General features: G+C 45.4%; 1 protein-coding gene and 1 long non-coding RNA gene across 2 annotated transcripts; one reads left to right on the forward strand and one right to left on the reverse strand.

Annotated features, from left to right (window-relative positions):
* Positions 1 to 6691: 6691 nt before the first annotated feature.
* Positions 6692 to 52077, reverse strand: LOC147661121 (uncharacterized). The gene is made up of 3 exons (XM_086951316.1): positions 51743 to 52077; positions 50240 to 50991; positions 6692 to 6778 (listed from the first exon to the last, which is right to left on the reverse strand). Exons 1-3 carry the CDS (start codon positions 52050 to 52052, stop codon positions 6692 to 6694), a joined length of 1149 nt encoding a protein of 382 aa, XP_086807442.1. The 5' UTR covers positions 52053 to 52077.
* A 2836-nt stretch (positions 52078 to 54913) lies between these two features.
* LOC147661122 (uncharacterized) lies at positions 54914 to 55818 on the forward strand. The gene is made up of 3 exons (XR_015306026.1): positions 54914 to 54948; positions 55037 to 55421; positions 55697 to 55818. It is a non-coding gene; the product is annotated as an uncharacterized LOC147661122 (long non-coding RNA).
* Positions 55819 to 72089: the final 16271 nt, after the last annotated feature.

Raw genomic sequence — 72089 nt, forward strand, 5'->3', positions numbered from 1 at the left:
AATCACGGACCTTCTCACACTCCCACAGAATATGAAGGAACGTTCCAGGCATTCCACACCCTCTTCGACAATCTGCAGACACGGCCAACCCCATCCTCAACAATCCAGGGCCTGTGGTGTAGGAACGGTGCAGAATCCTGAGTTGGACCAAACAAAGTCTCATTGGGACCGCCACTACTCAGAGGCAATCATTTCTTCTTCTTCAATTTCTCCTTTCAAGATTTGATGGAAACAAGCAGCACTCAATGCTGTCTTTCACAGCATTGAATGAGTCTTCATAACAATAAAATTCTCCAAGTAGCTCACTTTCAGTTTGCCATGGCTTAAACAACTGTAACAAGCTTAATAGCAAAACTCTCATTTGTCTGGATTTATTCAACTTAGCGTTTAATGGTTGATTGCATTTCTTTTGTTATATCTCAGCAAACATAATTAACATCCAGCCACATCAAATTTACCTTAATCTATGTTTTAAATGACATTACTTTTGAAAGTATAATGTTGAAGTATATCATAGAGACACATCCTTTCCAGATGAGGACTTCTTCTTGGACAGTACATATCCAGCATGTTAATCTTGAGAATATCTATACTGTGTAGCTCAAATTTTGTAAGATATTGAATTTCAAGAAAAGACTACAATACAATGTTAAAAGCATTAGCAAGCCCTAAACTCACCCATTGAACTCCTCTAAATATAGAAAACAAACTAGTTGAGCTTAACCGAGCTACACATTCAAAGGAGCCTATCTGTGAGAAAGCATTTTCAAACTAAAACAGAACAATTTCTTCGTAAGACTCTTTTCTGCTGAAGTCTATCCCATATCTCCTTCATCTTCGTTTTCTCTGACTTTGTTATATAAGATGCAATGTACCAACAACTAATTTGTCAGCAACAAACAGTACATCCTTTTTTTTAAGTATTTTTTTTTATTGGCATTTTGTAAGAATTCCAATCAACAGTCTACAATCACTACTTTTCTGTGAACTGAGTATTGCTATTCTAGACAAACTCTAAATGACTCGCGTTTCTCCCATGAATAATTATTGGAGTTGCCATTAACAATATATTTAACCCTGTTTGGGTAAACGATATTGCTTTGGTAGGCAAATAACCATCCAACAGTCGGTCCTCCAGCGGAGAGGCAACCGGAGGTGTCTCGCCCCTAGGGATTACAGCACGTAAACCATGACTAACCTGAAGGTATCTAAACCGTTCAGTATCATGCAGCTGGTACTTGGCCTGCAACTCCTCAAATGTCAACACCCTATCCTTACCCCACACATCTCACACCTGTGAAATTCCAATCAAATCCCAACAGTCAAACCCTTTTGTTTTCCACAGATTACCCAACATCTCCGAGCTCAAAAAAGGCATAGCCAGCGTTATTCGCCCCGCTCATTTAAGGGCCCTGTTAGCCTCGTGCCATAACCTCGTCGCCGTCGATGGAGGACCCACCAAAGGGAAGTGACCATTCTTCGCATACAACACTCTAGTATACTCTCCCCCGGGTACTTGGGCATGGTCCATCGCACCGGCGAGCCATAATTTGCATGATTAATAGGAGCCAACTGAGACGCCCAATAGTATTTCCTGATATTAGGCAGACCAATGCCCCCGTCATACCAGGGCAACATAAATTTTGACAAATATTTACAATGGAATACGCGGCCTCCCCTCCCACAGAAGGCCGCGCTGCGAAGATTCGATCTCGTTAAAATACGAGGGAGGTACCGGGTCGAAGAAATTCTGCAGAGCATATAAAAAGCGCAGGAGAGCCAACATCCAAAAGAGGACGGCGCGGCCCACCAAGGAAAGTGGTAATGCTTTCCACCTTGCGACATCACCACGCAGACTGGCCAATGGGGGTAATAAATTCAAGCTAAAGCTTACCTTGGGGTCCTTCGATATCTGAATCCCCAAATAACGAAAACTAACCATCTCCAGCTTCCCCAGGCAATTCACTGGCACTATGGGTGGTTCGCCACTTAACACAAAGAGGACCGACTTTGCCCAGTTGATAGCGAAGCCCGAGTGTCTCCCGGAAATAGCAAGGATATCCATAAAAACCAGCAGGAAACTGTGAGGGGAGGTCAAATATAACAGGATGTCATTAGCATATAACAAAATCTTATTCTCCCATTCCGGCGTCCAACGCAGTCCTCTAACCGAATGGTCCCATCGTACCCAGGCCGCAAGTGGGTCCAGGGCAAGGGCGATCAAGAGTGGTGAGAGAGGGCAACCCTGACGAGTTCCCCTCCCAAGTCAAAAGTCGCGGGACCTATGGTTGTTTAATACCTCACGAGACAAGGGGGCTGAGTAGAGAAGGCGAACCCAACCAATAAATTTGGGGCCAAACCCCAACTTCTCCAGGACCGAAAAGAGGTACGGCCACTCCACTCGATCAAAAGCCATAGTGGCATCTAGGGATAACAACACCGCCGGTTTATGAATGCGGGACGCACCCGCCACCACTCCGTGAAGCCGGAGGAGATTAAGGGCAGTGTTCCGATGCGGCATAAAACCGGACTGGTCCGGATGCACCAGCGTCAAGATAACCTTCACTAGACGGGAGGCAAGCAGTTTGGCCAGCACTCTCAGCTCTAGATTCAAAAGGGAAATCGGACGATACGACGAACACTCCAGACGCGGGTTACCATCCTTATAAATGACCACAATGTTCGCTCGACGTTGATCATAAGGCAACTCGCCACGGTCTCTACTTTCAAGATACATATCTTTCAGGTGTGGGGCCAAGCGGTTGGCATGAAGCTTATACAATTAGATGGGGAGACCAGTCAGGCAAGAAGCCCTGACAGAGTTGACCCCCCCTAATGGCCATCGCCACATCATCATTAGTGAGAGCAGAGTCTAGAAATTCCCTGTTCCCAACAGACAGACAGACAAAACCGGCATCGGAATGTCCTGAATCATATCAGCATTTTCTCCGTCCGTTAAGTCCCCTGCCGAGGTATACACCTCCTCAAAATATTGGGCAAATTCATCCACAATCAACTGAGGATCCGACGAAGCCGCCGCACCCACAATACGCAGTTCCGGCACCAACCGAGACCCCCAATCACCCTTTTCCAACCACGCTATCAACTTCCCGGCCTTGTCGCCATGTTCATATATTCTACTCTGCGTGGTGGCATGTTGTGTCTTTGCTCTGTCACGTGTCAGGGTCCTGTTCTCATCACGGAGAAATCCGAGGCGGTGCCCCGCCCAAGGGTCGCTCCCCCGGGGAGACAGCAGCTTCCAAGACCAATAGCTCCGCCTCCACTCTATCTATTTCCGCCCTGCTCTTCTTCTTCTGCCCAGATATTAGGGAGAGAACCAACCCCCTTGCAACAGTTTTATACGCTTCCCACAGGGAGCACTTCGACGTAACCGACCTTTCATTCTCCTGAAAATAACAATCCTGACAGCAGGGTCCCTCAGACGCCACGGGTTAATCGGTGCAACCCTAGCCACATCGCCCTGTTCCATCCGCAGATGAAGCCAAATCGGCGAATGATCAGACACTCCCCGTGCCAAATGACTCACCTCCTGAATAAAGGCCGCCTGAGAACCTGGTAATAAGACACAGTCTATCCTAGAAAGTAAGTGGTGCGCCACAGAGGCGTATGTATAACCCACATCACTAGGGTGCCGAAGTCGCCATTCATCCACCAGACCCTACGCAGAGATAAAATCCGCCAACCATCTACGGGAAGTCAAAAGCACACAGGAGGGGTGCCTGTCTAATTCACCATCCTGTACTGCGTTGAAGTCCCCGCCCAGTACCATTATCCCAATGGGCAGAGTCAGAAACAACCGGCCCAAATCACGGAAAGTATCCACCTGTAACGCTGGAGGGACATAGATAGACAGAAACGTGACAGTCCTGCCCTCCCAAAGCACCGATATTCCAACATATCGGCCTCTATTGTCAGACCACGTCGACTGAATGGTGAGAGGAAAGGAGTTCTTCACCAAGATCTAGAGCCAGAAGTAAAGCCTGCATGGGCCACTAATTTGTAGCCCCCTCTGTGAAGTGCCATACAACGTTTACCCATTATATGAATTACTTGTAGCAACACCCCGTCGGGCGAGTGTTTTCTAATAAGCTGACTCACCCTAGTGCGCTTGATCCTATCACCCAACCATTCACATTCCAGCTGAGGATGGAAAACCCCAACCCCAACCTAGCCGAAGACATTCATATCTCCAAAAAAGCACAGGATATCCATAGGCACCCATAGCGAACTCTGGTCACACAAAACAAACAAATCAACAAACAAACCCCCCCAATTCCCAATCCCCCAATCCCCCTTCCTGCAACCCTGCATGTAGCATACGCACATCCCCAACTCGCAGTTTGCCTGTCACCCCAACTAACTACAAGTATCTAAAAGTAAAAATACGGAGGAGGACCTTACAACAGGCCACCCGCCCCCACTACCCCCTACCAACCGCTGTCCCCCCGCACGGAAAAATAAAAAAAAGGGCCCCAACAAAAATAGTCCAGGGGGGGGGGGGGAAAGAATAACCCCAACCAGTGTCACTAAGCCACCAATAATGTTAATTCAACACAGGCTCGACGACAAGTCACTGTTCTATACTGTCTGTCCGGGCCTGAGCCCCAGGGTCTGGACCCTCGATCTGATCCAGCCAGTCCGCGGCTATCAGGATTATCGAAAAACCAGTCTTCCTATCATGTTCAATCTGAAGACGAGCCGGAAACATCATCGAGTACTTCATATCCCGGTCCCTCAGCAGCCGTTTGATGGACATAAAGTTCTGCCGTTGTTTCTGCACCATTTAGGTGAAGTCCGAGAAGAACAATAGCGAAGCGTTCTCATAGGTCAGCGGGCCCGAGGATCTTGCCGTTTGCCGGATAGCATCTCGGTCCCGAAAATTCAGGACCCGGGCAATTATGGCACGAGGAGGCGCACCCATCTTTGGACGACCACCGGGAGCTCTATGGGCCATCTCCACTGTGAAAAAGTTGCTGAGACCCTTAGGCTTGATATGTTGCAGAACAAGTTCCTCGACAAAGAGATCCGGAGTTAACCCCTCCGACCTCTCCGGCATCCCAGAATGCAGACGTTATTGCGGCGCGCCCATCCTTCATATTCATCGAGCTTTCGGTCAAATTGAGTCCCTGCCACCTTAAGGTCTCGAACCTCCTTCTGTAGCTCCGACGCATCCTGGATGAGACTCGTCGACTTAATTTCCAAGTTCTTAACCTTCTCCGTCGTTTTAGTAAGATCAACCCTTATGAGGCCCACTTCGATCGACACCGAGTCCAGCTTAGTGTCCATCTTACCCAAGGAAGATTGGACCCCGGTGATCGCCGCCATCAAGTCTTTCATAGTAGGATCCTCCAAGGCTGAATCGCCATCCGTACCCCTCATCAGGGTACGTTTCGCATCAGCTGGGGACCCCTTGGAGATGGCGTACTTGTCCATTTTGTTGGACTGGGCCTGACGAGTATTCTTCAACGATTTCGTCTGGGGCTTCTCAGAGTATCCTCTCGATGACATTACCTCCTCCAATCTGGTCCAGGCAGCTTCCTCAGAAATGCGATCTCAGACCAGGCTAGGCGGACTCGGCATGCCCCGGCCGCGGCTCTCCTGCCACAAACCAGGTTCCGACCGGCCACTTCTGGTCCTGGAGGCCGATGTTGTTGCACTCCACCACGGACAGCGCCTCACTCTGGGTCCCTGTGTCCACGCCCGTAGGCCCTCAAAGTTTCGGACGATGATAATCCGTCGCCGGAGCACCCAAACGGACCAGAATTTCACCTAGTGACTCAGGTGCTGGTCCCCCACCCGATGGTAGGGACAGGGTTCAGGATAATGTGCCGGATGGCTGGTCAGGATGTGGTGGCTGGCGGAGCCAAGGCTCAAGCGGCCATCTTGGTCCCTAGCGAGGCTACTCCCCCCAAGCAAAATCGTTTTGAATACAAATAGGCCACACGTGGTGCAGTGCTGCAAGAGGCATTCTTAAATGGTATCTGGCTACCTTTCTGGTGATAACTGCTAAATGAAACCAGTTCGAGTAAACCAGCAGTGCGATTAAACATGTGCTAACATCTGATGCACTACACCAGGGAAGCGATATTGTTTCCACCATCACCTAGCTTATTTAAATCTATTGTAATCAGAGTGGCAACTGTACATATCTTATAAATGGAACTTCGCAATCACCATGGAGATTACATAACATAAGGGACCCAACCTCGCTTGCTCAAAAATGCGCACGTCCCTCACTGCAGGACCAGACAAGCCAATCAATGCCAACGTGTCGCAACACACAATTCTGCGGCGGGAGCGGGAATACTTACACTCTGGTCCCCGCTGTCCCAACGTTGATAGGTATGCCCGCTACCCAGCAAAGCCTCTGGCTGAAATCCTCCTCTGTTTGTGCTGCAAAGACAGCTGCTCTTTCTTTTGAAAACTGTCACTGGACGCGCCCCTGCCTCTCCAGTCCCGAAAGCCACCACTAACGAGAGCCCTCAGCTGATCAGGCACTTGTCCCTGCTCAATGCGCTCCTACCGCTCCACCGACCCTCCTCCTTCCACCACGATCCTCGAGTTGAGAAATCCACAGCTGGAGCCAACATCTACGAAAGCATGAAAAAGAAAACACACACGGTGTTGTGAAGCCTCAATGCATGGCCGCCCCCAGCGCCGATCTATCCTTCTATAGAAAGGAAACTGTGTCTCCTGTCACCTGTCTCCTGGATGCTGCATGCAATGTTGATTCCGGGCTTGTACCGGGCTCCAGGTCCTGGAAAAACAAACACAATAATTAAAGTACAGCCTCCTAACGAGGCTGACGTATAAGGCAGGCTGCGGGAGCAGTGAGCAGAGAGGCAGACTTCGCCGCTCCCCAGCCTTTCATTACCCCCAGAATACCAGGACAGGCCAGTTCTAACTGGCCTGGTGTTAGACCGACATGCGACCCGGAAGTGATTATAATCATTTCCAGGGCATGCATCGACTAGTTGCCAATTATTGGTGAGGCGCGCCTGTCGCGTCATCATTGTGTGCAACAGGCTTGCCCCCCTTTGTGGTCATCGGGGCTGGCACGACCGCCATACCTTTGGCATGGCCGATACCGGCCCACCTCTCTTGATCACTCCATGATGTTACTTTTTATGCTGCAATTTTGTTTGGTGAACAACTTTTTCATGTTTAATTATGTCTGGTATCACCAGGTAGTTTGGACTGCTATGGGAGGATGCTTTGCTCCACGTTACTCCTGCATCTTCATGGGATGTGATAGGAACAGTGCGTATGGGTGGATGCTAATGAAAGATACATCAGACAAAAGTGCTTTCGGGACCCACTTCACAATCTTTTTTTGATATGGGAGGGCCCTAATCATGACCTACACAACTTTCTGACACATATAGATAACAATGACCTGAATGAAGCCCTTTTTTTAAATTGTGAGGTTTTCAAATACGAGCATCTGATCAACAAAGACATCTGTTATTGTATATCATTATTTAGCACTTGGCATGTAATACATCAAATCATAGGGCAAGTCTCCCATAAACTGGATTTATAGGATTACAATATATCCATCTCCTTGTTAGTGATACTTGCATTCATCATTCATCCACCCTGGCAAGCAAATATGTAGTATGTGGGCTCCAGATCTCATTGGGGACGCAACGTTTCGGTTAATTCTTCTGCATTGCACTCGTGTTTCTCTCAACAATATGACATGTCCCAAAACCAGTATTTGTGTTTTGAGGTTATATCCCCCTCGCCAGTGAACAGAGACCTCAGTTTAGCTAATAATAAGGCCATGGCCACTAATTTACTGTGTGACTGCTGGATGTGTTGGATCAGATCTAATAGGCATATCTGTAGAATGCACTCCACTTGCTTCATAACTATTTCAGTGAGTATACCTCCGATTTGCTCCCAATAGATCTGCACCCTCGTGTATGTCCACAATAATGTATCAAATCTGCAGCTTGTGCCCCACAATGAGTGCATTCCGCTGTCTCGCTGTGTTAATCTAAATTTATATAATTGTGCTGTGGTATAATATAATTGGTGGAGGTATTTGAAATGTATAATTCTAAGGTTACAGTTTGCCGTCAACTGTCCTGTGAGCTTAAAGCATAATCTCCAGTCTTCCATACTAATTTGTGTGTGAATGGTATTATTCCATTTAGACAAGGCCCCATATGCCAGTGATTGTTCGTCTATCTGTGATGCATTAAGAAGGACCATAATTAAACTAGTCTGCGTATTTGTTGTAAGTATTCATTGTAGCGCTCCTAAGACCCTCAGCTCTGCTGGGATTTGTGGGTACAGTGTGCGGAGTGCTGGAAGTGGTCTGCTCCAGGTAAAAAGAAGCAAGGGGGAGATAGTGTCCTCTGTATGGAGTGCAGAGGAGGATATACATTTACCCTCTCACTAAATATCTCCCATGGTATGGAGCCCTGCTGCTTTCCGGGTGATCAAAGTACACAATTCTCTTGTGACTGAGATCTCGGAATGGTGTTCAAGTGGTAGGGCTGGGGCATTCAACGGTTCTATCTGTGCTCTTACTAAAACTTTTTTCCATGCTTGCACTGTGCATTGCACCGTGTCTATTTCCCCAGATGCAAAGATTGTGCTGGTATTAGAAATCATGGCCGAAGAGGAGCAGGATGCACTGTGGCACTTTCCACAGCTACATGCAGTATATGGTCGGGAGCATGACACCAGTAGGAGGCATAATGTGCCTCTGCACACAAATAATATTACTGTAAATCAGTTGTAGCAAACCCTCCATGGTGATATGCAGCGCTCACTGTCAGCAGCAGCTTTTGCCACACATCCGTTCTCTCCAGGCAGGGTCCACTGATTGTGTCTCATATGCGCTGGTTCTGAAGCAAAATGCACTCACTGGCATTGTGCAGTCAGGGATCAGCGACATCCCTCTCCTTTCAGAGCAGCCCACCACGGCTCCAGCGACTGTCACGTCCTGCCAATTTGCCACCTATGTCTGCCCATGAGGCATGGCATATACCATTTTGTCTGTATTCCACAATTGGCTGGATTGTAATCAGGGGCAGCCTTAGGCATGTGCAAGCTTTACACCTGTGCAGGGCCGCCAAACCTCAGGGGCCTCCAAGCCAATATATATCCTTAATATAATATTCCTCTGAGGATGGATACATATTTGCATGGAAACCCCTGGCAGGGATTTGGCGGCCTCCGGCTCTGTTCCACTTCCAAACACCCTGACCCCCCCCTCTTCACTGGCCTCCACGCCTGCGTTCCTCTTGGGGCCCCTACCTACGCTCCCTGCTCAGGGCTGCCATGAGCCTAGAAGCGCCCCTGTTGTAATCACTCGGACCAACCTTTTTCCTTTTGCCTTACTGTCGTCTTATCAGTAATATATTTATCTACTGGGAGGGTTTAAGGTATTCCGAATTGGTCAGGCGCGCAACCAAGTAACCGCAAAGTATTGTACTGCTATGGGGTATCAGAATCCAGGCAAAAGGGCGGGCGGTAATCCCTCGTAACTGCTCAAAGTTGGATCGCAAAATCCACACAAATTGCACAAAAAACAACAAAGCCCCTGCACTGGGAAAACAACAATAATGTCTGAGTGACTTTTAGTTACTGTAGCATAAGTAAAATGTAGATTATCACGATAATTTTGCAAAATAAAAACGATTTAGAATTGGTTTTTTCGTGTTGATTCTGTTGATGTCATCAAGAACTCGTTTGTAGAAAGTGTCAATGTTGTTACCACCATTTCCGTTTCTTTCTTTGAAGAGGGTGAGTCTTGTAGTTCTGTTATCATTCACTGTCAGGCATAACAATTCGACTTTGACTTTACCCCATAGTACAACTTATATTCATTGAAATACGGGTGATAATTACCGCTATAGAACGTAATGCTTTTTTGACAAACACGAGATACTCTACATTTGGTGTTCCGATATGACACAAAAGTGTTGTTTCTACAGCACTTTCATACAGATATCCTCCTTTTCCGTGTTGCACACACAGTGACCAGTGGCATACGGAATAATCAGCGTCTATGTAGAAATTGTTGACACTACCCCTTGGCTCTACAACAATTCACTATTTGTAACATGTTTTTGCCCTAAAAATCACGTGATGAGCGTTGGGGTTCTATTTAGTTTTTTATTACTTTTCGTCTAGATAAAACTTAAAAAACCGAATAGGATACTGTGAAACACATCAATGTCTATAAATAGCACAATCAACACCCCCTTTCTTCTTTCTAACCAGTACTATCCACCTCTGCCTTGTTTACTGGAACCAATTCTAAATCGTTTTTATTTTGCAAACTTATCGTGCTAATCTACAGAAATATATGTAAAATGTTGGACGTAATAGTTCATATGGACTCACTAAACAGTCACTACGAGTCACAATGGGGTGTGTACCCGATAATAAACACAGACACTTTTGTTCAACTTTGCCACTTTTTATATCTTCTCGCACTGGTCAGTGTGTCTGCATTGAAAAATTAATAATGCTCTAGATTGTTAAAGTCTAGTCTATATCCACGCTATCTGTATACTCACTAAAGAAACATCACCACAAGTCACCCACACTAAAGTCACCTGTACAACGAAATTCTTGTCACCTTTTTGACACAATGTCACTCCATGACATGCCCAGTTTTTTTTTTCTTCTCACCAAGGGTTCACCAACCACTTTTTCACTTAATCCATGTAGAACAACCATACAAATGCGTTTTTTGTATCTATACCCAGCCCTGAAGATTCGCAGTCTGTTTCCCTGCGATGAAACACGTGTTGGCCAGTACAAGAGGAACAATAAACCGGTGTTTTATACCAAGAACTCTACTTCATTGAAATTCCTTTCTCGGCACTTGTGCAATCTATTGACTTTGAGAAACTTTCGATGTGCACATTTTACTTATGCTACAGTAACTAAAAGTCACTCAGACATTATTGTTGTTTTCCCAGTGCAGGGGCTTTATTGTTTTTTGATCATATCAGTAGTATATAGTCATTTGTTTCCTCTGTTGTTACAGGATCAATGGGGGTCAGCCACTGCCCGTGGAGGCAAAATGCGATGCAGGGGCGCTACGAAATTTGTTTTATTAATTAAATTGTTTACTTACCTTCAATTATCCATACTCCAGTTTTAGCACCCGCCACCCTGCCCTCCCCCGCCCTGCCTCTCCGCCCCACCGAAACTCCCTCCACGGGCCGTGGCTGATGGGGGCCCATTTGCTAAATAATTAACAGATTTTGGCCGCGACTAGCGGAGCAGCACTAAAGTGCAGCCATCTTGCTGCAGACTGTCTAGTGTCCCTGACCTGAATGTAGCCTTCACTCATAAAATCCATGGCACTGAAATTGACTTTCATGATGTATCCATCAAGATAATAGATGAGAGTATGCAAACCACGCTTTAACGCAAGAGCACAGAGGTGGATATCTTCCTCCACGCTAACAGCCAGTATCCACACAAACTGAAGTGGTGTCCTGTAAGGGGAATTGCTTAGGGCCAAGCGTAACTGCAATGTAGGACATGCTTTCCTGGAAGAAGAGGGATGCATGACAATCAGGCTTAGGGCCGGAGGCTATCTCAAGAAAGTTCTCAGAGCAGCAAGGGAAAATGTTTCTCTGGCAAAAAGGGTGAGTTTGTTGACCAAGAAAGAGAAGAAGAAACAGGACACGCATGTGTTCAGACACATGACCACCTTTAGCAGTGAATCTGTGGTACACACAAAGATGCTCAACAGGCATTGGCATCTGGTTAAATCAGAATCCATAATTGGGAGTACAATGCCAACTCAACCCTTGGTCATAAATCAAAATTCTAAATCCTTGCAGTACTTTCTAGTACATAGCTACACTGACACACGAGAAAACAAACAAAGTTGTTTACAAGAACAAAATGATTTCTACAAGTGTGGGATATGCAAAACCTGTAAGGGGAGCAATAATCAGAGAGATTCCAAGCTACCTATGGGCAAGACATGCCACATGCACAAGTTTATAATGTGTTGGAGTGATTACTGTATTTATGTTTTACAATGTTCATGTGGCTACAGGTATGTTAGCAGCGCCATCTGCCCCATGAAGATAAGGATTCTAGACCATTAAATAGCAATTAGGAATATTTATGTGAATTATCCTTCTGCTATGTATTGGGCCACAGTCCACATTCAGAATGCTGATCTGATGTCATATTGACAGGGTCATGAAGAGTGCACTAGGCAGAGACAGAGAGAAGAGGCTCACAAGGAGAAGAGGCTCAGACTTTAGGAATCTGAATACATTATCTTGCTTGGGAGTACACCCCCTGTTGGCCTCAATGAGGATGAAAAGCAGGATGTCTGTATCAGATGATTTGGCATTAGGTGTCTTCAGCTCCAGCACTTATGGTGGACTTTTCTAGGGAGAATGAATAAATGATACCTATTCCTTCTCCCCATTCCTCCTTCCTGCATGTCTAATCCCTAGGGCTGGGCGTAGTTTGCATAGCGGCACTACGCACACTACGCAGAATTTTGGAAAAAAGGTGTGGGAAACGAGGGCACGTCCTGAGGGTCCGTGTGCCCGGGACAATGGTCTCTCGTGCCTGGACAGACTCTCCGATCTCCCCCGCCTGGTTGGGTTGGAAAGCAGGGACCAGTCCGGGGGCCTGGGTTTGGGAGCCCTGTCCTACAGCCTGGCAAGAATCCATCTGCCCAGGACAAGGGTCCCTGGTGCAGAGCCCCGGAGACCTGCAAGGTTCCTGGGAAGTCCTCCCCCTGGGCGGCTGGGCCCCAGGAGCGCTTGCGGGACTCCCCATGCCTGAGGTCCAGCGTGTGGTTTTGGAGCCCCCCTGAGCCCTGCAGCCCCAGAGCCCTGCATCCCCAGAGCCCTGCAGCCCAGGAGCCCTACAAGGCCAGGCCCTCCCATGAAGGCTCGGGGTGGACAGCTGGGAGTCCTTTTGATCCCGGCCATCTGGTCGCACCTTTCTCCTTGGCCATATGGTCACACGCAATGCTTTCCAATAGAGCGACCAGATGGCTGGGCTTCCCTGGAAGTCCAGATGAGGTGCCATTTGCCTCTCGATCCCAGCGAGGGCTCCAGGAGGTAAGATACTTTTGCGCCTTAGGTCCCATCTGTCACCTCGAGTGCACGGGTTACAAGAAAGGGGGGTAGCCTTCCTCCAGATTACTAGGGGCAGGGTACTTGCTCCTAGTAATCTAGTACAGGGGTACTTGTGGAGAAGTGTGGCTCACTGGTTAGAGCAGGCAGACCCTGAAGCAGAGGTCAGACCAGGGACCAGGGTTCAATTCCCGACGCGGCAGGGTCTTGAGCTCAAATGTCCATGGACTCGATAATTCTCGCTTCGGTGCCTGACCTAATCATGGGTTCACACTCTGCAACTCTGGGCATTAAGCTTACTTAATCTCCACAACGGCCCCCGTGGCGGGATGCCTGGCTTTCACCTTGGGGATGCCCTGTAGGGGCTATCTCACAGGGAAAAGCCAGGACGGGTTCCCAAGGCAAGCGCGGAGATACCCCTTCGGGGGCCGATTCTGGCGCTATATAAGAAACATAATAATAATATGCCCGGACACTCCTCCCGGGATGGCGGTTCTCTGCCGGGGACCAGATGGGCTATACCTGGGCAACACCTCCCTAGGCATCCGGGGCTCCCTCTTCTAGGGTAACGGCATGGCAAAGTGCCTGGGACGGGCTCCATGAGTCCCAGGCAGTCCTCCCTCGGGTGTCTGGGCATCCAGGGCTTCCTCCCCCAGGCCAACAGCATGGCCGAGTGCCCAGGACAGGCTCCATGGATCCCGGGCAGTACTCCCCCATGCGTCCGGGCCTGAGAGCGCCGGTGGTCTTCCCCATGTCTGAGGCCATGTCTGTGTCCCCGGGCCCCCGAATCCTGCCCTGCGTTGGAAGGCAGAAGCCCTACCAGGAAGGCTCGGGTGGGCAGCTGGGAGTCATTTAGATCCTGGCCATCTGGCCCGACCTTTCCCCTCGGCCATCTGGTCGCATGCAGTGCATTCCAATGGGGGGATCAGATGGCCATTCACCTCCCCGATACCAGCGAATGTTCCAGGAGGTCAGATACTTTCGTGCCTTGGGTCCCCTCTGTCACCTCGAGTGCATGGCTTACAAGAAAGGGGGGTAGCCTTCCTCTGGATTACTAGGGGCAGGATATGCCCGGACACTCTTGCGCCAGGCCGTTCCCATATCCGCAGCAGGTCTCCAAGGTGAACAGCCTCGGGCATGTTGGAACAATGTAGGTAAGGGAAGTCGGCAAGTCAGATCTGTAACTTTGTGATAAGGATTGTCTCTAAGGGCTGGGTTGGTCAGGCTGGGGTGCGAAGTGGGGCTGGGTGCGCCCCACGGCTGGACGAGGTGCCTCCCTCCGAGGCGGTGGCGACTCTGGACATGAGCCAGGCCCTTCCTGTGGATCGCCCCAGCTGTGATGGTTGACACTCCCCGTGCCCCCTTCCCGGGGCGCAGGGCGGTGTTCTGCCTCGGATGGCACCTAGCAGCTGACTTAGAACTGGTGCGGACCAGGGAAATCTGACTATTTAATTAAAACAAAGCATCGCAAAAGCCCGAGGCAGGTGTTAGCGCAATGTGATGTATGCCCAGTGCTCTGAATGTCAAAGTGAAGAAATTCAATGTATCGCTCTTGCCTTTGCCGATGACATTGCAATACTCAGCAGTACCTGGGAAGGAATGAGTGCAAATCTGAAAATCATTGAAAAGTTCAGTAAAACCACAGGATTAAAACTTAATTTGAAAAAGACACATGGATTTTATATCAGTCACAATAAATATAAAATCCTGGTTAACAATTGTAAACCATGGCAATTTGAAAAAGAAAATATTGGAAATATTCATCCAGGAGGATGTGAGAGATACCTCGGATTGAATTTTGGTCCACAAACTGGTCATACAAGCAACAACAAAATTAATGAGGTTCTTGTCAATTTGGCTCAAAAACTTGATAATCTACCACTTAAGTGCACACAGAAAATAGAAATGTTGTGCCAGTACTTGGTGCCTAAACTATCACTCAAATTGGAAATCACAGGAACAGAAGCAAAAACTTTAAATGTTCTGGATCAAACAATAAAAAAGTATGTCAAACACTTTCTACACCTTCTTGCATACACATGTGATGGTCTCCTATATTCGAAAAGATCATTTGGGGGCCTCCGTATTCCAAAACTATGTACACAAATTGGTCTCAATAAAGTCAATAGTTTATTGTATCTCAGGGCAGCTCCAGACCTGTACATAGCACATTCATGCATGTATGCAGGAGAAGATATGAATGAAAAAATTGATAACATCATCAAAACACACAAACTTAACATTTTAGAAAGTAACTCTCTGAGCTATGATTTGAATTTGTTAGCAAAAATAACAGTTGATGGACAGAATGCAGAACAATGTCATACATTCACCGCAGTTTAGAGATCTGGGCCTAAATCCATCCTTTTTTTGCACTCCACACCACCCCAGATCAGACATGGCCATATGCAAATCAGCCTTGACCCTGTGTTTCACGGGAACAGTCAAGCCCGAACTGCCAAGCCATGTCTTTCTTCGACCGGAATCAAGCATCCTAGGACCCGTTTCTGGCTATCAGCCGTCTTCAGCCAGGATAGCTTGACGCAAGTGGTGTGGAGAGCATGGGACTCATGTCTGAGCATACCCATCCCACTCTGGGTGACAAATGCAAAAATAACAGTTGAATGACAGAATGCAGAACAATGTCATACATTCACCCCAGTACAGAGATCTGGGCCTAAATCCATCGTTGTTTTGCACTCCACACCAGCCCAGTTCAGACATGGCCATATGCAAATCAGCCTTGACCCTGTGCCTCATGGGAACAGTCCAGCCCGAACTGCCAAGCCATGTCTTTCCTGGACCGGAATCAAGCATCCTAGGTTCGGTTTCTGGCTATCAGCCGTCTTCAGCCAGGATAGCTTGACTCCAGTGGTGTGGAGAGCATGGGACTCAAGTCTGAGCATACCCATCCCACTCGGGGTGACAAATGCAAAAATAAAAGTTGATGGACTGGGGTGAATGTATGACATTGTTCTGTATTCGGTCCATCAACTGTGGTTTTTGCATTTGTCACCCCGAGCGGGATGGGTATGCTCAGATGTAAGTCCCATGCACTCCACACCACTGGATTCAAGTCCGCCTTGCTCACTACATCTGATTTCACCAAGTGCAAATGACATTTATATAGTGGTACAGTGTAACCCATTGGTTGAAAGAAAAACGACAAAACTGACATGTGACACAATAATAGACATAAAGGGTAAAAGGCAAAAGAAATCGGCATACATTAGTTACTTATTATGTTTAAAGTATAAAACACAGTTTGTAAATAATTCTTTACAATTTGGAAGTGATTACCCTCGTGGTTTCGTTATGTTTTGTAATTATTGCCACAGTAAAAGAGCCTGAATTCGGGATTTGAGTGTGTTTAGACTTTCCTCACTGCTGTGTGTGTTGCTATAGACATGGAAAAAAAGAGTTTCCGCCCTCCTTAAAGTCTGTCAGCACACGTCTATTCTGTAATTTTCCAGCAACAGCATCAGTCAGACCTCGTGTTTATGGTGGCAGTGAAGAGAGGTGAGTCATGGCTTTTCCCCGTTAGAGAATGATTTATTTATGCATAATGATGACAAGAGGCAAGTTAATGTCAGAGTTCCAATTGTTGGTTAAATATTTGTTATCCCGTGAATTAGTCAAAACTGTAGGGTTTTAGGCCAGCTTTAAGTAAAGAAATGGCTGGTGCATAAACCTCGTAAAAAGAGTCATAATGCCTATTTGGGGAGAAAATAATGTCACTAACTGCGATTGAAATGTATTACAGTAGTGCAAAAAAATGTCGAACAGCTTTTACCATCCCATATATACCAGGTTTATAGTTTATAAAAACTTATCTTTGGTGAAAGACCGGAGCGTTATGTGGCTGACTATTGATGGTATTCGAACTTAAGTACAGTTACAAAATGCGGGAATTTAGCCCAAGTGGGCAGTGTAGCCCAACGCACTGTATGATGTTTGACCAAAACTCCCTCTTGGCTAAAGCAAGAGGTATATACGATGCAAAAAGTTAAACAGACCAAAAATAGTAGTCTAATTTCAAGGGGGGGCCAAAAATGTCAAACCAGGGGTGGTCTAGGTACTGTGGTCAGATATAAAAAGACCTGTGTCAAGGTAAGCCCTAGTGTCGTTTAGTGATAGAAGTGAATAAGTTAAATCAATTTATAGAAAATTGATGTGCGTTATGTGGGTTAAAAACTAAGTTCAAAGATGGTGAAGCTAGATGTTAAGCAGCTTCATGGGAATAATTAATTTAAGTCACGAGGAAATGCTGAGGAAATTCAAGATTCAAAATTCAAAATTCCAAACTACAGTGCACAAATTAAAGGTGGACACTTAGTGCTTCATCCGCGTTGTGGCCATTTGGTATCTTAGAATTTAGCTGGATGATGTATTTGGACTCTAAGCGTCTTAGTGCTTGTAATCTGTTTCCACCTCTTGCTTTTGGTGCAACATTATCAATTACAAAGTATCTGAGGTCTTCTTTGTTCCCACTGTGGTGTGCATTTATGTCTCTGGCAAGCGGGTAGGTCGGATCATCGTTACTAATAGCACGCAAATGCTGCAATATCCTCACATGGACTAGATGGATAGTCCTACCCACATAAAGTTTTTTACATGTACAGCTGAGCACATATACCGCGTGGTCAGTCTTACAGGTATAGTGTTCTCTGATTGTGTATGGCATTTTCCTGAAGGAGAAGTCTACTTTTTTGGTATTGACTCCATGTAGGCAGGCCTTGCATTTTTTGCATTTGAAGACTGTTTTTTGTGCATGTAACCAGTTTTAGTTCGTATTTACACTCTTGTTGACAGTGGGGGCATAGTTAACCAATTCTTGCATCATTGATATTGCTCTACGGAAAGTTAACTGAGGTACTTTAGCGCAGTTGTGACCAATGGTGGGGTCCATTTTGATGAGTGGCCAATGTTTGTAAATGATTCTACGAAGATCCCTATTGTGTTTACTGTACCCTGTGATCATTCTTGGAGTAAACGGTTTACTTTCGCTACTCAGAGTAACTACATTTGGTTTCTCTTTGGGTTTATCTTTTAGTAGTTCCTGTCGGGTAAGGTTTTCACTCTTTTTTCTAGCTTGATCTAGTGTCTTTTCTTTGTATCCTCTCTCTCTTAGTCTAGAGAAAAGGCTTTCTGTGTTGTTATGTAAGTCAATTTCTAGACTACAATTTCTTTTCATGTGGAGGCATTCTGCATATGGTATGCTCTCCTTTAGTTTGACAGGGTGGAAGCTGGTGGCATGTAGGATAGTGTTTCCTGCCGTCTCCTTCCTAAATGTTCTAGATTCAATCTTTCCATCAACTTGAAAAACCTCTAAGTCTAAGAATGCAATTCTGGTGGTGTCTGTGGTACACGTAAACTTCAGGTTAAGGCTATCATCATTGATTACTTCAACAAAATCACGTACACTTTCTTCACTCCCCTTCCAAACCAAAAAGATGTAGTCTATATACCTTTTATATAGAACAATGTGATACAGGTATATGTGGTTGTGTTGGCCCATAAGTACTTGCTCCTCCCACCAGCCCATATGCAAATAAGCATAACTGGGGGCGAAGCAAATACCCATGGCCGTGCCTTGGGTCTGTTGGTAAAGGAGTTTGTTATATGTGAAAGTGTTGTTTACTAAACACCATTCCGCCATCTGTACCAAAATCATGGTGTGTTGATGTAGTGTGATGCTGCGACTGCCCAAGAAATGTTTCATGGCATTTAGACCATCAATATGTCTGATACTAGTAATGAGGCATTGAACATCCAATGTTACAAATACATAGTCAGGTTGCCATGCAGTCATAGATTTTACGTAGAATATATATATATATATATATATATATATATACATATCTTACCTACTGGCAGTCGCCAGTAGGTAGTTAAAGTTAGGACCAAGAAGAGCATTTTTTGTTTTGCTCATAACTTTGGCGTTGTTTGATGAATCTTCATGATATTTTATAAACAAATTATTTGCTCATATCAGCTTGTATGTTGAAAGATTGGGGGTGATTCGTCAAGGGGGGGCCGAGAAAAAAGGGGGTCCCAAAACGTGTTTTCGCCATGTTAATTTCTATGGAAACTTTAGACAAGGATGCAGGTCGAACGGAAGCACAGAATTACCCCAAATTCGGCAGGAAGAAGGGTATTGGTCTAGAAAGCACGCTTTTGTTTATTTGGTGTAAATTGGTTAAGTAGTTTTTGAGAAATATCGAAATTTACAGATATCGATATTTGGGAATTTTACCCTCTGATTGGCTGAGGTGTCACAAGCACGAGCTTGCTGCTTATTGGCTGCGAGCGGTTGCAACTAGGAAGTATTGGCTGCCATTTTGTGATTTCATTGAAGCAAGCAAGGGGAAAAAAGGATGAAAAAAGTGGGAAAGTGGAGTGTAAGAGCACTGTAACCTCTGTGGGGTGTTTGGGGTGTGCTATAGAGGGGGTGCAAAGTGAAGTATTGACCCCTACTGATGTGAAAGTGCTGGGGTACGGAAATTAGGTGAGGTATTTCCTAGAGTCTGATGCTGCTAAGGTGAGCTGCTCTGGGACTCGGGGATTAAAGCGTGAGCCCAAACTGTGTTTTGTCCCGTGCAGTCATGTGCCCTGGCCGCTGCACTACAGCTGTGGAAATAGTGTCACCCATTATGAAAATGGGGTAACCCAAAACGGTTATTGGACCTGGGTAGTCAATATTATTAGAAAAAACAGTGCTCCAAACCGGAATTGATCATTAGCTCAATAAATCATGTACTCACAGTTGTTCATTTTTCATAATTGGATGAGTATTTGAATTAATCTACTCTGTAGACCTAATCAGTGAAATTTGTTCAACAAAAAGCAACCACCTGAAAAAACTTTGTTTATTCCAAAAAGGAGTTTTTAATAAATTACTCCATCACAGCAAAAAATAAATATATACATTTGTACATCTTCAAGAACAAACGGTAAAAAGGGGAGCAACCTGCTTCTAAAAAGGGGGGTGCCGGAAAAAGAAGGAAAAAAGTGATTTGAAGAAAAAAGGGTGTAAGCCTCAACAGAAAAGTGACATAAGATTAGGGTAAATTGAAAAACAAAGCTGCAGAAAATTCAGCTGATTATGCAATAAGACCACTGATTGCTTGTTACACTTTTGTCATTTATACAGTCTCAACTGGCATGTATAATGATTGTAAAAAGTGGTCCTATTTGTTTATGAAAAGAAGCGTCGACGTTTTGACCCGTCTTGGGGTACAGGGGTAACTGTGAACCTCGACCTGCGGGTCTTCCTCAGGACGTATGTGACACAACCTTCATACCGTAGTTTTTAAGCTGTGGACCCAAAATTCCTTTTTAATTGGATGATCACAGTCCTCCTACACCTGGATGGACGTTAAAGGTATTTGACCACAGTCCAACACCAAATTCGTGGTCATAGGCATCCCACACAATTTATCAAGTGGTAACACCAGAGGCAGTAGACACAGCTCACAACAAGGCACCGTCCATTACTTTTATTTTCTCATATGGATATCACTTATTGGGGTATTGATTAAGGAGATATGCTGCTCATCGCATCGCACCGATGCAATCGGACATTGCATCGGACACTGCGATTTCGCCGGTAGCAGACACATAACCCGCGCCTCCAGGTGTCGGTTGGAAAGCGTTAACAGGAGAATACATCCCAGTGAGGTTCGCCCGCGCAAGACACGATAAGCATTTTTTCGACGTCTGGACCGAGCAGCATATCTCCTTAATCAATACCCCAATAAGTGATGTCCATATGAGAAAATAAAAGTAACGGACGGTGCCTTGTTGTGAGCTGTGTCTACTGCCTCTGGTGTTACCACTTGATAAATTGTGTGGGACGCCTATGACCACGAATTTGGTGTTGGACTGTGGTCAAATACCTTTAACGTCCATCCAGGTGTAGGAGGACTGTGATCATCCAATTAAAAAGGAATTTTGGGTCCACAGCTTAAAAACTACGGTATGAAGGTTGTGTCACATACGTCCTGAGGAAGACCCGCAGGTCGAGGTTCACAGTTACCCCTGTACCCCAAGACGGGTCGAAACGTCGACGCTTCTTTTCATAAACAAATAGGACCACTTTTTACAATCATTATACATGCCAGTTGAGACTGTATAAATGATAAAAGTGTAACAAGCAATCAGTGGTCTTATTGCATAATCAGCTGAATTTTCTGCAGCTTTGTTTTTCAATTTACCCTAATCTTATGTCACTTTTCTGTTGAGGCTTACACCCTTTTTTCTTCAAACCACTTTTTTCCTTCTTTTTCTGGCACCCCCCTTTTTAGAAGCAGGTTGCTCCCCTTTTTACCGTTTGTTCTTGAAGATGTAGAAATGTATTTATTTATTTTTTGCTGTGATGGAGTAATTTATTAAAAACTCCTTTTTGGAATAAACAAAGTTTTTTCAGGTGGTTGCTTTTTGTTGAACAAATTTCACTGATTAGGTCTACAGAGTAGATTAATTCAAATACTCATCCAATTATGAAAAATGAACAACTGTGAGTACATGATTTATTGAGCTAATGATCAATTCCGGTTTGGACCACTGTTTTTTCTAATATTAGTGGAAATAGTGTCAGCATGTGTTTATAGCTACTAGAATGACCTACAGACCCCTACTGGTCTGAAAGTCCTGGGGGTACAGAAAATATGTGAGGTCTTGTCTAGAGTCTGATGGTGCTAAGCTGAGCTGCTGGTGGATGAAAGCGTGAGTCCAAACTGTGTATCATATGCTGAGAAGTAATGTGCTCTGGCCGCTGTGCCACATCTGTCTAATTTGTCATACCTAGTCGGAGGAACTTTTGTTTCAAACATTGTAACTTGTGTATGATGATTAGAGGGTGTTATACAGGGAGTGTGAAGGTAAGTTTGTGTGTATCATATCAATTCAGTATTTGAAAAGTGCAAACTACTGACTCCTATGTGCCTGATGGCGCTGGGGGCATAAACTGAGCTGCTGCTGGACTCGGGGATAAAGCAGCTGAAGTAATGACCCCTATTGTGAACTTTTACCCTGCACTTGCCGTTAAATATTTGAGAAAATATCACAACATTTTTTCGTTAGGTTTTAAAAAATTGATGAACTTTTAACCTGCAGGTGTCGTAGAATGTTCCAGAAAGTGCGGTGATAAAATAGGTTGAACTTTTGCCCTGTATGTGGCGTGGAATATTGAGTAGCTTTATGTATGGAAAACTCAAAATTAACCAATGGAAAAAAGTTTTGGAATGTCGTTGAAGGAATTAAGTATTCTGATTTGTTCTTTATATGTGGAGCGACAGAGAAATTGTGCTATTACTGGTTCCATTCTTGATGAAAGCGGTGCATTACCTGTAGTGTGTGATAAAGAAAGATTTCCATGTGTGTGTGATATTTGCAATCTGAATACCAACTACAAAGGTGAGGTAGAAATGAATAAGGTGTGTTATGTCTTGTGTAGTAGTGATTAACTATTTGAGGTGATATTTTTAGGTTTGCATTTGGGTATATCTAATAGTTTCATTAGTTTCTGACTAGTGAATAGTAAAATGATAGGTATACTAACATATATAGTAGTACATGTATTAATGATTGTCTGTTCTTATGAAATAGAAGGGGTTGGGGGAGTGTTTCTTTACAAGAGATGTTTTATTAATGTGTGAGAGATAAAAAAGAAATGAAAATGTGCGGTATATTTTCTGTATGACTTTGTTGACATTAGTAAACTACTTGTGATTATAAGTGAATCTATTTGTCAGGGTGTGTCCCTGTGCTGGATAAACGTAGGTGTTTTCAATGATCCGGGTTTTACTGGTGCTCAGCAATACTGTCCCTTTTGAGACAGTCGTCAATTTTTACATTACATTTACAGTCCTTAATATACGTATAGTAAAGGGACAGTATATCAAAAGTTTGGAAATTACGACTTTAGTAAAGAATCACTGACAAATTATCGATTTCACAAAAATCGACCTACAGAAATATTGTGTCTCAAATATCGAATACAAATACATTGACACCCTATATTTATTTATAAAACTACAAAAACATTGATCAAACAATATCGTTATACAAAAACATTGACAACACAAATATCGAACACACGTATATCGAATTTAAAAATATCGACAATTATTATTAAATATAGCACATTACAAAAATATTGATTACAAAAATATAGACATCAAAATTATCAACAGTACCTAAATATTGACAGCTCTAAACTGATCTAAAAATATTATTAAACACACTACACCTTTAAACTATTAAAAATATACCCATATAACTATGTATTTACATACCAAACACTATTAAATAAATATATCTCTCTAAAATAATTATTAAAAATAACTACATCAATGAAAACAATTTATACAAACACATTTAATATATACAGGTTTTTAAATCAATAATATACGTTTTTACAAGCTATACAAATTTTATAAACTATTCACAAATTACTTACAAATACACAAAATCTCTAGATAACCATTTCACATACAACCAACATAATTAATTAACTTTAAAAAATTCAAACTAACCAATAGAAACACATTTCAAGGTATCTGACCAATCACAAACAAACACTAATTAAAGATACCCTATATAAAGAAGTAAACTCTATACTCTAAAACCAGCAGAAAATATTCAGCTTGAAGAAACACTGCAAAATTTTCGACAACCTTAAAGATTCATCTGGTAACCAACAAACTACAGACAACCAAAAGTAAGTAATCATATGTTTCAAAATAAAATGTTACATCAAATGTAACCTACTATTCATAGTCATAATTTAAAACTGATTTTTCTTTCTATCTCAACATATTTCCACAACAGATTCAACTTTAAGAAACAGATGAACATTTTCTACAAACTGAAACAAACTACTAAAAATGTAAGTATATTAAATGTCCTTTTTAAACACTAAGGAAAAGCTAAATAAAAAGCTCAAATGTTATAAGCATCTACGAAACTCCTACTTAACTTTCTAAATTATTTTAAATCGTAAACACATGTTTAAAAGATAGAAAATGTAAAATGCATGTTTTAAAAAAACAACTTCAATTATAAATACAAAACAAATTATTAAACATACATTTATATATTTCCACAGATATCTTAAAAAGGAAAAGCAGCGATATATCAACAAAGGATCTACATTCAACAACTAATAATTAACACTTGGTAAGTATAGAAGACATGCACATGTACTATTATTTATCTTTAAAAAACCCACAATGTTAGTTCTTGAATTTATAAAAAATATATAGATGTACTTTTTTAAACTGATATCTATTTTATATAAAAGAAACAGAACTTTTTCATAATAGAATATAGTACCCTACAAAATGTGTCACCAAAATACACATGTAAACATTCGCTAACATATACTTAACTTTCTTTCCACAGACCACTAAAATCAAGAAAAGCATCAAGCAAAAAATACAACATCTACATTGAAAGTCTACAACATTACAATTGATAAGTACCTAACCATAGTACATATATAATTATTTACTCTTTTATTTAAAAAAACATGTTCTAATAATATTTAATACACCCTTTCTAGATTTAAGAAACCAACAATAACAGAAGAAGCAAAATTTGTAACATCTCAGAAAGGAAAAGTTGTGTTATGCTATATGGGGGATGTACCATGTTACAACGCATACCATTACAACTACCTACTGTTACAACGTGACCATTACAACGCATACCATTACAACGCATAGCGCTTTGAGGTGCTGGATAGTGGTAAGTATAATTTACTATTCTAACTCCAGTCCCCGTGGACCCTAGGGAAGGTGTTGGATAGTAAATTATACTTATTCCCTATCCTAGAGCGCCCCCCCCCCAGTGCAATGCGTTGTAATGGTATGCGTTGTAAAAGTCGCGTTGTAACAGTATTGCGTTGTAACAAATGCGTTGTAACAGGTGTATACCCTATATGGGGTGTACTTATACTAAGTAAAAACAAAAAGACCTTAAAGTAAACTGGAAATGTACTAAGTATTACTCTAACAAATGCTATGGGCGTGCAACAACAAGAGAAACAAGTGTAATTAATACAACTGAACACAACCATCCCCTAATATCTCAGAAATAGAGGTTAGATCTACTCTAGAAAATATTAAGGAATTAAGTAGCACCTCTGACCTACCAACAAGTGTAATACGCAAGGAATTACTACCTAGAGTACCTAGAGAAGCAAGAGGTCAATTACCAACTATAGCTGCTATAAAAAGAACCATAGCTAGGACCAAGAAAATCCACAAGACCAACAATACCAACACCTAAAACTTTTGAAGAGGTGATAATTCCACGTGACCTTACCATAACTCATAATGATGAACCTTTTATCTTCTACGATAACAACAACAAAGATAAAAGGATAATAATGTTTGCTACAAACAACAACATAAGAAAATTAAAAGAAAGTCAAACATGGATGATGGATGGCACATTTACCATATGCCCTAAATCATTCTATCAATTATATACCATACATGGGCAATACCATAATACTTGCATACCATTTATTTATTGTTTGTTACCAAACAAACAAACTTCTACATACACAGAAATATTAAACAAAATAAAAGAAGAAACAACAGACTCATTTCCCCTAAAAATGATAATAGACTTTGAACAAGCACTGATAAATTCCATCCTTAAAATATATCCTCACACATCCATACAAGGATGTTACTTCCACTTTAACCAATGTCTATGGAGACATTTGCAAAAATCAACACTTAGGGACTCATTAGGATGGCGGACGGAAGTGCGACCGTCGTCCTGGAGTAAGCGGAAAATGCCATTTCCGTATCCGCCTGCAGCGGTCACTCCGTCCGCCATATTAGGATTGTAAACACTGTGAAAAGTCCGTGCGTGACGGAAGAGCACGCACCGCCGCCGAACTACACCCGACCCTGCGGCGGACGTAACCAATCCAGAGACACCGCCGTACGGACTGACGTCACCGACCGGCTCCCAAATCACGATGGCGGAAAACACACATAAAACCGCTGCGGAAAAACAACCTGCCTGAACATGGTGGATTCCCCACAGCGAAGAAACCACACATTGCAGAGATACCCACCACAAGCTGCTCGCCGTCATGGACCCAGCGCTACACGCATTTCCGATACTCTTCGCACTCCACCACCTGCAAGTCATGGACCATCATCAACGACGACCCAGGTACGCAACACACCATTTGCTGTCGGAAGAGGAGTACCTGCCAGGGCCGTGACGTTGGGAGGAAGAGTGTCATGTTTGAGAAACCACATTAGATCGCAAAAAGATATTTAACAATTGAAGTACACAAGCCGGAATGACAACGACAAACCACTACACATGATTGAGTTGCTTTATTAAACATAATCGGGGTACAATCTCTGAGCATGCAAGAGCATGGGCACTGGGTACAACAGAGCAGGTACATCAGAGGCAGCACATAAGAGGGCAGAATGCAGTATCAGAACAGCAACAGGGCATTGTGGCCAACATAGCAGGTACATCAGAGGCAGCACATGAGAGGGGCTAAGTGCATCAACAGTCCATTGCACAGAACAGGTACATCAGAGGCAGCACTTGAGAGGGCAGAATGCAGCATCAGAACAGCAACAGGGCATTGTGGCCAACATAGCAGGTACATCAGAGGCAGCACATGAGAGGGCAGAATGCAGTATCAGAACAGCAACAGGGCATTGTGGCCAACATAGCAGGCACATCAGATGAAGCACATGAGTGGGCATAAGTGCATCAACAGTCCATTGCACAGAACAGGTACAATAGAGGCAGCACGTGAGAGGGGCCAGGTGCATCAACAGACCATTGTACAGAACAGGTACATCAGAGGCAGCACATGAGAGGGGCCAGGTGCATCAACAGTCCATTGCACAGAACAGGTACATCAGAGGCAGCACATGAGAGGGCAGAATGCAGTATCAGAACAGCAACAGGGTATTGTGGCCAACATAGCAGGTACATCAGAGGCAGCACATGAGAGGGGCTAAGTGCATCAACAGTCCATTGCACTGAACAGGTACATCAGAGGCAGCACATGTGAGGGCAGAATGCAGTATCAGAACAGCAACAGGGCATTCTGGCCTACATAGAAGGTACATCAGAGGCAGCACATGAGAGGGTCTAAGTGCTTCAACAGTCCATTGCACAGAACAGGTACATCAGAGGCAGCACATGAGAGGGCAGAATGCAGTATCAGAACAGCAACAGGGCATTGTGGCCAACATAGCAGGTACATCAGAAGCAGCACATGAGAGGGCAGAATGCAGTATCAGAACAGCAACAGGGCATTGTGGCCAACATAGCAGGTACATCAGAGGCAGCACATGAGTGGGCCTAAGTGCATCAACAGTCCATTGCACAGAACAGGTACATCAGAGGCAGCACGTGAGAGGGGCCAGGTGCATCAACAGTCCATTGTACAGAACAGGTACATCAGAGACAGCACATGAGAGGGGCCAGGTGCATCAACAGTCCATTGCACAGAACAGGTACATCAGAGGCAGCACATGAGAGGGCAGAATGCAGTATCAGAACAGCAACAGGGCATTGTGGCCAACATAGCAGGTGCATCAGAGGCAGCACATGAGAGGGGCTAAGTGCATCAACAGTCCATTGCACAGAACAGGTACATCAGAGGCAGCACAAGTACGTGATTCAAGGTACCTGTCCCAAGGACAACAACAATGCAAGCCTGGTTGCAATGGACAATCTACACACCAAGTGAAATGACATGTGAGTGAAGGGAAATACACCTCACATCACTGAAGCTGGTGGACTGCCTGAACTACTTGTCTCTGACACACTGCTAGCACCAGAAACTGGAGTGTGAGACACAGCCACAGCTCTAGTGACTGACACATGAGCCATTGACCCAGACACACTGCAAGCACCAGAAATAGGAGTGTGAGACACAGCCACAGCTCTAGTGACTGACACATGATACATCGACCCAGACACACTGCCAGCACCAGAACCAGGAACATGAAACACAGCCAGAGCTCTAGTGAGTGACACATGAGCCATAGACCCAAACACACTGCCAGCACCAGAAACAGGAGTGTGATACACAGCCACAGATGTAGTGACTGACACATGAGCCCTGGATCCAGACACACTGCCAGCACCCGAAACAGGGTGTGACACACAGCCACAGCTCTAGTGACTGACACACGAGTCATCATTCCAGACACACTGCCAGCACCAGAAATAGGAGTGTGAGACACAGCCACAGCTCTAGTGACTGACACATGAGCCATAGACCCAGACACACTGCCAGCACCAGAAACAGGAGAGGGCACAACTGAGACAGTGCCACTACTTGATGCATGACAGCAAACAACAGACACAGTACCACTATCTGACAACTGAGAGTGAATCTCTGATGCGCCACTGGGAACACCAAAATGATGAGCCACAGGGCTATATGGGCCAGGAGGCAGGGTGGCTCTGGGAGCTAGGGATAACTGTACTGGAGTGACATCGGGGTGGTCAGGTGTCAATGGTGTGTGTCTACATTTCTTAGGGATATGTGAGGGCACCCTGGACATGACAGGACTGGCAAGTGGTGAGGACTTAAATGAAATATCACCTACCAAAGGTAGAGCATCTGCTGCTGGGGGTCTGCTCTCTGGGGACGTGCTGGACCCTGCTTGTTGTTTGCTGTGTGCCTGCCTTCTGGCCTCTGCATCATGTATAATGGGGGATGCAACAACAGGGTACTCCTTCCTCTGCTTCTGACGGGCCTGGATGGGAGTGGAGGTATGGGGGAACTCCACCGCAGAGACAATTGTTTCCGTTTCTTCGACAACATTAGCCTCTTTTTTTTTATAGAGGTCTATAAAATTCTAGGGGAGGAAATTCTGCCTGTACTTGTAGACCTTTTTAACGGAATAATATGCTCTGGGAAGATCCCAGACTCATGGAAACAGACTAATATTGTGGTATTCCATAAAAAAGTTAAACCAGAGGAAAATCCGTGCTCTTATCGGCCAATATCATTGATAAATGCGGATACCAAATTGTATTCTAAGGTGTGGGCAAAGAGGCTAGGGGGGTTTATTGGTCAACTTGACTCTCCGTGGCAGCATGGGTTTGTTCCAGGGAGAGGCACGACAGATCACACCTCGCGTGCGATCTCGTTGTTTGATGCTACGGCTGTCATGGGGGGAGAAATGGCCATGATCCTCCTAGATGCTGAAAAAGCCTTCGACCGTGTGGTCTGGGAATTCTTGTGGGAGGTATTAGTCAGCAGAGGTTTCGTAGAGAAATGTAGGAAAGCAATAAAAGCTATGTACATAGATCCGGTAGCTAGAATTACAACTATGGGACTACAGTCGGAGGAAGTGGTAATTAGGAGAGGCACTCGTCAGGGATGTCCCTGCTCCCCTATACTCTTCTCACTTTACATTGATCCCTTAATAAGGGAAATTTTAGATTCAGATCAAATCTCCCCTGTCATATTAAATGGACATACTACCAAATTATTGGCTTATGCGGACGATTTGGCAATAGTTACTACCAACCCGCAGACGGCTATAGTAGAACTGAGTCAACTGGCTAAAACATTTGGATTTTGCTCTGTGTATAAGCTGAATGAAGAAAAAACTATAATAATCAGTACTAATAATATCTATAAAGCCGATCGGAGGTATGTGGAATCTGCAGTCTATCTTGGGGTGAGGATCAATGCAAATGTGGAGAAAATCATACAGGAAAATGATGTACCCTTGATCACAGCTATAGATAAAGAGCTAAGAAGAATAGACGTTTTCCACTTATCTCTGATTGGTAGAGTGAACGTTTTGAAGACGTCCATGTTTCCGAAAATACTGTACCTCTTTCGAGCCATACCTCTGCTAGTAGAAGAGGGTCTCCTGAAGGAAATGGAAGCTGTTTTCTCACAATTTGTGTGGCAATATGGGAAAATACGTAGATCTTTGGCTCGACTATCAGCACCATTGGAGGGAGGGGGTTTGACTACACCAAATTTGAGATTGTATCACTGGGTATGTCTAATAATGCAAATGAATGTGCTTTTTAAATATGATGATATTGATATATCGAATGATCTAGATAGAAGCCCTACAATCTATGAATTACTAGTAGGAAGAAAAGCAGTGGGCCTACTTACTCGAGAAATAAACTGTAGGTATTTTAAAAGGGGTAAAAGCAGGGTGATGTTGAGTGCTTGGGGCACATGGAAATCAATAATGAGGTATCTGAAGATTCCGAAAATTAATAGTATGATAGATATATGGCGGTCAAATCCTTTTGTGCATCTTGGACAGAACAGTAATAGTAGGTTATGGAAGGAGTCGGGGATTAAGTGTCTGGGTGATGTTATGTATGAGGATGAACTACTGGGATTTGACATGCTTCAGCAAAAATTTGGTATACCTGCTACCCAATGGTTTTTATACAGACAATTGGAACAAACAGTTAAGTCTATCAGACCGAGGATTGCAATTCAGGAGCTTAACCCAATTTTGAAGTATGTTATGAATGGCGGCAAGAGGATTAAAATCGGTTATAGTTATCTTTTGCAGGGTTTGGGGGATGAAATTGGACAAATTGAATCAGATTGGGCGGAAAGAATTGGGGATCCAGATATAGATATTGATTTTGCCCTAGCAATGAATAAAAAGATATTAAGAGCTTCAAATTTAAAGGCACAGCATTATAAGACTATTTTTAACTTATATTACACGCCTGCTAAGTTGTTCAAGTGGGGTCAGAGAGAAAACGATAGGTGCCCTAGGTGCGATCAAGGCCCTGCAGATTTACCCCACATGTTTTATAATTGTCAGAATCTAATTCCTGTACATAAGGAAATTCAAAGATTTTTAACGGGGCTGCTAGAGCAACAGATCACTCTATCCCCTACTACTCTTTTGATCGGCAGGGACGAAAGCCTAAAGTTAGAGTAAGAGGCTGAAGCATTTATTTTTATATCTATGGCTGTCTTGAGGATTTTATTATCGGCTGGTTGGAAAGACCCTGTAGCTCCCACTTTCCAGATGTGGTTACCTACACTGCTGGGAACCCACAATATTGAGGAATGTCTGTATGACTTTAAAGGAAAGAGGTTGAGGGAATTTGGTAAGAAGATATGGGCTCCACTGAAAAACTGGAGAGAAACTAGATGAATAAGAATTTAAAGATCTAGCTGTGACACTGAATGTATTCCCTTATGTATTATTATTTGAAACAATCTTAGCTTTATGATTCCTACGAGTGTATTTATAAGATGTATTTTGTACTTTCAAAGCCTGATTTTATGCTGTTAAATTATGAATTTATGTGATACCCGTAACCATCTCAATAAAAAGATTTAAAAAAAAAAAAAGAAAAGAAAAAAAAAACATCAGCCTCAGTGCAGCCAGGGGTGATGTATGCCTGTACTTGATGGAGCTAGTGTCTATGGGAGAAGCCTTGTCCCTTGGATGTGCCTTGGCCGTAGGAGGAGTCTTGTCCCTGGACTTTGCCTGTTCCCTGGACGGTGCCCTGTCCCTGGCTGCAGACTTGTCCTTTGTAGTGTACCTGTCTCTAGAAGCGACCTTGTCCCTGGGAGTGTCCCTGCTCTTGGGAGATGCCCCTTCCTCTGTAGTGTGCCTGTGCCTGGGAGTGTCCCTGCTCTTGGGAGTCGCCCCTTCCTTAGTAGTGTCCTTGTCCTTGGGCGTGTCCCTGCTCTTTTGAGGTGCCTTTGCCTTTGTAGTGTCCTTGTCCCTGCTCTTGGGAGTCGCCCCTTCCTTAGTAGTGTCCTTGTCCTTGGGAGTGTCCCTGCTCTTTTGAGGTGGCTTTGCCTTTGTAGTGTCCTTGTCCCTGCTCTTGGGAGTCGCCCCTTCCTTAGTAGTGTCCTTGTCCTTGGGAGTGTCCCTGCTCTTTTGAGGTGGCTTTGCCTTTGTAGTGTCCTTGTCCAAGGGAGTGTCCCTGGACTTGTTAGTTTCCCTTGCCTTGGGAGTACCTTTTGTGTGGGATGCCTGTGTAGCATGTGAAGCCATTTCCCCAACACCCCTTGGGGATCCTGGGTGTGAACTCCAGTGTATCTCACGTTGTCTTTGGTAACAGATTTTCCTGTCCTAGGGGATGGTGTCTGTGCCCTCCGTGCCCTGCCGCGCTGCCTGTGGCTGCTTCTAGTGCAATAACTTGTAAAAGAGTCCTGGTCAGAAAATTCACTCCCCCCTGAGACATCAAGTGGTGTAGATGGGGGAACAGAAGTCACACCCTGTCTATGCGACTGTACAATGGCAGAAGACACAGTGTTTGCCAATGACTGAACTGTTCTGTGTAGACCAGCAACATCGCCACGCATCCCCTCCATTAATGCCACCCCCTGCCCCAACTTCCTATTGTGGTCTTGGAATGCATTGATCATGTTGGTCTGCCCCACACACAGCTGTCGCAGCAGATCAACAGCCTCAGCACAAAGTGTACTTTGAGTCACCAGGGCAGGGGCAGCAGTGCCTGCACCAAAGGCCACTCTGCTCCCCCTACCTCTGCGTGCCCGAGCAGTACTTGGTGCAGTTGGCGGTCCTGTCCCCCTCTCCGGGGCTTCCCTCTTCTGTGTCAGTCTGCGTGTGTGTGATGTCTGACCCGGATGCATTGCCACCACTCATCTCCGTCGTCTGTGGGTCAGTGCCCTCTGCCAAAGCTGAAATAGAGAGAAAAGAGGTGTAAGTAAGTGCCACACTCAGGTACTGAAGGACAACAAATCTCTAATTCCATTTCAGACAAAGAACATGTAGCTACCATCCTGTACACGTCCCACCCCTACCAGTCATCCTCACATCAAAGAACCGGTGGTGGCCGTGAAACATGTACATCATACGAACAGGGCAAGTGTCTGTAGATCTGCACACATGTCATCCCATGGGACCACAGACCTCTACGGCATGTCCTTGATCCCTCAACTACTAAGGAAGTGGCCTGTCAACCTGGCGTATATGGATGCCAACGCACACTCCGCTAATCGCACCAACATGGTATTTCTGCAAAACATACGCACCACGGAAGTCACTACTGTGTCTGAGCACCAATACATGAATTGCACTCCCTAGTAACATACACATACAGTCTGCTTACTGCTAGTTTGCTGTTGATCCCCACTCAGCCGGGCGGACAGGTCAGGATGCGTCACAGCAATGATACAGTGCATAAGAGGGGTCATGGTGCGTCGGGCCAGATGTGAAGATCTTGGAATCATCCCCAGTGTCATCTCCGCAACATTCTTGCTAAGCCTGGATATGTCATCCCAGCGCTTGTGGCAGTGTGTGTGTCGTCTATTGCACACCCCCACTGCCCGTACATCACGTGCTATGGTCCTCCACACGGCCTTGCGAAGGTGCAGCTTTACCTACCATGATGAGAGACAAGAGGGTAACGTAAGTATGACATGCACAAACTTCGTAGAAACACGTATCTACATGCAGCCATGCTCTGCACAACACATGTGAAGGTCCCACAGCACACCGCCAGGCTTGCAGAATACAGGAGCCACTGACCACCTCATGGCCAACAACATGTACACCACTGCACTTACCGCCTGTCCGGGTGCACCGTAGAGCTGTTCGTAGTGACTGAGCACAGCGGCCACAAGAACATCTAGTTCCGCAGCGGTGAAGGGACGAGACCGGATCTCTCGCACTATCTGCATGGCAAGGTCCTGTACTGTGGCACTACAGCAGCAGTTGTTGGTCAGCTCAGCAGCAGCAGGTCGAGGTGATGGTCACAGGCAGCAGCGGCTCTAAGCAGTTAATGTGTGCTTGTGAAAATCACACATATATAGGGCCCTGAGCCCATGTCAGTGGCACACTTCGGCAGCAATTGGTTTCCCCTGGATGCCTCTTTCAAAAAGAGCCAATGACTGGCCCTGGTGTGGCGGTGCACGGCTTTCGCTATTTTCGATTGCGCATACGCGCCCCGCGTTTCCTCTTCCCATTGGCTACATGTGCACGGACCGTCATGGTCCCACATCGGCAACTGCATGCGCGCGCTTCCGCGACAGTGCATCTTTTGAAAATATGCAATCAGTGGCGCCGCCATGGCGGTGCACGCATTCCGCGGGGGAGGGGCAGGCAAACACATACTTGTGATTATGAAATTCGAAATGGCAGTTCATGTCCCCCCTTACAGTCACATTGCATCATCCACAGTAGAACAGCCGTGCCAGGCCGGTCACCTACGCCGTGGCAGGCCAGTCAGCCACCGCCGGTCCAGCCCGGTCACCCACCGCCAGTCCAGCCCGGTCACCCATAGGCATGCCAGGCCTTTCACCCACCGCCGTGGCATGCTAGTCACCCACCGGCGTGCCATGCCGGTCAACACCCGGCAGTGGGTGACCGGCCTGGCACACCGGTGGGTGACTGGCCTGCCACGGTGGTGGGTGACCGGCCTGGCACGCCGGTGGGTGACTGGCCTGCCACGGTGGTGGGTGACGGGCCTGGCACACCGGTGGGTGACTGGCCTGCCACGGCGGTGGGTGACTGGCCGGGCATGCCGGTGGGTGACTGGCCTGCCACGGTGGTGGATGACCAGCTTGGCACGCCAGTAGGTGACTGGCCTGCCACGGCGGTGGGTGACCGGCCTGGCACGCCAGTGGATGACTGGCCTGCCACGGCGGTGGGTGACCGGCCTGGCACGCGGGTGGGTGACTGACCTGGCACGCCGGTGGGTGACTGGCCTGCCACGGCGGTGGGTGACCAGCCTGGCACGCCAGTGGGTGACTGGCCTGCCACAGCAGTGGGTGACCGGCTTGGCATGCCGGTGGGTGACTGGCCTGGCACGCCAGTGGGTGACTGGCCTGCCATGGTGGTGGGTGACCGGCCTGGCACGCCAGTGGGTGACTGGCCTGCCACGGCGGTGGGTGACCGGCCTGGCACGCCGGTAGGTGACTGACCTGCCACAGCGGTGGGTGACCGACCAGGCACGCCGGTGGGTGACTGGCCTGCCATGGCGGTGGGTGACTGGCCTGGCACGCCGGTGGGTGACTGGCCTGGCACAGCTGTTCTATGGTGGATGATGCAATGTGACTGTAGGGGGGGACATGAACTGCCATTTCGAATTTCATAATCACAAGTATGTGTTGGCCTGCACCTCCCTCGCGGAATGCGTGCACCGCCATGGTGGCGCCACTGATTGTATATTTTCAAAGGATGCACCGTCGCGGAAGCGCGTGCATGCTGTTGCCGATGTGTGACCTTGACGGTCCGTGCATATGTAGCCAATGGGAAGAGGTATGCGTATGCGCAATCGAAAATAGCGAAAGCCGTGCACCGCCATGGCGACTCCACTGATTGTATATTTACAAATGCTGCACCGTCGCGGAAGTCCACACATGCGTAATGAAGGGTGAGACCATGATGATACTTGGCCAAACAGCATATGTCATGCAGTATATCATGGACAACGTTCATCTACTGTGTAGGTGGAAGCCGTCCACACATGGCATATGTACACACACTACATGTCTCCGCACACATGTAATGCTGATAGTTGTACATGTGTGTTAGGACATGTACCCACTGCTGCAAGAATTAGGATGTGCAGTCAATGGCCCGTGGCCACGTGTGTATTTTGCATCCTCTTTTATTCATGTGTGTACATACTGTTGGACTTGATAATGGTTAACTATGGCCATTGATGTGCACCCAATTTGCTACACATGTGCATGTTGACTTGTTGACGATTATTTTTTTCCTTACACACGTTTCAACTTATACACATCTGCACAGTACATCAAGGCTGTCTGGCCACATTCAGAATCTGTTGTCAGTGTGTGGTTTGTGTGTGCAAGTAACAATGGTGGGTGTACACATGTATTCTGTGTATGCGTATGTGTGTTGCCTCTTGTGTGACCATGCATGTCATGTGAGGATGCTCTCCATTGTAGGTGTGGTCATTGGTGCATGAAGACATGGAGTGTGTGTTGCATTACCGTATTGTGTGTGCACGTGCATGTGTGTCTGTGATGACGCTTGTCCACATTTGGGTCCTTAGGCATGTCTTGTTGGCAGTTCTTTCGACATGTGAGTACGTTACATTGTACATGTTTGCACACATCATGTTGTTAGTGGCTGCACAATGTTTTTATGCTAATCTGTATTGTATGTAATTTCAGACATATCACACATATGATAATTGTCGACAACATTTCTCATTTTAATTGTGTTGGCCTACATGTGATAGAGTTGCACAGCTATGGGTTGTTGGTAAATTGACATCTACTACATCTACTCCCATTCAGGAGGGCTCCAAATGTGCATCGCCCATACACTGTGCTGGAGGATATGGTTGACGAGGAGGTGATCAGAAAATTCTGGCTTCATCGACGTAGATTGCTGGAGCTTGTAGACCAATTGTCTCCTCATCTGCAGCAACGAATAACATATCCTGGCTCCATTACACCCACACCAAAGGTGATGGCGGCACTTCATTTCTTTGCAAGTGGCACCTTCCAGTACACAGTTGGCCATGCCGGGGAGATGTCACAATCCATGCTCAGCATGGTACTGCGGGATGTTCTCAAAGCCATGATGATTTACAAGGATGATTACATCCATTTTCCACGGGCGGCAGAGTTGGCAGCAGTCAAAGCACACTTCTATGCACTAGGCCAGATACCACACGTAGTGGGTTCCATTGATGGCACCCATATCAGTCTCATTCCCCCCCGGGCACGTGAGCCTGTATATCGCAATCGGAAGCACTTTCATACGATCAACGTCCAGGTGGTGTGCCTGGCCGACAACATCATATCCCATGTGTGTGCCAGATTTCCAGGCTCCGCACATGACTCCCACATCATGCGGAGCAGCATTGTCCCCCAACTGATGGCAAATCTGCATCCAGAATGTGCATGACTTGTTGGTGAGTATGCTGTGGGGACAGTTGTGTTTTCTGTGTGGCATGGGGTACCCACCAATCCTGGTTGTGATATTTGTGTCTGTCATCCCCCCACATAGGCGACTCTGCGTACCCGAACCGGCCGTGGCTGCTGAGTCCCATCCGTAATCCAACTACAGCTGGTGAAATGCAATACAATGATGCCCATGGAAGGACACGTAGAGTGGTGGAACGTACTTTTGGACTGCTAAAGTCTAGGTTTTGCTGCCTGGATAAAACCGGAGGGGCCCTGCCTTACTCACCAGGCAAAGTATGCAGGATCGTGATTGCCTGCTGCATGCTCCACAACCTGGCCTTGTGCAATGACATTGAACTGATCTTGGACCCTGAAGACCAACAAGTTCCTTGGCCTCCCATCCCACCCATTTCGACTGATGAGGATAGTGGTGAGGAAGAAGGTGTGGACCAGAGGCGTCAGCTCATTGATCGCTATTTTCCTTGAATGTGAGTAACTACCTCTTGTGCAGGTTGACAATGTGTGATGTATGTTTGCTGGTGGAGTGTGGATGTGATGTTTCTATGCTGGCTGTTCTGGTATGTTATGTTTGCAAGTTTGTGTGGTATTTTTTGTGTACATGCAAAGCTCCATGATGTGTTTCGTCTTATCCACAGAATTGGTGATGAGTGTGGTTTGTGGGGTGTTGCAGTACAGTGTGTTGTGATGGGTGTGAATCAGTTTCCTGACGTGTGTTTGTTGTCTCTCATTTTCCCTAGGTCACTCCCACAGAGGCATGATTCTCACCGACATAGATCCCTGCACCTGATAACGTCTGATTCTAAGACAATCATGTGATTAAAACATGGAGACAACACATCATTGAGTGTTTATGTGAAATTTATTTATAGGTTGTGAATTGATGTTGGTGGATATTTACAAGTAAGTGTTGGGTGGGGGAGTGTGAGTTGAAGTTCATGGTAGATATAAAGACCGTGGGGACACCACATTGGGTGATGTCCAGCTAGTCCAACAGACGTGTGCCAATAGTTGGCGTCATGTGGGACAGGATAGTTGGCGGGTGAATGGCAGGCTCAGGCAAGGTTAAAGTCATTGGCTTCCCCTCTTGGAGCGGGTAGATGGTGCATCCCCACTGCTCTCACCTAGTTCCAGCCTCGGACGGCCCCTCCGTTTTAGAGCCGGAGCGGAGACAGCAGGTTGGTCAGGGGCCACATCCGTGTCCATGGGCTCAGGTGGCGGTGGTGTTGGTGACCGTGGCGGCTGGGCACTTGGGGGGGGTGGTGTGGTGCGGGATAACCAGTCCCTCCACAGTGCTGTTTGCTGGCCCATGAGGTCCACTATTTGCCCTATGCGGCTATCAATGGACTGCAACAGATTGGTGGGCACGATCAGCCTGTGCCTGCCCCCGCTCATAGGAGGCCTGGACTCTGGCTAGGGCTTCCAGTGTTTCTGCACCAGGATGGGGTGGGTGTCCTTTCCCACCTTGCCGGTGAGAAGCACTCCTGGTTGTGAGATGTGCCCTCAGCTCTGTCCTTTCCCATCCACTCTCCCTGCTTGGCTGGGATGTATATGGCCCTGCGTCATGCGATAGGTCAGGCAGGGTGGCACAGGCAGGAGTGGTGGTACTGATGGTAGTGGAGGCAGTGGTGGTGGTGGCTGCACAGCTCACTATGGCAGGTGTTGCTGGAGTGAAACAGGCCAAGGTTGTGGAGGCAGGGATGTCCTGTGAGCCTGTTGGCCCTTGGAGTCTGCTTGGGCCCGCTTTGTCCTCTACACTGGAGCTGGCAATGGGATCATCCCCAGAGAGTCCGTGCTGTGAGTGGGGCGACTGTTGCAGGCGGTTGCTGGTTTCGCCAGTCAAGTTGCGATCACCTGAGGGACAAGATTTTCATGATCAATGCTGTGGACATGACATGTTTTTTGTGCCGACATTACATATCACTGACCTTTCACTCACCCCACCACCCTCCCTGTAGACAAGGGGGCCTGTTGGGAGTCGTAGTGCTGGTCTCTCACACACCCCACCCACCACCACTCTCCCTGTGGACATGGGGGCCTGTTGGGAGTCGTAGTGCTGGTCTCTCACACTCCCCACCCACCACCACCCTCCCTGTGGGCATGGGGGCCTGTTGGGAGTCATAGTGCTGGTCTCTCACACTCCCCACCCACCTCTCACACACACCCCACCACCCTCCCTGTGGACATGGGGGCCTGTTGGGAGTCGTTGTGCTGGTCTCTCACCCACCCCACCCCACCCACCACCACCCTCCCTGTGGACATGGGGGCCTGTTGGGAGTCGTAGTGCTGGTCTCTCACACTCCCCACCCACCACCACCCTCCCTGTGGACATGGGGGCCTGTTGGGAGTCGTAGTGCTGGTCTCACACTCCCACACACCTCTCACTCACAACCCACCACCCTCCCTGCGGACATGGGGGCCTGTTGGGTGTCGTAGTAGTGGTCTCTCACACACCCAGCCACCACCACCCTCCCTGTTGACATGGGGGCCTGTTGGGAGTCGAAGTGCTGGTCTCTCACACTCCCTACCCACCACAACCCTCCCTGTGGACATGGGGGCCTGTTGGGAGTCGTAGTGCTGGTCTCTCACACACCCCACCCACCACCACCCTCCCTGTGGACATTTGACAACGTGCATGGCTGGGAAGGTATGAGGCAACATTTGTGTTTGGTCATGGTGGGTGTATTTGGGCACAGGCCTTAACATTTTGGTAAGTATATGGCCCACATGCATGGATTGGGGCCTGGGAGATGTGTCTTCTCAGTTATGTAAGGCAGACCATGTCGGTGTGATAGTGGTGCTTGGTTTGTACTTACCAGCCTCTTCTCCCTCTTTGATTCCTTCCAGGCTCTCTGGGTGCAGTATGCCCAGCACCTTTTCCTCCCATTCTGCATACGGTATGGGCTGCGGGGGTGTGCCTCCGCCAGTGTGGTGTGCCCGCAGGTGGTTTTTTGCCCGGATGCTTTTGACCCTTGTCTTGAGGTCGTGCCACGGCCTCTGGATGTCGTGCTTTGTTCGTGGCACGGTCCCTGACGCATTCACTCGGTTGACTATCCTGTCCCACATGTGATTTTTGCTTGCCACGGTGGTCTGCTGGACTAGTGTGCCGAAAAGGTGGGGTTCGACACGGATGATTTCATCCATCATGACCTTCAACTCAGTGTCAGTGAATTTGGGATTTTTCTTTGGTGCCATGGTGTGTGATGTTCAAGGTGTGGGTGGAGTGAGTTGGGATGTGCAGGTGTGTGGTGTGTAGGAATGGTGTGGTGGGTGTTTGTGTGGTGGGTGTAGTTGTGTGCAGGTTGTATGTGTACATTTTGTGTCTGCTGTTCGTGGTATTCAGCCTCTTGCTTGCAGCTATGCTGTGATGCAAAGGATTGTGGTAGTGGGTGGGAATCATTTTATACTCTGTGTCGTGGTTGTGTACCAATGGTTTTTGCCAGTCAGGTGCTAGGTGGGTGTGTTGACTTGTGTGGATTTTTAGGTTCTTGGTGGTTGTCATTGTGGCTTGTAATTGGTGTGGGTGTTTCAGGTGGGTAGGTGTCCTTTTTGGTGTGTTTTGTATTTACTTCCGTCAGCCATTTTGGAATTGGTTTGACGGTCGGGATGGTGTTCGTGTTGTCCTTACGCTGGGAGGCTCCGTTTATCGTTGCATTGTTTCCGCTGCGGTCGTGGATGGAGGTGAGTTCCGTAGGACTGGCCGCGTTATCTTAATCGCGGGCACGGAGCCTCCACAGGTATTGCGGTGGCTGTGCCTGTTCCCGTGGTCATGTTCATCCGCGGCGGACGGTGTTTCTTTGGTTCGGTCCGCTTGCGGCAGTTTCTGGTGTACTCCGTCCGCCGCAGATGGAGTTTGATGTGGTCCGTCCGCCACGGTCGGAGTTTCTTGACATTATTATCCTAATCGCACCGGCGGATTATCCGCAGAGCTGTCGGCTGTCGGGAGTATCTTGGCCGCATCCTTGGCGGATGGAACCCGTTTCCGTCCGCGATCCTAATCGGCTCCTTAGTGTTGAATATTCAACCAATATTACATTGGCATACCAAATAAAACACCTAATAGCCCTAGCATACGTGCCAATCACAGATGTGGCTGAACACTATAACCTTTTAATAGAAAGTTCTTTTTATACAAAAAATGAACAAAAACTAGCTCCACTTCTGGATTATTTCGAGGACACCTGGGTGGGGAGACTACACAGGCCACAGACGCCAACCTAAATTCCTAATACCTTGGTGGAATGTACATCCACCAACCCTAAACCAAGAAGCCAAGTCAAACAACGCAGTGGAGGGCTGGCATAATGCCTTCCTATCTTCAACTGGCCGAACAACTCCTACACTACACAAACTCCTAATAGCAATATAAAAAGAACAAAGTTTTCAAGAATTAAGAATGGAGCAAACTGTCTTACAATTAAAACCTAAACTATCAAGACAAACTGCCCAAATGTACCGATATTTACAGCAACAAGTACAACTTTATCCTACAACAAGAGGACTAGAATACTTGAAAATGATTGCCAAAACACTAAACTAAAAACACTAACCATATAAAATGATAACAATCCTAAAAATTCCTGAAATATAACCAAACACATCTTCTTAACAAATTAATACATATTTTTTTGTCTAATAAATTGAAATATGTAGACAAAATAAATATGTAACTAAACAAAAACTGTTTAAAAATAGAACATTTCCCAACCCACAAAAATATTAATATAAAATCACTTACCTTTCACAGCAACGTAATTAGCAAATCCAAATATCCATAACAATCCATGTAGTAATAAATCCACAGCATAATGCCCAATAAAATGAAAAAATACAACTGTGCAAAATCCATCCAACATCCAAATAAATCGTTAATTCAGGAGCCATCAAAAACCTGAAAAAGTTAAAAAATAATAATACACGCTCCAGGAAACCCAAAAAATAAAGGAAGTGTAAAAAACATATCAGTTAAAACAACTGAAACACACTTTCTTTTTTAAAAAAAACATAAATGCTCCGAAACCGAAAACGCTGTATCCAAAAACCTAGAATAGAAAAATAAACATTACCACACACAAAAAACTTAGAATCATACATTAATAATCAGCATTACATAAATTCTTAAGACCAAAACTAAATAAACTGCCACAAACACAATAACTCCAAGGCCATAAAACGAGAAAACGCTAAGAAAACTGGAAAACGTACATAACCAACTACATACAAACTAAATCCTAATATAGTACCCCACAAACCATAAATAACAAACTACTACCTTCCAAACTTACTTAAAATAGTTAAAATATAACGATTAGAACTCTTACCTTCTCAGACGAGAAGTAGCTTCCAACTGCGAGCTTGAATCTTCAAAAATGACCCAAAAAGACTAAGAGCGGTTACAAAATAAAGGACCCAAATAATAGTATTACCAAGGAAATAGTTAAATAAATGTCAAAAAAATGTACTTAACATGTAAAAATTTAGCAAATCTGTCATAAATTATTTTACAAAATGTATGCAATGTATGTATGATTTTTTTTATAAATATAGTATTATATTCATATATTTATAAATATAACATAACATATTATTACAGTTTAATATTTAATGTTATATTTATGAAAACATGTTCTGTTACAAATTGTGAAACAAAATGTATAATTTTTCTGTATTTATTTAAACATTTTCACAAATGTTTTAAAAATATTAATATTAATAATAAAAAAGTAATATTAATAAAATTAAAATATGTACCTGCTATTATAATTAAATATTGTTATTTAAAAATGTATATTGTGTGATATTAACAATATATAATATCAATGTTGTTTTAGAAAAATATATCAACATGTATAACATAATTTGAACAGCACATTTATATGTGAAACATTTAATAAAATGTCATGTAATAACAATTTGAATTATTATTATTTTTTTCTGAATGTATGTACTTTATATATTGTAATATTCAATGTATTTTCATTTACTATAATATTTATATATACCTAAAATGTACTTTACTGATCAACTATCCAAAGAGTAAAACATTCTTTTAAAATGTACTTATATTAATTTCTTTAAATTGTATACATTCATTAATAAAAAATATATTATTTGATTTATGTACTATATGAACAAATAAAGAATCTTATTTTTTAAAAACTGTGTAATTTTTGTCCACTGCCCAATAAAAAATTATGACTACCATTATATAAAAAATGTTTATTAAAAACTTTATAGATATAAATATTAAACATAGTAAAAATGTATACTCATTTTTTTTGGTATTTTACTATCCAAATATAAATCTACATTTCATTGAGGTAGGTGCTGGACACAGAACAGAATACATTTACTATTCCAACTCCAATGTAAATTACATTTGTGTAAATACTATACACTTAACATATTAAATGTACTATTCCAACTAAAACCTACATTTAATGGGGGTACATACTAGACACTAAACCTATTTAATTTACTATTCCAACTCAAATCTACATTTAATTAGGGTTGGTTGCTGGACACTGAACCTATTTAATTACTATTTCAACTCCAATCTACATTTATTTACAGTAGGTGCTGGACAATGAACCTATTTAATTTACTATTCCTAATCCAATTTACATTTAATTAGGATAGGTGCTGGACACTGAACCTATTTAATTTACTATTCCAAGTCCAATCTACATTTAATTAGGGTAGGTGCAGGACACTGAACCTATTTAATTTACTATCCCAACTCCAATCTACATTTAATTAGGGTAGGTGCTGGACACTGAACCTATTTACTTTACTATTCCAACTCCAATCTACATTAAATTAGGGTAGGTGCTGGAAACTGAGCCTATTTAATTTACTATTCCAACTCCAATCTACATTAAATTAAGGTAGGTGCTGGATACTGAGCCTATTTAATTTACTATTCCAACTCCAATCTACATTTAATTAAGGTAGGTGCTGGACACTGAACCTATTTAATTTACTATTCCAACTCCAATCTACATTTAATTAGAGTAGGTGCTGGACACTGAACTTATTTAATTTAGTATTCAAAATCCAATCTACATTTAATTAGGGTAGGTGCTGGACACTGAAACTATTTAATTTACTATTCCAACTCCAATCTACATTTAATTGAGTTAGGTGCTGGACACTTAAGCTATTTAATGTACTATTCCAACTCCAATCTACATTTAATTAGGGTAGATGCTGGACACTGAACCTATTTAATTTATTATTAAAAATCCAATCTACATTTAATTAGGTTAGGTGCTGGACACTGAACCTATTTAATTTACTATTCCAACTCCAATCTACATTTTATTAAGGTAAGTGCTGGACACTTAACCTATTTAATTAACTATTCCAACTCCAATCTACATTTAATTAGGGTAGGTGCTGGAGACTGAACCTATATAATTTACTATTCCATCTCCAATCTACATTTAATTAGGGTAGGTGCTGGACACTGAACCGATTCAATTTACAATACCAACTCCAATTTAAATTTTATTAGGGTAGGTGCTGGTCACTGAACCTATTTAATTTACTAATCCAACTCCAATCTACATTTAATTAGGGTAGGTGCAGGACACTGAACCTATTTAATTTACTATTCCAACTCCAATTTACATATAATTATGGTAGATGCTGGATACTGAACCTATTTAATTTACTATTCCAACTCCAATATACATTTAATTAGGGTAGGCGCATGACAATGAACTTATATAATTTACTATTCCAACTCCAATTTACATTTTATTAGGGTAGGTGCTTGACACTGAACCTATTTAATTTACTATTCCAACAACAATCTACATAGGATTAGGGTAGGTGCCGGACACTAAGCCTATTTAATTTACTATTCCAACTTCAATCTACATTTAATTAAGGTAGGTGCTGGACACCTAACCTTTGTAATTTACTATTCCAACTGATATCTACATTTAATTAGGGTAGGTGCTGGAGACTGAACCTATATAATTTACTATTCCAACTCCAATCTACATTTAGGGGCCCATTAGGATGTAGGGCGGATTTCCTCCGCCAGGGTAGCGGTGGCCACGCCACCCTGGCGGAGGCAATCCGCCTGACATCCTTCCCTGCATTCCCACCACCATATTACGATGGCGGAGGGGACCGCAGGGGTGGGAAACACAGCCCGCCTGTTTTCCGCCCGGTCGCCTTGCGGCCGGGGCGGAAAAGGGATAACATGGTGGCGGTGTCTATCAGACACCGCCAGCCATATTAGAATAGCCGCCACGGAAAGGCATGCTGTGTTTACTCTGGGGGGCCCCTGTGGGCCCCCAGAGTGACGGCCAAAGGGGGAGGCACACGGGGGGGTACCTGTGGTACCCCCCTGCATTTGCATAATCACAGCGGCAGGCACCGCGCGGTGCATGCCGCTTCGATTATGCATATGCGTGCATTTGTTTTTACATTGTGGCGGCCCGTGCAGTGAGCACCGCCCGCCACAATGTTAATTTGAGGAATGTGTCCGCCACTGTGGCGGGCGCATCCTAATGCCAATGTCGGGACGCCCGCCCTTTAGGCGGGCAGTCCCGATGTCCGTTAGGGTGGCGGGCGGACTTTTTCCGCCCGCCCTCCTAATGGACCCCTTAATTAGGGTAGGTGCTGGACACTGAACCTATTTAATTTACTATCCAAAATCCAATCTACATTTAATTAGGGTAGGTGCTGAACACTTAACCTAATTAATTTACTATTCCAACTCCAATCTACATTTTATTAGGGTAGGTGCTTGACACTGAACCTATTTAATTTACTATTCCAACTCTAATCTACATTCAATTAGGGTAGGTGCTGGACACTGAACTTATTTAATTTACTATCCAAAATCCAATCTACATTTAATTAGGGTAGGTGCTGAACACTGAACCTATTTAATTTATTATTAAACATCCAATCTTCATTTAATTAGGTTAGGTGCTGGACACTGAACCTATTTAATTTACTATTCCAACTCCAATCTACATTTAATTAAGGTAGGTGCTGGACACTTAACCTATTTAATTGAGTATTGCAACTCCAATCTACATTTAATTTGGGTAGGTGCTGGAGACTGAACCTATTTAATTTACTATTCCAACTCCAATCTACATTTAATTAGGGTAGGTGCATGACACTGAACCTATTTAATTTACTATTCCAACTCCAATTTACATTTTATTAGGGTAGGTGATTGACACTGAACCTATTTAATTTACTATTCCAACTCCAATCTACATAAAATTAGGGTAGGTGCCGGACACTAAGCCTTATTAATTTACTATTCCAACTTCAATCTACATTTAATTAAGGTAGGTGCTGGACACTTAACCTATATAATTTACTATTCCAACTCCAATCTACATTTAATTAGGGTAGGTGCTGGACACTGAACCTATTTAATTTACTATTCCAACTCCAATCTACATTTAATTAAGGTAGGTGCTGGACACTTAACCTATTTAATGTACTATTCCAACTCCAATCAACATTTAATTAGGGTAGGTGCTGGAGACTGAACCTATATAATTTACTATTCAAACTCCATCCTACATTTAATTAGGGTAGGTGCTGGACACTGAACCTATTTAATTTACTATTCCAACTCCAATATACATTCAATTAGGGTAGGTGCTGCAGACTGAACCTATATAATTTACTATTCCAACTCCAATATACATTTAATTAGGGTAGGTGCTGGACACTAAACATAATGTATTTACTATTACAACTAGAATCTACATTTAATTAGGGTAAGTGCTGGACACTAAACCTATTTAATTTACTATTCCAAACCCAATCTACATTTAATTAGGGCAGGTGCTGGACACTGAACCTATTTAATTTAATATTCCAACTCCAATACATTTAATTAGAGTAGATGCTAGAGACTGAGCCTATTTAATGTACTATTCAAACTCTCATCTACATTTAATTTGGGTAGATGCTGGACACTAAACCTATTTAATTTTATTATACACAATAAAACTATAGAGAATAAATATGCATTATTGTATTAATGTATTTTATAAAACAATTTGATTAACCCCTTCAGCGCGGCGCGAATTTTCGCGCTGTGCTGAGGGTTCTAAGGTTCTAACGGGCTCATGACGGAACGGTTCCGTCATCAGCACAGCTCACCCGTAGCTGATGACGGAACCGTTCTGTCATCAGCATGGAAGGGGTTAATTTAACTATTTTGTTATGATTTGTGTTATATGTAAAAAATATTACACAATCATAACATTGAAATCATTAAAATCTTGTAAAAATCTAAAATAATAATTATAAATTAATTCATTACAATATTTCTCTCAATTAAAACATTATGGGGTCCATTAGGATAGCGGGCGGTGGCACTACCGAAACGATGGCGGGGCGGAAAAACAGCTTTTTCCGCCCGCTAGCAGTGGAAATCACGTCCGCCACATTAGGATATGTAAACACAGGTCATTTTCCGTCCGCCGCGGAGCGCCTCGCTCCGCCATCAAGGTGCGCCCGCCACCGCGGCGGCTGCAGCCAATCGAGACCCTCCGCCGCGGTCGATGACGTCCGCCCCGCTCGACAAATTAGGATGGGCCAAACAAGCTGACGCACCGCACCGGAGACACCGCACAGCTCTAGCAGGCGGAAAGTCTACAGCGGGGCACGCACGCCAAGATCCGACATGAACCCCATGGACCCAGCCCTCCACATGCATCCGGTCATGTACCTGCTGCAACACTATCGCCAGATGGGCCGCCGCGGACGCCGCCGCAGGTACGTCACTACACATATACACCACACAACACACATGCCGACACAGGTCCCAAGCACAACACTGGCATCCTGCTGGGGGGCACAACACATCCACATGGGCACCCACACATCACCCACCTCAGAACAAGGCACCCCACGGCATCCGGAACACACAACGTCGGCCAACCTGCAGCAACGTCACGGTCACGGACACGTCACCGCCGCGGTCAACACATGCGCACAATGCAGAAGGCAGGGCAACACCAAGGCATGGACACATTCCAAACATCACAGCGACACACCACCCCGACCAACACTGCACACCACCCGAAGTAGTCACAGGCCAGGTGCCAATCCCGTGCACCCCCTTGCACATCAACAAGCACTGTAACAACAAGCACAATACACACACACTGCGACACACAACCAGGGACAAAGGCACAGCAGGATTGCCTGACAACGGACACACAACACCAGTGCACTCCCCACAGCCCACACAATTGTATACAAACATCCACACAGGGCAAGACAAAACATACAACAGGCATACAACTCCTGCCTGACACATGTGTGTCTCACACCATACAGGGGCACACATACATACACTACAAACTAACACCCTTCACACTGCACACCTCTGCCACACACATGCCATGTAAGCCATGCCACCAGGACCAAGGGCCAACACAAGACGACCATACACATACACGCCAGGGCACACAGAATGGGAAACACACACCTCATCACATCATAAACATCTACTACACCACAGCACAGCTGCACACCCTGTGCTGCCAGTGTCCCCCAAGGTGACCTGTGAACAGTGTATGCAGCAATAGCAATTCACCCACACGAAAACTGCATGGCCTGCCAAATAACCATCACAGAGTACAACATCAGCAGGGCCACAATGGACTGAAGAACCTGTCCCCCTGTCTAAAAATCATATGGCCACATACAACCTTGCAATGGTGATGTACAAAATAGACCATGGAGCTCAGTCAAACAAGAAAATGACTTTAATCAGTAAGGAGACAGAGAAAACACACCATAATGTACTGTATTTATTCACATATTGCACAGATGTAGCTACACAACATAAGTAGACAACAGCAACTCTCAAAATCATGTGCAAATGCCATAGACTATGCACTGGTGAATCACAATCGGGAAGTGCAAAGTCCTTGGCAGGGCAGGGTACAGCACATCAGAGCAACAGGCCCAGAGTCCTTGGCAGGGGAGAGCACATCAGAGCAACAGGCCCAGTGTCCTTGGCAGAGCAGGGTACAGCACATCAGAGCAACAGGCCCAGAGTCCTTGGCAGGGCAGGGTACAGCACATCAGAGCAACAGGCCCAGAGTCCCTGGCAGGGGAGAGCACATCAGAGCAACAGGCCCAGTGTCCTTGGCAGGGCAGGGTACAGCACATCAGAGCAACAGGCCCAGAGTCCCTGGCAGGGGAGAGCACATCAGAGCAACAGGCCCAGTGTCCTTGGCAGGGGTGGGTACAGCACATCAGATCAACAGGCCCAGAGTCCCTGGCAGGGGAGAGCACATCAGAGCAACAGGCCCAGTGTCCTTGGCAGGGCAGGGTACAGCACATCAGAGCAACAGGCCCAGGAACACACCCACATCGCTAACAATGGTGTACTGTAGCACACCTATGTGTGGCACAGGCGTCTGAGGGTGTTGACAACTCACTCCTGGCTGTCATGTGGAGTGGAACCTGGCTGTGTGTCAGGGACTGCAGGTCGACTTGACTGGTGTGACAGAGGGACATGTGGTGTGGCTATAACAGAGGGCCTGCAAGGTGGAGGGCTGTGCGGACCAGGTGGCACCGTGGCACGTGGAGGTGGAGTCATGCACGCCCTTGACACAGTGTGGGTGGGAGAGGTTGGAGGGGTGCCCTTCCACTTCTTTGGAATATGAATTTGCTTCCCTGTCATGGGGTTGATGGGAAGTGGCGTTGACACCACCTGCACACCCCCCAACTGTTCCACTTCAGGGGCAGACACTGCCACTCCCTCTGGAGACGTGCTTGATCCTGCAGTACGCTTGTGCTGGCTACGCCTCCGGACCACTTTAGCCTCTCTGGAAGGTGTACCCCCCACAGTGACCACCTTCCCACTTACCCCAGGGATGGCCACTACACTGCCCTCCTGTCCCTTCTTGCCAGGGATGGCCACTACACTGCCCTCCTGTCCCTTCTTGCCAGGGATGGCCACTACACTGCCCTTCTTTGCCACAATGACTGGGCTGGTCACAACAGGGCTTCCCTCCACCTGCCTCGATGTACTTTGTTCTGGGGTTGATGTGGTAGGTGGGTGTGTCCCTGTGTTCACCCTAGGTGTAGTCATGACATCCCACACATCCTCTGTGGGCATAGCAGAGTCAATATCTGGTGATGGCTCAGCAGCATGTGAGCCTGATGTCTGACACAATGTTCTTCTGGCCTTGCTCTTCTGTGACTTCACCTTGTCTGTGCATATTGGGGGGTCCCTGCCCTTCTTTGGGGATGGAGTCTGTGGACGGGATTGTTTGCTTTGGGTCTGAGCTGTGCTCCTAGTGTTGTAACGTTTACTTGATGTATGTCCCAAGTGCTCACTGTCATCTGATGTGGCCACTGACTGGGTGGACGTCACAGGCACCTGAGCTGCAAAGGGGGCATGTTGGAGGGCTGACGTCACTGTACCTGACAATGACAGGAGTGTACGATGTAGGCCACCCACGTCAGAGTGTATGCCCTCCATGAATGCCAGAACCTGCCCTATTTTGTAATCGTGGGCACTGAAGGCATTCAGCAGGGCGGTCTGGCCCACGCAAAGTTGCCGCAGGAGCTCTACGCACTCTGCACTGAGGGCAGCAGGGGGGACAGGTGCAGGTGCTGCGGTGCCATGTGTGAATGTCACACGTCCCCTCTTAGTGACACGGATACGGCCAGCCCCAGAGGAAGTGGATGGGAGGGTGGGCAGTGGCCGTTGGTAGTCAGATGCAGCAGCAGAGTCCCCATCCCCTGTGGCTGCTAACAGGGACTCATCCCCCCTGCCATCAGATGAAGTGGTACTCTGTGTCTCAGCCACAGATTCCTCATGCATACTCCTGTCACCCTCAGTAGCGCTGGTGTGGTCAGTGTCACTTTGCTCCGTCTCACCCTGCTCTGCTGCCGCTGTCGTGCTGGTCTCCCCACCACTTTCAGGATCATGTTCCGCCGTGGTGTCTTCCGAATCTGCATTAGTGACAGAAACATGGTTGTATAAGTGTCATAGTCTGGTCACACGATATCAGAGCAATGCAGCACATGAGAGGCCTAGAGCTACATGGTAACCACCACACCCTCAAATCATTGTGCTGCTACACACCAGTTACACCACAACTGAGCCTGTCATGCGGACAAACAGGCAGGAGTGGACCAATGTCGATGACACACAGCACTACACCCTGCGCATGGATGGTGTTCCCCTAGCCCACATGGACCTGCCCCACGGACATGATGTAGCCACAACTAACATCACCACTTCCAGAGCCTAAAGGGATCCAGAGGGGAATACACACACCTGTTTTGTCTACACATGCCACATTGTCAAATAGGCCATTACAATCACCATGTGCCAATGTGGGTTCACATTGTTGTCAGATGTGTGGGCCACTACCATGCAGGTGCATGCAAAGTAGACTGACATGGTGTAACACTCATTAAGTGGACACAGCTGTACAGCATAATAGGGACTACACCCACCATCACAAAGAAGAGTGACCATGTGGACAACAAAATATATGTCAAGGACTGAAAACTGCAGCCAGGAGCTGCAGAGTAAGGCCATGGTGGGCCAATGCCTCATACAGACACACATCACAGTTGCCACTCACATCACATATCACAGCATGGCAGCACACGCACATCACATGTGTCACCGCAGACACAGGCACTCTACACATGCATCCACTCCCAGACAAACTCTCCCTCCCCGGATACTCACCATCGCTGTCTTGCTGCTGAAGCCCCTTCAGACGTGCATCCAGGTCTGGATAGGTCACTGCCAGTATGCGTGCCATCAGCGGAGTCATGGTGCGGCGTGCCACACGCCCTGTGCGTGGTACCATCCCCAACTTCATCTCTGCCACTTGCTTAGCCAGCCGGCTGATGTCGTCCCACCTCTTGTGACAGTGTGTGTGTCGTCTGTTTGATACCCCCAGGGCTCGCACCTTTGCTGCTATGGCCCTCCAGACAGCCTTACGTTGGTGTACTTTGAGCTGCAGGTATGAGAGTAAAGAAGGACTAATGAACATTTACACATTGTCATATGTCAGCATCTATCAGTACAGCAGCCAGACACTGAATCTGGACGCACAGTGACCCCCCTCCCTCCAGAACTGGGGGTACCCTCACAAGGCCACTCTGCATGGCATAAACATTAGTGAATGCATGCACACATTGAGCTTCGTAGTCTCCATGATTATCACACTGAAGAATGATGATTCAACACAAATGCATCGACAGCACTGTGTAAATAATAAATTGTACAGGGCATTGATGTGGCATATCCACTAATCAGTGTGCAGCAACTGTAGCATGTAAGTTGGCTGATGGACAAACTTTGGAAGGGCAGCCACTGAACCTACTCTGTGGGGCACACTGACTATGACTACAGGGGCACCCTGAAATTACATCACAAGCGGACACTGTCCAACCAGCTACAAGGCAAACAACCGTTGGTCATGTCTGCCCCAAAAAGTAGCACATCCCACTCACACATACAAGTATTGGCCTAGGACAGAGTCATAATGCAAAACACACACTCCCACCACCTGCAAACATCTTGTCTGTCAGTGTTTGTCAGCACCACACATCCAAAATAACATACAGCTGCATCATGAATACACGTCTGACACCACCCTGCCCTACTGCTCCCTACATGGTGACTTACCACGACATTGGGGCCACCAAACAGCCGTGGGTACTGTGCCAGCACCTCGTTCACAAGGACATCCAGCTCCTCACTCGTGAATGGACTGGCACGGATCTTATCTGTTCTTGACATCCCTGTGGATATGGCAGACCTGTGGCGGAAGTGAGTTGTGAGGTGTCCCAGGCAGCAGGCTCTGTGAGCAGCAGGAGAGGGTCCCAGGCAGCAGCAGGAGAGGGTCCCAGGCAGCAGCAGGAGAGGGTCCCAGGAAGCAGCAGGAGAGGGTCTCAGGCAGCAGGCTCTGTGAGCAGTGGGAATGTGTGGCTCACTCCCACAGATTTATAGGCCCATGGGGTCGTTAGGAAGCTGATAAGGTGCTACAATTGGTTGTCTGGGTCAGCCTTATTCATAAGCATCCAATGACCGGCTCCGCGGCGGCGGCGCGCCGCTTCCGCATTATTCAAATCTGCATCATGCCACATTGAACACCCATGCCATTGGCTGTATGCAATGCACCATGGCGGTGACGCACCGCGGGTGTCCGGGGTGCGCTACCGCGATGGTGCACCATTCAAAAGCATCCAATGACCGGCTCCGCGGCGGCGGCGCGCCGCTTCCGCATTATTCAAATCTGCATCATGCCACATTGAACACCCATGCCATTGGCTGTATGCAATGCACCATGGCGGTGACGCTCCGCCGGGGACCGGCGGTAGGTACCGCGACTGATGCGGCGGAGCCTAGCCAGCGGCATGGACACCAGTCCATGTGCCAATGGGTACCTTGGCTGGGTAGATGGTGGTGCTGGGGTCACACCGCCGGGGACCGGCGGTAGGTACCGCGACTGATGCGGCGGAGCCTAGCCAGCGGCATGGACACCAGTCCATGTGCCAATGGCTACCTTGGCTGGGTAGATGGTGGTGCTGGGGTCACACCGCCAGGGACTGGCGCTAGGTTCTGGCATTTTCGTACACATTGCTGTGTATGTCAATCATGGACAATGTATAAGTGCCATGCAGCTACATGGTGTAGGGCACATCATTGTACACACGATGCCACAGAGCCATTGCATCCACAGGAGGACGCACGTTCAGTCTGAGCCACTTTAGCATGTGTTTGTGCCATTTTAGTAAGGCTTTTGATGGGTGCTGATAATTGACAGACGTCAGGTGCTCTACATAGATGTAGTGAGGTTTAATGTGTTGTTGGTCAGTGCAGACCTTGACCAGGCTGGTGGCACTGCATTGTATCGTACCTGACTTGTGCATTCAGAACTGATCATGCACACAACCAGAAGTATCCCTGCTATTGTGATCATTGTGTTGATGAATGCTTCCACAATGTACATGATGCATTGAGGTCTGGCAGGTACGGCAAATGGGTATGACAGACATGTTAAGTCACATTAGATTTGTGGCTCTTGTAGCTCCATGTCTGCGCATGTCACTCGTTTAATCATTGTATCCACATTATTGTCACTTGGGTATTGTCACTGGAGAGGCCTGCCCTCTGTGTGTAGCTATTGGGCAGCCATGTAACCAGATGTGCCATGCAGCTTTCTGGCCATTGTTTTTTACCCATTACATCATTGATGTTTTGTGCTATGGCCATCTCATGATGCTTGTCATTGACCTATTGTTTTTAATCCTAAACTAGGAGGAGGCCAGATCTCCTATGTCAGGTGATTGTGCTTGAGGACATGGAGAATGAGGCAATCATCAGGAAATTCCGGTTGGACAGACCGACATTGAAGATCTTGTGTGATCTATTGGAGCCCCACCTGCAGCCTCGCCGTCACTATCCTACGGCATTCACACCCGCCCACAAGGTAATGGCAGCACTACACTTCTTTGCGACTGGTTACTTCCAGGAGACCGTGGCTAACGCTGGGGGAATGTCGCAGCCCATGTTCAGCATGGTGCTGAGGGATGTACTCGAGGCCATGATGATCTATCGGAATCGCTACATCCATTTCCCCCGGGGACGTGAATTGGCTGCCGTTAAGGGGGACTTCTATCCACTTGGGCACATCCCACATGTAGTCGGTGCGATAGATTGCACCCATGTGGCTCTGGTGGCACCGCAGGCGACGGAGCACATTTTTCAAAACCGGAAACACTACCACTCCATGAATGTGCAGGTGGTGTGCCTTGCAGACATGACAATTTCACATGTGTGTGCTAAGTATCCCGGTTCGGCACATGACTCTTTCATCATGAAGAACAGCATGGTGCCACGGATGATGGAGAATCTGCATCCCGAACGTGCCTGGATTGTGGGTGAGTTACACAACTGCTATCGCGTGCTGTGTGTCACTGCCTTTACTGTGGCCGTACAACATTGCAATGTGTATTTTTTTTTCCACAGGGGACTCGGCTTATCCCAGTAGGCCATGGCTGTTGAGCCCACTCCGTAATCCCCAGACACCTGCAGAGATCCGCTACAATGAGGCCCATGGCAGGACACGACGGGTAATTGAACGTACTTTTGGGCTGCTGAAGGCAAGGTTCCGGTGCCTTGACAGGACTGGAGGCGCACTTGCATACTCGCCTGGGAAGGTGTGCAAGATCGTTGTGGCATGCTGTATGCTACACAACCTGGCCATCCACAAGGGGGTCCCCCTGCTCCTGGATGACGGTGAGGAACCAAGGCCACAACCTGCTCAGGGACCTGAATCCAGTGATGAGGAGAGTGGAGAGGAGGAAGGAGTTGACCAACGGCAGCAGCTAATCCAACGCTACTTCACTTGAAGGTGTGTGACGAGTTACAACGTCTACATAGTCTAGTGTCTTAGCTTATGTTATGAATGGTTATGCGCAGATGTTCCCAATAGCCACATGTTCTGTCACCTATGTATGGGATTGTTGGAATGGACGTTACGTCCGGAGATGTATTATGGACGGCATTACAGCATTTCAGATAGACACTGTGTAGGGTACCTGTGATAATTAGGTTATTTGTGGATCAGTGATCTGTGTGTGTTGCCACGATGAGACCAGTGACTGTAGTTCTGTTGTGTCTCCCTAGGTTCTCCAGCGTGTTCCTGCCCTGCATACTGTACATCATGTTTACATATCATGGACATAATCATCATTGTAAATTATGCACTAAAGAATTCACTACACAAAATCTGGATTGTAAGGTATTTTATTTACGGGGTGGACATGTGAATTGTGCGTGAATATTTACAGGAAGGTGGGGAATGAGCAGTGAGTTGACAGTCATGGTCGCTGAGATGCAAGAGTAGACACCACATGAATGTGGTGACCCAGTCCAACAGACAGGTGCCATTGCCAAGGCAATGTGGGGAAAGATAGTCCAAAAGAGTCAATGCAGTTGGGGAGAGGGTTGTCTTCAAGGCTGGCTCCGTGACTGGCGTGTGGCAGGTGCTTGGCTTCCAGAGACTCCCAGGCTCTTCTTTGGACGCCCCCTAGATCTTTTTGGCGGTGGGGGGCCTGCTGAATGGCCAGCGGCGTCAGAGGACTCGCCCCTCTCTGTTGGCGCAGGGGAGGATGGTGGACTGTCATCCTGCTGCACAACAGGAGGGGATGGCGGTGATGGTTGGGACACAGGCCTGTCCCTCTGCAACGCCACTTGCTGGCCCATGAGGTCCACCATCTGTCCCATGTGGTTATTGATGGACCTCATCAGCAGGATGAGCTCCCTGAAAAATTCGTCCGACCGGCCACTTTGTCCCTGGACCTCTTGATAGGCATCCACAACTCTGGTGAAGTGGTCCAGGGATGGTGTCCACTCCGCCCGAGGTCTGGTGTTGGCCCTGGCCCTCCCACCTGCTCTGCTGCCACGAACCTCTTCCCTCGCCACTGGTGCGCCACGCACTGGCTCCCTGCCCTCCACAGTTGTTGGTGTGGGCTGGTCATCCCTAGGGACAGGGAGGGTGCTGCAGGTGGTACTGGTGGTCGTGGTGGTGTTGGTGGCAGTGGCTGCGGTGGTGGTTGCGGTGGAGGCAGAGGCTGTGACAGCAGGGGTCTGCTGCGTTGTCGTTGCAGCAGAGGTGGTGGTGGGGAGGATGGGGGCCTGGGACCTCTGGGTGTGTGGAACACCGGATGTGCCGGCCTGGAGCTCATCGTCCATACTGTCCTCGGAGTCTGCATCTGTGAGTCCATGTGCCGGAGGTGGAGACTGGCTCTGCGGGTCGTTGGTGTTGTCCCCAGCAGTGAGTTCTTCATCACCTGTGGAGTAGATGGGGAGTGGTCAGTGTTTGTGTCATCTGTGTATCATCAGCTGTCTGTACACTAGTGCATTGTGCTGTCATCAGTTGTACAAATCATGGCAACATCGTGTTACATTACATAGTGGATAGTTAGATCATGGTGTCCTAAAGGTTGATTGTCTATGCATTTTGTACAATAGTAAATAGATTAATACACACACACTTCATGAAGATAAACGGTAGTTACATACCTGTAAGGTGAGCGTGCAGGGTATAATGGCTGACACTTGCTCCTGGGTGGGGGTAGCCTCCATGCTGCTGGGCTGTGGGACAGGGGGCATGCTGGGAGTAGTGGTACAGGCCTCACCCCCACAAACACCCTCCAAGTGCAGATGGCTACCTACCTGTAAGTTTGTTTGTTACACAGTGCAATGGCTGACACTTTCTCCTGGGTGGGGCAGGCCTCCATGCTGCTGGGCTGTGGGACAAGGGGGCATGCTGGGAGTAGTGAGACAGGCCTCCCTCCCTCCCTCGCACCCACAAACACCCTCCAAGTGCAGATGGCTACCAACCTGTAAGTTTGTTTGTTAAACAGTGCAATGGCTGACACTTTCTCCTGGGTGGGGCAGGCCTCCATGCTGCTGGGCTGTGGGACAAGGGGGCATGCTGGGAGTAGTGAGACAGGCCTCCCTCCCTCCCTCGCACCCACAAACACCCTCCAAGTGCAGATGGCTACCAACCTGTAAGTTTGTTTGTTAAACAGTGCAATGGCTGACACTTTCTCCTGGGTGGGGCAGGCCTCCATGCTGCTGGGCTGTGGGACAAGGGGGCATGCTGGGAGTAGTGAGACAGGCCTCCCTCCCTCCCTCGCACCCACAAACACCCTCCAAGTGCAGATGGCTACCAACCTGTAAGTTTGTTTGTTAAACAGTGCAATGGCTGACACTTTCTCCTGGGTGGGGCAGGCCTCCATGCTGCTGGGCTGTGGGACAAGGGGGCATGCTGGGAGTAGTGAGACAGGCCTCCCTCCCTCCCTCGCACCCACAAACACCCTCCAAGTGCAGATGGCTACCAACCTGTAAGTTTGTTTGTTAAACAGTGCAATGGCTGACACTTTCTCCTGGGTGGGGCAGGCCTCCATGCTGCTGGGCTGTGGGACAAGGGGGCATGCTGGGAGTAGTGAGACAGGCCTCCCTCCCTCCCTCGCACCCACAAACACCCTCCAAGTGCAGATGGCTACCAACCTGTAAGTTTGTTTGTTAAACAGTGCAATGGCTGACACTTTCTCCTGGGTGGGGCAGGCCTCCATGCTGCTGGGCTGTGGGACAAGGGGGCATGCTGGGAGTAGTGAGACAGGCCTCCCTCCCTCCCTCGCACCCACAAACACCCTCCAAGTGCAGATGGCTACCAACCTGTAAGTTTGTTTGTTAAACAGTGCAATGGCTGACACTTTCTCCTGGGTGGGGCAGGCCTCCATGATGCTGGGCTGTGGGACAGGGGCTATGGTGGGAGTTGTTGTACTGACATTCCGGCCCCATACAGGCCTCCTCAGCAGAATGGCTGGCTACATCTTGTTTAGGGATGGACAGTGTATTGGTGGTTGGGTATTGCAAGGAGGTAAAAGTCAATGTGGTTGTCTGTACTTACCAGCCTCCGCTCCCCCGGCTACTCCTGTGTAACTCTCAGGTAGCAGGATAGCAAGCACCTTCTCCTCCCATGGTGTGAATGTCTTCAGTGGGACGGGAGGGCCACTGCCAGTCAAGTTTGCCAGAGTCCAGTTCTTGCTCCTCTTCTCCTTGACAACCCTCTTGAGATCATGCCACCGCTTCATGATCTCCTTCTTGGATCTTGGGGTGGCCCCAACTGCATTCACCCTTTGGACAATCTTTTCCCACATTTGTGTCCTGGTGGCTAATGGTGTCTGTTGGACTAGGTTCCCAAATAGTTGTGGTTCTACTCTCACAATCTCGTTGACCATGACTGTCAACTCACTCTCTGTGAATTTGGGCATTTTTTGTGAGGTCATGGTGTGGGGGTGTTGAGGTGTTTGTGGGTGCAGGGGTGTGTGGGTGCAAGGGTGTGGTGATGAGGTGTGTTCTGTGCTGGGGGTTTGATTGTGATGGTGTGATGGTGGTGTTGATGGTGGTGGTGGGTGTTGTGTGCGATTTTGCCTCTCTCAGATGTGGTGTGTGGCCTTCTGTTCTGGGAAGATGCAAAGGATTGTGGTGAGTGGAGGGTGTGGATTTGTACTCAGCTGTGTGGGTGTGTCCAATTGGATAGTGGTTGTCAGGTGTGTAGTGGGTGTGGTTATGTAGTATTGTGTATTTCTTTGCCATTTCTGTATCTGTGTGTGTGTGTTGTATGTATTTGTGGCTGGGCTACTTTGTTTATGCAGTATTTTGCATCGCTGCGGTGCTTTGACATCGACCGCGATGGATTTCGTGTTCGTCCGCTGCGGTGACTTTGCTGGTGCTTGTCCGTCATTTCTCCCATGCAATCCTGCCTTCGACCGCGGCGGTCGGTGCCTGCCGGTCCGCCCGCGCCACCCTCGGGGATATCGTAATTTCCTGTGCGGTGTCTCCGCTTTCCCTGTGGGCGGTGTTGTATTTCCAGCTGCTTTTCCGACCGCCGCGGTCGGAGTTTTGTCATCACCGCACACGTCGGGCGGTTTCATTTTCACCGCTACCGCCGCGGTCGGTCTCTAGTGGCGGTCGATCCTAATTTGTCTGCCGGTTGCACCGCCTCCATGGCGGGCGGTTGTTTCCCGCATCCATGGCGGGCGGGGTGGTTTTCCGCCCGCTATCCTAATGGGGCCCTTTATATTTATACAAGCAATTACCACCCTTATCCCCTATAAAAAAAATATCACACTCATAAATAACCAAAACAAATTTTACATATTTCAAATTAAACACCTTTTTATTTTAATGTTTTAAAAAATATTTCTATTTATCATTTTTTTAAATCATCCCCTACCTTTATCCCCTATAAACACTAAATACCAGTCCTAAAATTTAAAAAATAATTTGTAATTTCAAAAATCTAATCTCTATTTCCATTTAATACATTTTAAAAAAAGTAAATATGAATTAAATATTTTTTAAAAACTCACCACCCATTATCCCCTATAAACCCAACATCCCACTCTTAAAATTAGAATTTTGATTTAAAATTTGAAATTTCTAAATCCTATTTCAATTTATGTTTAAAAAAATGTATTTAATTTACATTTTTTAAATACACTCCCCACCCGTATCCCCTATTAACTCAACATCCCACTAATAAAAGTTTACATTTTATAAACAATTTATATTTTCTAAGAAATATTTCAATTTTCTAAATTTTTTATGTACATTTTGCATAATTTAACAACTTTTAAAACACTCTCCACCCTTATCCCCTATAAACTCAACATCCTGCTCCCAAAAATTTAAAATAATTTAAAATGTCAAATTTCAAATTCCAATTTCTATTTTATTATTTTACTAAATATTACATTCTCTCTATATATTTTTTAAACACTCCCCACCCTTATCCCCTATAAACCCAACATCCCGCTCCTAAAAATTTACAATAATTTAACATTTCTAATTTCTAATTCGAAATTGTATTTAAATATTTTCCAAAATATTACATTCTCTATATATATTTATAAAACACTCCCCACCCTTATCCCCTATAAACCCAACATCCCGCTCCAAAAAAGTTTAAATAATTTAAAATTTCGAATTTCAAATTCCAATTTCTATTTCATTATTTTACAAATTATTAAATTCTCAATATATATTTTTAAAACACTCCCCAACCTTATCCCCTATAATCTCAACATCCCGCTCCTAAAAATTAAAAATACATTATAAAAGTTCTAAAAATTACCATAAAAAATTATTGCTAAACTATAAAACATTTCTAATGTCACAAACATTAAACAAAGATATTTTAACATTTCGATATTTTGACATTTCGATATTTTATATATCGATATTTCCTATCTCACATTACTTAACTCGATATTATGAACAATAGATAACAACGGTATTTTTTACTACAATATTTACTACATCGACATTTCTTACCTTTGATATTTGTAACTCGATATAACTGCAAGTCGACATAAGAGACTCGATATTTTGACTGTGTACCTTTAGTAACATATAGATGTCTAGCTAGTAAAGGTGGTTGACTTCCACTGGGCCCATTTATAAACCGTGCTATGGGATGGTTTATATTTTACCTGCTAATTTGCATGTTTGAGTACTTTTTGCTGATACGGGTTGTGGCAGACACCTGTTAAAATGAACTCCGTGGATGGGTATAGGGCGCTACTATGAATGATGGGGGTTTCTGTTTCATTTCCTACGGTTAAGCAAGGGCAGGGTTTGGGTGAAGAAGGTGGGTATGTTGGTGATCAAAAAACAAAATTTAGTAATGTGCAGATGTCGAGCTACTAAAGGTGATGTAGTACCACTGGGACCATTTATAAAGTGCCCTATGGCGTGATATATGTTTTACCCGCAAATTTGCATGTTTTAATACGTTTTGCTGATGAGCGTTTCAGGAGACATATGTTGAAATTAAGCATCTGTATGGCTAGAGTTGCACTTCCAGGTTTGCAGGGGCGCTTTCTTTTATTGCGTAAAGTAAAACTAGGCCAGGTGTGTAGGTGGTGTAGTGGTATTGCCACTATTTATAAAGCGTTTTATGGTATAGTGTATATTTTAGTTGGAAAATTGCAGGTATTAATACCTTTTAATGATGAGTGTTCTGGCAGACAGCTGTTGGCATTAAGTCGAAGAATGGCTATAGTGGCTCTAAGGGCTAACGGGAGTGCTGGGGCTCGTTGTTTGATTTCGTAAGGTTAAGCAAGGGCAGGAGTGGGGCGGTGGTTTTGTTGCTGATTATAACACAGACATTTGTAACATGCACATGTGTAGCTAGTAAAGGTGAAATAGTGCCAATGGGTCCATGTATAAACTGCTCTATGTCATGGTATATGTTTTATCTAGAATTTTGCACGTTTTCATAACTTTTGCTGCAAAGCGTTCCTGCAGACACTTGTTGAAATTAAGCTCCTGTATTGTTATAGTGGCTCTACCAGCTTTGCTGGGGCTCTTTCTTTGATTTTGTAAGGATAAGCAAGGATAGAGAAGAGGGTGGTTTAGTGGCAGTGGGCTCATTTATGAACCTTCTTATGGTATGGTATATGTTTTACTCAGAAATGTGCATATTTTAATACCTTTTGGTGATTAGTGTTCCAGCAGACTGCTACGCAAATCACAGAACTTTTCAGTGGATACCAAATCGTTGTGCTGAGAGACACTCTTGCACTGTGGTAGAAGGCTTCCAGCGTTGATGGCAAATTATGAAACTTGGTGCTGTTATAGAGTTCAATGGAAGCTTAGACTATTTATTTGTTACTATGGTCTAGTCTGGGTTTTAAGTGGGAAAAAAACTGGGGGTTCTCTAAAAGGGGCAGGGCAAACTTCTAAAAGGGGTGTTGGCTATCTAAGTAGGGGTGTGGTCTAAATCAAGATAACTAGCATTGAATGCTTAAGAAAATCCCCTCCAATTATCCGACCTTCAGAAAACACACTCTTTAAAGGATTTCACTTCCTCCTACAATGCGACTTACCTAGCATGATGTCTCCCCGTCTAAGTAGTGACCAAAATGAGCATCCGCACATGGATGTGCATGCTCTCAATGTAGTCCAAATTAAAGAAATAATAAACGTGACTACCTTTGCGAGGGACGAAAATAGAGCCCGATAGAGACCCATTTCGAGGCCCCCTGAAAATAACTGCTGGTGTTAACACACAGCCCATTTAAAGCCCAGCATCCATTCATCACAAACACTGCACCATCTAACCATCTTTCAATTCATCCATACATTTCTACATACATACATCTGTCCCTGCAGTTATCCTAAGCATCTATCAGCCCACTCACATATGGTAAGCAATATGCCATCCATCATACGACCATATATCCATACATAAGTTTGTCCTAGAAGCAATCCTAAGCATCTATCAGGCCACCCGTCTTTCCTAAGTACTGGTCCATGCATCCATTCATCATTTTATCTATCCATACATCCATACATATATCCATCTAGCTATCCATTCATCTACCTGGCCATCCATCCACTCGCCCTTTATTCAACTAGCCATCCTTATTTCTTTGCACCCTCCACCCCGATCCTAAATACAGCATATTATACTTATCCTCCCAATTTCTTAAGGGGCCCAAAAGGCTGGCAATAAGCATTGACAGAGAGATTTTCCTGATGAAGAACAAGAAAGCTTTCCGTTGCTCTTTGTGGACCATATTTCACCACCCTTCTTTGGTGGTGTTTTAAACAAAGGTTGATCCAGCTGAAGAAATGTAAAGCAGCTTTTCAGTGTCAGAGTTTAATTTTGAACATAATGTTTTGTTCATTTCTATATAGAAACACTGCTTTAAACTGGCCGTGACTGACAGATACTGAATACCTGTAGTTCTTACAGTTGAGAGGGTATACCAGACACCTAATTTGGTGAGGTGAGAACCTGCACTTCTACATTTCCATGTGAAGCACAGTATAGGGATATAAAGGTAATTCCAAAGCTACTATCTTCATATTAACCTCATAACTGCTATGGAACGTCCAGCTCCAGTGCTGGAGGTTCCATTGCAGAGGTGCAGTTCGAACGTTCAACGGCCGACGGCAGCACTACGGAGGTAGTGGTGCCGTCGGCCGGTGAATGTGCGCAGCACTTAAGGGGTTAAATAGGGGGTGCGAGAACTAAGTGAGCGAGGCAAAGCGTGTTGTTTCATAGCACTAAAACAAGACACTGTGAAAGGTCAGAGCAGGTTCGTGCTGCAGTTGGATGCTTGTTGTCGTCTCCAGAGGCATAACCAGAGCAAAATTTCAAGGGAGGGTAATTCATTCTGCAATAGGCAGAGTGGGGATGTAGTGGCTCTAAAAAGGCCTAAAAAAGAACAGAGTCTCATTTACAAGCAAATGGTCTTTTGAAGACCAGTGAAGTACTCAGGTGCGGCTCTGTGTGTGTGCTCGGGAAGCTGTCTCAGAGAGTCCGGATCAATGGGTGTTGTGAGCACGGTGGTCTCTCTGCTAATCACCCCATGATGATGTTGCTCCTGCGCTGCGAAAAGAAAAGGGAAATGCAGAGGGAAAATTGCTCTTTTCAAATGATTTCCCTTCTCCTATAATGCTACTCACCTGGCATGATGTCTCCACTTCTTACTAGTGAGCAATATGCATGCTCTCACAGTCTCAGTGCAGTGCAATAAAAAACAGAAACAGACTATCTTTGCGTGGCTCAAAAATAGAGCCCCATAGAGACCTGTTTCGAAGTCCCCAAAAATAAACTGCCGGTGGTCAGACCCCCACTCCCCCTCCCCCAGTTAAAGCCCTGGGTGCAGTGTTATGTTTGCAAAGTTGTAGATACAATTGTTAGGCTAATATTGGTAATTTTTGTGTGTGCCGTTTGGTTGATGATATCACCCTAAGTACATAGATTCAAGTTTTTAAAAATACTATTTATAAAGTTGTCTGCGGGGGGTTGCAGAGGGAGTGCTTTGGGGTGGTGGGGTACAGCGGAGAGGTGAAAAGTACGAGATAGTGCAGATACATATAAATTGTAAAGGTCTATGTAAATAACTAAATAAATACTTGCTGTATGTTCCATGGCACTACTCGTCATCCTATTGCTCCTCTACCGTGCTCCACCACGTTGCTGCAGTGCCTCTGGAAGCCATCAGTAGAAATTATATAATTGTATGTTATTACTTTAACATATTGAACAGATGTAAAAAATAATTGAATCTATTTTTTGTCTTTCAAGAATATATTTTGTTTTGATTAAACTTTGAAAAGGCCTAGAAGAACTGAAAAAAAAGGAAAGAGAAAAAAATATATATAATTGACGAAAAGGAAAGATTTTCAATTAGAAAAAATGAGAGTACCACACAAACAGTGTCTTGTAGTAAAAATACTAGACAATTTAAAAAAAAATATTACGAACATTTAATGAAAAAAACATCACACAAAGTAAAAAGAAGAATTTTTCAAGTAAGGAGAAGCAAACTTCAATTTCAAATACCAGGAAAAGGAAACATGATAAAGAAACTGTGTCTGTTACTAAGAGACAAAATCAATTTGAAGAAATTTGGCAGAGACTTTTTCGATCTAGAGTGGTTCTGAATTTGATGAAAACATGGTGCAAATATAAAAAGAAAGTGCTGCAATTCAAAGAGAAGCAGAGTATTGAAAGTATAGTGGATAGTGCTTTCCATTTAAAACAGAGTTAGTCATATGATTTTGAAGAGAATCAAAGTTTTGGATATAATAGTTAAAGTGTTGAAAGCCAAAAGTAGAAGAAAAAGACTTGTGAACAAAACCAACTTTTGCAAAATCTTTAGTGGACATTGGAAACATACGTCAACTAGTGAGCCTTTTTTTAATTTAGGAAAGTTACTTCCAGGAAAATAGTTTACCATTTGCAGTTGATACTGGAGGCCCTTGCTACAATGTTCAGGATAGTTGTCCTCTTCCAAAAGAGGGAATGGTTGGTAAAAGTGCAGAAGAGTTAATAGGTGAAGAAGTGCAAGGGAAACGTACAGAAGCTCCTGTGTATAAGTGGGGTTGTAGCAGTATTTGTAGTATTTAACAGGAATCTATTGATATAATGTGAAATATGCTATGGGAATGTGCACAGAAAAGTATTAAACAGAAGATGAAGTTGTTATGAGGACTAGATCCATGTAATGTAAGAAAATATACTGAGAAGTATGGGCATTCTCTGGCTTGTCTTTCAAGAAAAGTGTGTAAAAGTGTTTTTCACACTTGAGAATGTTAGCAGTACACCATTCAGAAATGCGGAAGTTTGTAAGGAAACTGTACTATGTAAAATGTCCTGCATTATGTTTAAGTGAACTGAATACATGTCTTTTACATAGTTCTTTATCTGATGTTCAAAAAAAGTGTGATGATATTGAAATGCGTTATATTGGTTCAGATGAGCAGTCCATAGAGAGTGAAAGTTTGACAATTACAGATGTTGGAGAAGATGGGAAAGTGATTAGCACTAATCAGCTTGAAGAAGAAATTGGAAAGGTTAATGCAGTGTGCTCTGAAATCCAAAACTATGGGGCCGATTATGATGACGGACGGACCTGAGTCCGTCCGCCACCCCGGAGTAGGAGGGACTGTCTGCAGTGGCAGCGGCGGTCCCTCCGTGCAAATTAGGATGTGACCGCCACCCTGGCGGTCACATCCTGTATTTTTAACATTGGGGCGGGTGCTGCTTGAAGCAGCACCCGCCGCAATGTTAAAAATGTAAGCTGTGCATTTGCATGCACAAAGCGGCAGGCACCGCGCGGTGCCTGCCAATTTGTGCACACAAATGCATGGGGTACCATAGGTACCCCCATGTGCATCTGCTACCCCCCTTCACCCCTGGGGGCCTGCAACGGGCCCCCAAACACAAATCCATATGCCTTTGCACGGCAGAAATGCCGCAGTGTAAAGGCATAGTACTCCAGACATCCTAATATGGCTGGCGGTGTCTGATAGACACCGTCAGCTATTTTAGTGCTTTTCTGCCGCGGTCGGAAGGCGACCGCGGTGGAAAAGCTGCAGACGGAATGCCTGACCCACCAGCCATCCTAATATGGTGGTGGGTCTTTCGAGGCTCCGCAGCGGTTTTTCCGCATCCACTTGGCTGGCGGTTTTTCATGAGGAGAATCCAGAAGATGGGAATGAAGAAGAAATACCAGATCAGTTAATGTTGGAAGGTATTTTAAAATTTGAAAATTCTGAAGATTAAATTTATATTTAGAAAGTAAGAATTGTTTGTTTGTAATTTATGAGGTAGTTGCCAAGTGATTGTGGAATGATGTAAGACTTGTGATATAGAGTGCAATATCGCCGCCATTTTGTGGTTTCAAAAGAAAGTGAACCATAAAAGATGAAAACGTGGAAAGGAAGCAGGGTTGAGTGTCTATGACCCCCTAGACCTTCTCAAGGGGGCCTCTAAAGGTCAAAAATAATGTTTATTTAAAAAAAAATGTTAGGTCCGCGCAAGGGAAGTGCTCGGAGCGTGCCCTGTGAGTGCTCGGAGAGCGAACCCTACCCCTGCCATTTTGTGATTTTAAAAGAAAGTTAACAATAAAAGATGAAAACGTGGAAAGGGAGCAGGGTTGAGTGTCCATGACCCCCTAGGCCTTCTCAAAGGGGCTTTAAAGGACTCCAAAGGTGAAAAATAATGTTTACTTTTTAAAATAAATTGAAATATTTAGATAGGTCCGCGTACAGGGAGTGCTCGGAAAGTGCTCAGTGCGCGGACCTTTTTAAAAATTTATAAAAAAATAAAAGTAAAAAACATATTTGAGTGTTTAGATGTTATTTGGCTCTAAAAAGAGCTGTTGTGTTCATTGTGTTTTTTTTGTACCTATAAGTTAGTACCAATCAAGAGTCTGATGTTACAGAGAAAAACTCTGTTCCCATCATCAGTGAAATGTACACCATCTCTCCTATAGATGCCTTGCATGTTGTAACGCAAATTGTTGTGGTATATACTACCCATTCCATAGTCTCTCATGTAAGCAGAAACAGATTTATTTACATGTTTCCTTGCTTTCTCAATCTGCAGACAAAATTGATTGGACCAATTCCATTTTTGTCTTTGGCATATATTGAAATAGACAAAGGCAATTTGAGGAAAAAGTGACATCAATTGTCCAAAGATGTCCTTTAGAAGCATTTCCAGACCTACCCTAGTCAATGTTCCTAAATGATTTCCCCCACAGTGCACAATTATGAGGTCAGGGTGTGGGATATGCATAAAGGATTTCACCAACGGTATCAATTGGTGACATCTCAATCCTCTCTGGCCAATCCACAAAATATCCACATTTGGTAAATCAAGGTTGTGAATTCCTCTGTTTGCTGCGTACCTCTTAGACCAGAAAATAAAGCTGTGTCCAACAATCCATACTGAAGGCATCTTCAAGGCATGTCTGGTTGTACTCAGATGAGGGCTGTAAAACTAAATGGCAGTTGGAATGCTTGCAGTTTAGAAAAAAAAGAGGATGACATTCAGTGCACTTGAAGCTTAAGAAATGTTGGTGCTTTCTGAAAATGCAACACAGCATATTAGGGTGCATAGTTTTGATTTTCGAAAGAAGCCATTCAATGGATGAAAAAAAGGTCTTCGAAAGGAACAATGCATATGATTAGCTGGTATATTGAGAGCTCAAACACCCTTGCTGGGTTCATTTGCAACATTGTATGATGAACTTTTTACCTGTTTCCTTAGTTAGGTGAGAGTTACCATGGTAACAGGCTGAATGAGCACTAGGGGGATGGGTGAATATTATGGGTGTTTTTAAAGTGTGCAAATGTAGAATCAATTAAAATGTTAGATAAGTTTTGAAATAGTGTGGGAAGATATTTGATTGGTTATGACCATAGATATGTGTGAAGAATTAATGGGAAACTGTGCCATTTCTGGTTCCCGTGTCTGTTCTACCTTTCAGAGATTCTGCTTAAGAAAATCTGCTGTGTGTTTGACACTGTTCTAAATTTTCAAAAATGATTTCAAAGGTGAGTAATGGTTCATTTGATATAGAGAGAGTGCTGTTTGCAGTATTGGGAAGCATAACAAGCATATAGGGCTTGCTCACTTTGCCATTTTGCCACTGAATTCAAGCAAGCCGGGCTGAAAATGGCTGGAATGCCAGAAACCGGTCCTCGGAAGCTTGTTTCCGGTCCAGGGAAGACATGGCTTGGCAGTTCGGGCTGGACTGTTCCCATGAGGCACAGTGTCAGACTGATTTGCATGTAGCCATGTCTGAACTGGGGTGGCAGAGTGGGCTAAAGAACAGTGATGGATTAAACCCAGATCTTTTGACTGGGTGTGAGTGTTTGATTGATTCAGATGCTCCGTCCATCACCACCCCCTTTTGTACTGCTTTTGGCCGCCATAAGTGTGGCAGGATATGCTCAGCCATGAGTCCCTTGCTCACTTTGCCACTGGATTCAAGCAAGCCGGGCTGAAGACGGCTGGAATGCCAGAAACCGGTCCTCGGAAGCTTGTTTCCGGTCCAGGGAAGACATGGCTTGGCAGTTCGGGCTGGACTGATCCCATGAGGCACAGGGTCAGACTGATTTGCATATAGCCATGTCTGAACTGGGATGGCAGAGTGGTCTAAAGAACAGTGATGGATTAAACCCAGATCTTTTGACTGGGTGTGAGTGTTTGATTGATTCAGATGCTCCGTCCATCACCACCTCCTTTTGTACCGCTGGAAAAGATTAGGGCTTCTCAGCTTGGATGAGTATAGATTCATCAAGAAAGAATATCCGTTGGTGCCATCTATCTATTTCATACCAAAAGTCCACAAACGTATGGAGAACCCACCAGGCAGGCCCATCATTGCAGTGTGTGATGGGCGATTAGAAAATCTGTCCAGGTACATTGATTATTTTTTACAGGTGCATATGAAGCAATTAAAGTCATATGTCCAGGTTACAAGGGACTTTTTAAACAAAATCAAAGATTTGTCTTGGGACTCGGATCTATTACTTGTAACACTGGATGTATCTTCTCAACACACATAATTGTTGTTAGATATGTTGCTTTGTAGCCTAGAAAACAATCTATTCCTTTTTTTTTAAATTTGTTTTTATTGTTGTATCATCAAACAAGGGTACAGAGTGGATCATCTGCTGGCGTGGCGTCAACATTCAACCTCGGTCAGCCGTGCTCGCAACATTTCTGTACATAAACCTGTGTAATTTGGCATTTCCTCCATTGAACAGTACAGACCAATCAGACAAGTATTCAGGCTGGGATACAGGAAACGATCTCCGCAAGGGAGAAAGGAGATTAACAGTAGGCACGTGAATTCCCGCCTTGGGGGTGTTGGATCGGGGCCTGTACAGTTTGCATAGCAGTGTTACCAGGTAACTGGGGGGACAGAACTGTGGGGGGGAGCATGTAGGCGTTAGCAAGAGCATAATAATATTAATAATAATACAGAGTTTTATAAAGCGCGAACAGCTACCTCACGAGGAGGTGTCCCGGCGCTATAGCAACAGTGTTGTGCCCGTTTAGGTAGAAGAGCTGGAGTCTTGATGTAAATAACAAGGACCCCCTGTTAAGCAACAGAATATGTTTGACAGGGAAATAGAACAGTATGCAAAAAAGTATCAATTATACTATCACCAGGGAGACGTCAAAGAGGACTACTATTGTCCGCCACTGTTTTATGAATTAATGTTGTTATTGTTTGTATTACATTGATTGTTTAGAATTGGGTATATGTTGTATTTTACTTCAGTATGTGCTATAAATTTTAATGTTTTTAGCTTGAGTATATATACCTAATAAATATAACATTTTGTAATTTCTTTTTAAATTTTGTGTGCTTCATACTTACCGTCGTCTCCCTGGTGATAGTATAATTGATACTTTTTTGCATACTGTTCGAAGAGCTGGAGTCTAACATGGTGCCTAGCGTGGTTGGGCAAACAGCCAGGTTTTCAGTAATCGCTTAAAACATGCTTCGGATGGACCCTGTTGGAGAGCAGGGGGTAGCGAATTCCATAGTACCGCCACATTGGCCGAGAAGGTGCGTCCACCTAACCTGGCACTTTTTGCTCTAGGGGCTGTAATGCGAACACTGTTGTTGGATCTAAGGGACCGGGCTTGGGTGTATCTTGGTAGTCTAGCTTTCAGGTAATTTGGGCAGTTGCCGAACAGAGATCTAAAAGCCGGGGTGAGTGCTTTAAATGTTATTCTGCTTGCCACTGGTAACCAGTGAAGGGAAAGGAGATGCGGAGAGATAGAGTGTTTGTAAGGAATCCTCATTAAAAGTCTCGCAGCTGCATTTTGGACCATTTGGAGTTGTCGTATAAGATACTTTGGTAAGCCCAGATACAAGCCATTGGCGTAATCCAACCTTGAAGTAACTGTGGCATGGGTTACAGTTTTTCGGCAGCTAGTTGGTAAAAGTCGGAGAATCTTGCAAAGATTTCTCAATTTGCTCATGCAGCAACCTGCCACTTGCTGGATGTGTGAAGCAAAGGACAGCTTGTCGTCCCACCGGACTCCAAGGTTTCCTGCTGATAGGCTCGGAGAGGGGGCGTGTCCCATCTCTGCCGGCCACCATAGTTCAGATGGTGGAGGGGGGCTTTTTCCGAAAAAGATCACCTCTGTCTTGCTGGCATTGAGTTTTAGTTTATTGGGTTTCATCCAGCAGGCCACGTCTTGTAGGCACCCCTTCAGACTCAGAAAGGATGTCTCTGACACCTCAAAATATGGAAACACCAGCTGGGTGTCATCGGCGTATGAAATTGCCTTGATCCCCCAGTTGGCAATTAGCGTGAAGAGTGGAGCAAGGTAAACATTAAATAGGAGTGGGCTCAGGGCCGAACCCTGGGGGACACCAAAGCTGAGGGCTTTTGGAGAAGAGGAGACATTCTTTAGAGCCACCTTCTGAGTCCTTTGAGTCAGGTATGATTGTATCCACTCCAAAGCCAGGCTCTGGATGCCTAGCTTCGCCAGTCGCAACAGCAGAATATTGTGGTCGACCGTATCAAAGGCGGCCGACAGATACAGGAGCACCAATATTGCTGAGTCTCCCGAATCCATCGACCACCTCACTGACTCGGCCACCTCAATTAGTGCTGTTTCAGTGCTAAAACCGGGTCTAAAGCCTGATTGTGTCTCGTGTAATATATTGTTTTGCTCAATAAATTGATTCAATTGGCGCTGGATAACTTTCTCAAGCATTTTGCCTGGCGCTGCCAGGAGGGAGATCGGGCGGAGATTGTTGAGGTCCTTGGGGTCCCCATTTGGTTTTTTCTTTAGAAGGAGTAAAGTAGCATGTTTCCAGATATTCGGGAATGACTCCGAAGAGATGGATGAATTCCATATATGCTGAATACTGGGGGCCACGAAGTCGGCTATGCGACTCCAAAGTTTGGGAGGGCATGGGTCGTCCGGCGAGCCCGATTTGCATCGGCTGAGTTCTAGCTTAACTGTACTCAGGTCTATCAGAGCAAATTGTGTCAAGATAACGCGGTTCGATGTAGTGCCAGCTAGATCGGGTTTTTCCGTGATCTTCTCTGGGCCAAAGGACTCATAGACTTTCTTTATTTTAGAATCAAAGAAGTCAGAGATGCTGTTACAGAATGAGACCGATGGGAGGACATCCCTCTCAACACTCATAGGTTTAAA

The sequence above is a fragment of the Lissotriton vulgaris genome, unplaced genomic scaffold (genome assembly GCF_964263255.1).
Source record: "Lissotriton vulgaris unplaced genomic scaffold, aLisVul1.2 SCAFFOLD_3107, whole genome shotgun sequence".
In the NCBI taxonomy this organism is placed as follows: domain Eukaryota; kingdom Metazoa; phylum Chordata; class Amphibia; order Caudata; family Salamandridae; genus Lissotriton; species Lissotriton vulgaris.

Coding starts and splice junctions, on each gene's coding strand:
- LOC147661121 (XM_086951316.1), bottom strand. CDS start 52,052: ATGTTCATTAGTCCTTCTTTACTCTCATACCTGCAGCTCAAAGTACAC. Junction 50,992..51,742: donor TCAGCAGCAAGACAGCGATG/GTGAGTATCCGG, acceptor TCACTAATGCAG/ATTCGGAAGACACCACGGCG. Junction 6,779..50,239: donor CCCCAATATGCACAGACAAG/GTGAAGTCACAG, acceptor TTGTTTTTCCAG/GACCTGGAGCCCGGTACAAG.